This window comes from Vanellus vanellus (genome assembly GCF_965231255.1).
Source record: "Vanellus vanellus genome assembly, chromosome: 3".
Lineage (NCBI taxonomy): Eukaryota > Metazoa > Chordata > Aves > Charadriiformes > Charadriidae > Vanellus > Vanellus vanellus.
In genome coordinates, this window is record NC_138907.1 from 64,024,276 (window position 1) to 64,096,364 (window position 72,089).

The 72,089-nt window shown below is 43.8% G+C and overlaps 2 protein-coding genes across 2 annotated transcripts; both read left to right on the top strand.

The window, feature by feature from the left end:
* Positions 1-2,554: 2,554 nt before the first annotated feature.
* Positions 2,555-13,410, top strand: PERP (p53 apoptosis effector related to PMP22; the record flags this gene model as incomplete). Its single annotated transcript, XM_082481759.1, has 3 exons — positions 2,555-2,765; positions 10,185-10,328; positions 10,960-13,410. 3 exons carry the CDS (start codon positions 2,555-2,557, stop codon positions 11,193-11,195), a joined length of 591 nt encoding a protein of 196 aa, XP_082337885.1. The 3' UTR covers positions 11,196-13,410.
* Positions 13,411-21,766: 8,356 nt separating this feature from the next.
* On the top strand, positions 21,767-36,149 carry LOC309670717 (p53 apoptosis effector related to PMP-22-like; the record flags this gene model as incomplete). The annotated part of the gene is made up of 3 exons (XM_082481792.1): positions 21,767-21,977; positions 35,532-35,675; positions 35,935-36,149. 3 exons carry the CDS (start codon positions 21,767-21,769, stop codon positions 36,147-36,149), a joined length of 570 nt encoding a protein of 189 aa, XP_082337918.1.
* Between the last annotated feature and the right edge of the window lie 35,940 nt (positions 36,150-72,089).

The following is a 72,089-nucleotide window of genomic DNA, read 5'->3' on the forward strand; positions in this document are numbered from 1 at the left end:
TGAAGAAAATACCTCTGCATCTCCTTCTGAGGTGACTTGAGTGCTGACAGTGAGACTGCTGGAAAATCACCTCTCGGCACTGCACAAATGAAGTTCTGCTATAGTGACAAAAAGAGATGATCGTGGTGCCCAGTTCTGCCCTTACTTCTCCTCTATGCACCAGTTGTGTGCTGATGAATTATGCTTGCAAGTAGTTCAGGCAAAATTTATTTACTGCTCTATTTTGTTATGAATTTGGAATGAATCTGAATGGGATGGGTGGGAATGGGTTGGAATGACCACCAGGAGTAAAGAAGGAAGATTATTTTGACTGTAGTGTGGTACTGATGATTTGGTAGGATTAGAGAAGGACAAAGCTGTGGTAATCGAGGCTTCAAGAAAAATACAAACGTAGATATGATTTAAATTGATATTGTATGGCAACAGCAGCAAGAACTGAAGAGTGGAAGAGGAGTTATGAATAAAAAGTATTTGTGAATAAAAGTATATACATGTGTGAATGTGTGTGTATATACTTAAACAGTAAATTGATACCTTGTCACAATACAACTTCCTATGCAGGAATATGCAGGCCATTCATTTTTCCAGATAGGTGATTTAAAGCTAGATTACATCTTAAAGCCAGCCCTTCATTATTTTGCCAGTCAATATGTGCTTGTCAGTAGAAGTCCTTGAGACAGTTAAATGGCAAGTAGTCCCTCAACAGTATTCAAAAATGGAAATGCTTAAAAGCATCAACTTAAAAATACCCTTTTTTCAGTTTTTAGGAAACGATACAGTAATTCCTAGCTATAGCTTTTCATTTGCACTCTTTGAAAAGCCACATGCTACGCAACAAATATGCAAATAATATTTTAAAGCTACTTTTTAATAGAAATTGTATACTTTAATTATTATTGACAGAAATAATACTTCTCACAATCCCATTTTTGACTCACGTTGTATTAGTGAGCACATACAAGTACATACTTTCTAGTTACATACAGCGTCTTTCTACATTTTTCTGGTGGGACCTTTAAGGAGGATGTTGAGAGGGCTGGCAAAACTCTACGTGGTTTAAGGTAACCTGCCTGAGATTTTTGCAATTGCCTATGGTGATACCAACTTATTGTTCTGATTTTAGCATCACAGTCCATTCCCTAGCATTTGCCAGCAATCGGTACTCAAATGAGGCTGACCATCCCTCCTCACAAGACACCTCCCCAGAGTACCTTTTGAGGAATTGACACTGTTTGATCATGTTTGACATGGCTGTGACAAAATCCAATTTGATGCATTCCAATAAGGACTCCTACACCCCCTTCCTCCATGAAACCCATGTAATCCCACCTACCCACTATTCTTCTTCAGTCCTTCAGCCCTCAAATATTTGTCCTCCTACTGACCTCTTTGCTGAGGCCTTGAAGCTGCTCCAAGGGTCGACCAAATGCATGTGAATTATGTGCCCAAAACACATGCACCCCTAGTCCTGTGATAGGCAGGTGTCTGCTCGTATGATGAGAGTTTGCATTGGGACGATGTGATGGGATATGATCTTATTGTCAAGCAGTATTTCTCCCATGACCCAAATTTTGGGGGTTCATTCATGCCATGTGATGGGGAAGCCTTCATTTTGGTCATCTTGGGGGTGTATGTCCAGACATGGGATGGGGAAGGATCAGGGCGTATGGGTCCTGAGTACCACTGCTGGACTGTGTCCAGCACAGCCGGGTTGGAAGCCAGAGCACAATTGCAATCAAGCACTCATTAGCTGGCCATTAGGAAATGTGCACTTGCTTGATGCTGAGCTTGATGCCAGACAAGCGATGGCTCCCTTGTTAATAAAGTCCCATTCCCAACCTCACAGAACACCTTTCTTTCTTCTTCTCATTTGCTTTACAGTCGTCCCAAACCTGGGCAAAAAGTTGGCCATTTCAACCGCAGAGCAACTTATTTCAAGCTTTTGGTACCTGAAGCGGCAAACATCATTAGTACTATCGATGTTGGGTAACGCTGATCTGACCGTCTAGTGAACAGAGAGGGGGCAGATGAGCTTTGCCACCCGGGCGGAGGGCAGGGCTTGGGAAACCTAGAGAGAACCCAAAGTTTTTTGGTGTGGTTACATTTTTGCCCTGGCTGGGGCCACGTCAGAGAAGCGGGTCCGGAGGCGGGAGGGTGGCAGCCAGCAAGGGGTTAAGCCGAAGGCCGAGCCCGGGTAGGATGAGGGAAGGAACGGGGAGTTCGCGGGGCTGGCGAGGAGAAGGACGGGGGGGACCGGGGCAGAGCCAGCTCCCTCTTCTCTTCTCTTCTCCTCCCCTCCCCTCTCCTCTCCTCTCCGCCGCTCCCACCGGTTGCGGCCGCCGCCAGGCTTAGTCAGAGGAATGTGGGTGGGACTCCCTCCTCCCCCGCCGCCTTAAAAACCGAGCGACAGGCACGCAGTCACCCCGTCCCGTCGGAGCGTCCCCGCCGTCGCCGCCGCCACCCCACCCGCCGCGCTCGGGTTCGCCGGGTGCCCCGTCCCGCCGCCCCCTCCCTCCCTCCCTCCCTCCCTCCCTCCCTCCGCCGGCCGGGCAGCATGGTGGTGTGCGGCCTCGCCTGCTGGAGGTGCAGGTGGCTCCTGCCCCTGCTGCTGGGGCTGGCCATCATCATGGGCATCATCGCCCTGGCGGGCAGGGGCTGGCTGGAGTCCGAGTCGGCGCCCTACGTGCAGCAGGCGTCCCTGTGGGAGAGCTGTACGCGGAGCCCGCAGGGCCTCAACTGGAACTGCGAATCCCTCATGGACTACGGTAAGCGGGGGAGCAACCGCCCCCCCACCCCCACCCCCCCGCCCTCCCCTGCGGGGGACGGCGGCCCCGGACACCCGCTGCACCCCGGGGCGGCAGGTTCAGGGGGTACCATGGCCGTGAGCTGTCTCCCCGCCTCTGGTGGGGAGCGGCGGCTTTCTGGGATGGGGTTCCGCTTGCAGAACCAGTATTAACGCTGTTTCAGGGCTTAAAACAGCAAAGAATCACGGGTCCAGACTGCTTCCGAGCAAACTTTTCTATCTGTGCAACACTGAGAAGTCAGGGTGGTTTGTGGTTGGTTTTTTGTTGGTTTTTTTTTGGTTTTGTTTTTGTTTTCTTTTTTTTTTTTTTAAAGTTATTTTACAACCGAAGTAAGAGAGCCAACTCACCACAAGTCCCTTCAGCTCTCCAGTTTGCTTTCTCGCAGTGACCTGCAGGCTGTGGTCCCAGCAGCCTCGCCTGGCACTGGCCAGCGCCTGGTGGCCTCGCTGGTCGCATGGCGAACACGGAAACCTTCACGAAGGGCCTCCTATGCAGAGCTGCACCTGGACGGTAGCAAAACTGCCTTCCCTCAGCCCTCCGGAGGCAGAGAGGGCCTTAATTTAACCCTGCCTGGCCAAGGGAACTCGGATATTCAGTTGCCTCCCGACCTGCAGCTTAAAATGTGGGTTGCAGATGGAAAAAATGCTGTTTCCTGAATATACCTCTCCTTTGCACAGGGGCCTAAATCAGGGGATAATTGGGCCTCTGTTTTAACTTGCTGAGCTGCTTCTGTATCTGGCATCGCCAGTGTAATATTCTTACTGCACACTCCCAGTTTCTGGACTTTTGGGGGACTTTTTGGTTGGTTGTTTTTTTTTTTGCTAGAACACGTGGGTCTGATTACATCTGCTTTTCCCTCAAACAAAATACTTCTGGACAAGTAAGTAGACCCGCCTTAAGATCCTGGATGAGGGGTACTTTGGGGACTGGGAAGCTGGAAGGGTGTGTTGGAGCCGGGAGAGCTGGGACGGCTGCCCTGGGCAGGTCCCTTTTCACCCAAGCACGGTGGACTGACTTCCAGAAGCTTTCCATTGCGACACTCTGCATAAGCTAAATCTTCATTATATATGAAGAGCAGTGCCTTCATTTCTCGGCCAGGTGATGACCGCAAGGTCTTCCTGTAGGTGGAAGAAATCTGTTTAGTGTGACAAAAATATCCGTCTCCCCCATTAAATAGAGAGGAAAAGCTAGTGCAGAGTTGCTGAAATGTGCATTGCACAGGGAAGAAGTGCTAATACAGTAGAGCTGCTGAAAGTTGCTTTCTCCTGTAACGACACTGCTTCTCATGTCCCTGAGTGCTGATGGGTGTGTGCTTTGCGTCAGCCCTGAGTGTTGTGGGGCAACTTTCAGCTGTTTTTTCTAGTTAGCAAGCTGTCAAAGAGGAATAGTATCCTCGACTTTGCTTGTTTAAGCCTCGGCTTATTTAACCCAAAATTTATTTAAATACTTGGCTTATTTAGACCAACTTGATTTTGCCTCTTCTCCAATTTTCATGACATCAATGCCACTGTCTACTCAAATACTGTTTCCATCCCGAGACAGGATGTAACATATGAGTTCAGGTTTGATTTACTTTGTTTCCTTTTTTCTATGCTAATTTAATTAGGCTCAAAATAAGTGAGGGCATTTACAAAGGAAAAAACGCCTAGCAGGCATTTACAGCACTGCTGCAGGAAAACAGAAGTTAATTAATTGAGATGCATAACTTGTGTTTTGCATACAGTAACTACTATGCACTAACTATCCTGTGCCTCTCCTGATGAAATGAAAAACTTCAGAGTGGATGCCCATCAATAGAAAGTTCCATTAGACAGTTTCTTAATTGAGCTGCAGCATGTGTACTGAGAAGAGGAAGAGGAAAAGCAGCCGAGTCACCTATTTTAAATGGGGAGAAAGGGGCAGGGACAGACAGACAAAGATTTGCAAATAGGAGTGTCTCCTAAACTGCATTGCTTCTTAATGAACGTTTGCAAGTGCCACAAGAGAGGGACGAAGTGGAAAGGGAAAAAGAAGAGTAGGATGACATTTGGTAGGGAGGCAGGGAAGGGATTTTGTTTCTAGAGCTCTATACTGGTTTGCGTCTGGAAAGTACTTGGCTGGCAGCGTCTGTGCATTATCAAAATGTTGCAACGCAGAGCTGCTGTACTGCACTGTAGTATGACTCAAGATGACTTAGTCTGGACCATTGCAGGATTAAACTGTTGGCTGTGTGTTTGAAACATATCAGTAAGCCATCAGATAGGACAAGGATTGTTGGCAATGTCATTACTTGGAGAGGGTGGTTGTCTTTATAGTGATGAGGCTGTAAGTTTAGGAGCAATATTTGTGGGTGACTGTGCCCTCTCGGGGCTGCTCCCAGTGACTTTGCTTTGAATTACCACTGTAAAAATGGGCGTGTACATGTGAGGTAAAGGTGATCCCATGGAGGTTAACTCTTGTATTCCTAACAGCCAGTTGGTAAGGGAAGCATTCATCTGCATCCTTAGTAAGTGCCTAAAAAAAAAAAAAAGAAAAAGGTGGAACCTAGAAGTAGGAGCCCAGCCTTTGTGAATCTTGTTTTACTGCGGCTGTGCCACTGTACCTGTGTCCCTGGAGGCATGGACTTTGACACCACTGGTTATTGGTGAAGCTGAGTGCATTTGTCGACTTCACTGAGAGGCCAGGTAAATAAAGGCGGAATGTTACAGGTACGCTTATCTCTTCCGTGTGCCTCTTTTCAGGCATGCTTCTGTCTGATTTACGATGCCAGGATGTATTCGAGACAAACTGACTTAGTTCGTAGTGTCAGCCGAGTGCAGGCACTCAGAAAACGCTAGTGGAAGAGGTGTAGCAGTTGGTGTCCCTGTCTACACCCAGAAAACATTTACTGCAACGCCCCAGTAAAAGCTCCCAGCGAGCAGGCGAGGCTGGAGTCCCTGCTAGTGGGCTTTGCTGCCCCCCGGGCAGGCACACTTCCACGGCTAGTAACCCGGAGATGTTAAAAGTTGGAAATTTATAGGATTCTGCCTCTCCTGAGCTCCGGGCAGAGCCAAGTGACTGATGTACTAGTGGGCCTTGATGTAATAGTTTGTTAGTATAGCAATTGATTTTCCTGCACTCCTAAAGCCAAAACAGAGCTGTGATTCCCAATATTAAAACCCAATCAGCCCTCCCGGCAAACCTTTCACTCTGGGCTGTGCTGTGCTCGTGGTGGGTATGCACATAACTTCCCTTCACCAGTCGTGCTACTGTGGAAGTTTGCGCATCATGTGAGTGAGAAAATATTACTGACAGTGCTCTCTTGCTCGCAGTCCACTACTCCTTTGTTGCCTCAACAAAAGCAGGTATTTGGGGGCATTCTATGTAATGGGGTCTCAAGGCCAAACAAGAATTGCTACTGCCATTTATATAGAGAAAAATATTATAACTACAGTGTAAAAACATGCCTCATCTGTGCATGTCATGGTAAAAACTTCTACCCTAAGATTGCAGTTACTCACAAGCTGACAAACTAGCTTCTGCTTTTGTAAGTAAGTGAACAAAGATGGGAAAGGCTTGTTACATCAAGCCTGTAGCACTTCATTTTCCTGCTAGATTATTTTCCCAGTACTTTTATTAATTTCTAAAGGGAAATCTAGATTTAAATATCCTACCCTGTAGAGCTTCCATCTCCTCCCTGATGAGGCTGAGGCACGGCCAAATAAAATGAGGAAATACACCTAACACTAAGGCTCAGTTGCCTTTTTTTTTTTTAATTTCATCATATTACTGGTGCTCATCATTAACTTTAAATAATCCCAACCCCTCCTAGTTATTTGCACGATAACATTTGCAGCTTAGTTCCTTCCCATAGTCATCATTAATCAAGCTGTGTAATAAAACTCTTAATCCTTCCTTATAATTATAGACCTTCAGCCCCCAAACAGTTTGGTTTTTTTTAATGTTCTTTCAACACCACCTAATTGATAAATACTTTTCTGCCGATTAGATGCAAAGAACTTGACTCTTCTTTGAGGCAAAGCTGACCTGGGGAACGCTAACACTTCCAACTGTTCTTCTGCTTTTCTTCTGTCCTATGTATGCAGCCCCAATTTGCTGTGGTGGTGGTGTTTGATTTCATAAACAGACATATTTATGCCTATTTTGAGGAAGAAATGCTCTCTCTGCCAAATGAAGGGATCTGAGAATTTTCTGGTTTTATGGAAAATTTAAATTCTGGCTTAATGTCTCATGATTACAAAGTACTTCTGAGCACAAACCAGAGAGAAGCTGGGGCTGATCTGTCTTTTTCTGCGTGCGAGCAGGTCTCTCCAGCTCTTAAGGCAGCAAACAGTGACGAGCGTAAACCCGCTCCTCTCCCCTCCTGGCAGCCGGGAGCCGTCGGCAGAGGATCTCGCAGAGGGAGACAGGAGAGCTGAGTGCCTGCGGGGGCTCAGGCGGCTCTCCAGAGCCTCCGAGGGAAAAAGGAGCTGGGAAAGCCTGACTTGATAGGTATGGGGGCGAGGGGGATCCTGCATGGAGAAGCGTCTCTTTTAGTCGGAGCCCTGCAGCAGCCCCGCTGCTGAAAGCTGTCCCCGTTGGTGGGGGTAGCAATGGTTTGTGTGGGAAGGGAGCGTGCCAGGGATGCACCCGATGCTCGGTAAGGGTGCAGCCTCCCACCCCAACCTCCTCCATCAGTCACTTATTAAAAGACTTGCGGTTAATTTTTTTTGAGATTTCTCTTACATTGTGTTTATATACGCAAGTCCAGAGCTTTTTGCTGCTCTTCCCATGACTCCCACCGGTGCTCATGTGGCAGGCTGGTCGCTGTTTAGTCCAGCCCGGAGTAGACCCATCCAGTGCTGTGGAGAGCACCTATGACTTAGTCTTATCAATATCAACCTGCTGATACCTGCTGCTGGAGAAGATAATCCAGCAGGAGAAGGAGAGGAAGGCATAGGGTCACCAGCACCGATCTCTGTCACATGTGAGCACAAAACCCACTGAATTTCATAACGGTGGTGCCTGTTGCTGTCCTGTTTCTGAAGACCTGCAACAAAGCTCGTACAGCTATACATGTTGTCATTTACACATCGCCACAGACAAGAAAATAAATCACTGTGAGAAGAGCCAGGGCTGACCTGTATCCAAAAGCTTGTTAAGCTTGTAAAGTAAGCACAGAGGATATGGAAATAGGAGAAAGAGCACTGGGGGCTTTCTGGCTCATATCTCCTCCAGGTTTGTGTGGCACCAAACGTTGGGGTGTCTAACCTGCAGGTGTATTTCAGTTTGCAACCTAAATTTTATCAGGCAGATGCCAGACTTGGCTTCTTACACTGTGCCAGCATATGTAATGCATCTGAAAGGGAGTGTACTTTGATAACTAAGTGTTCTTTCTTCTTATTGTGCTTTTTTTCTTAATAGGGCAAATATCGATAAATAGCATTCCTAGGTCATTTACACTGAACCTCTTTTCCTGGGCTGGCTGTGTGTAATGGTTAAATATCCCTTAGTATTAGTTATCCCTAAATAACTCCTATTGTGGAGACAACATCCAGTACCTGCACTAGGTACGTCAGTGAATATTTTGTATCAGGTGCTCATCGGGTGTCCTCCCTCCCTCCTTGCCCCGTAGCACTCTCTTAGGGAAGGGGTATGAAACATGCCCAACTGGCTGAAGGAGAACTAGTTTGAAAAGTTTTTTCTGTCTTGAGTAGCTCCAAGAAGGGAGAGGGGAAAGAAAACCCTTTTCCTCACCTTTCCGACACCAGCAAGACTCTCTTCAGGTGGCGGTGGTAGTGGTTCAGGATTTTGGGCTGAGATCTGGCTGACGGGTGGCTGCTGTATTTCACTTCTGCTATTGGAATACAGGGAAAAGAAACCAGTTCAGGCGGATCTAATGAAAATAGCTGTAAAACAATGCTTTGCTTTCAGAGAGTAAATTGATGTACGTAGAGGTGTCTGAGATAGTTTTACTGCATTTTCTGTTCCAAATTACTAGTTTTTCCCCATTTGTGCAACTAGCAGAGTAGGTGGGTTAAGGTGGAGGATTTTGACTCCTTAGGAAAAGGTTCTCTGTCTCACCCTCCTTTTCCTCTTAGTTTTTGCACAGAAAGAACAGAGGCTACTTTGAAAGGAGGGTGTCTCCAGCGTCGCTTCAGCTGCGTTGGAACAGACAGCTCTGATGAAAGAATTTTTGGAAAACGTTCTGACCTAGATCTCACTGCTCTCTTTATTCCTACGTTAGAGGGAGCTCGGGATCTGGCCCTACCTCTGTCTGAATGTGTGAAAGTAGAAACCCGCGTTAGTTATGCAGCAGTGGAAAGTGAGCTGTGATGACAGCTGACTGGAAAACAAAGCAGTAGCCGTATGGTTTAGCCCGTGTGGGCAGGTATCCTGCCTCCAGGGCAGGAACACCTTTGCTTTTTGTTGTTTGCATTGGACTCACCTGAACTCCTTGCTTAGTTTCTAAAGAGGACAGTGCCTGGCCATAACAATGGCCTTTCCACAAGCCCCATGATACTGTGAAAGCAGAATTGCCAGCTGTTTTTCTGGGAGTTTTTTTTACCTCTGTTGTTCCGGTGCTGGCCTGTGGTGGGTGAGCTCTGTGCTGATGCTGCTTTGCTGGGATAAGGCCACTTCCTTCGTTTCTGAGCCTCTCTAGCCTGCAGTTACTTGATGCTGTTGCTTGAACCTGAGAGTCTGCACCACCCCGTCCTATCCAATGTCAAAGTAACAATTCAAAGAGGACTCTTCCACTCCACCTCTGACTCTGCTGTCTCTTCTCTACCTGGTACATTTTAGCTGTTTCTGAAATCTTTTCAGCTATGAATAGATGTTTATTTTCACGAGCTTTCTCTTTGTCATCTCTCACATCTGGTATTCCAACTCCTATTCTTTCTAGTCATACTGATTTTGCTCCACATACTTGATTCTTGTCATAAACAGGCAAGAAGCTGAATGCTGACAGCACTATTACTTCCCGGCAGTTATCTCCTGTGGTGGTACCCTCTTGTCTGCTCTCATACTTCCCAGTGCATGGAAGTAGTTTTGTAAATTTGTACGTCAAACAGGAACAATATGTGCATTCTCAGAGACTGTGTGCCCTCTCTGCTTAAGTGTCTGTGGGTCTCTTATGGATCCGGAGTTTGGAGGTGTTACCTCCATTACCATGCTGCACTGTACCCCTTTTCTCAGCAGGACAAGTTAGCGGGCAGGGAGTTCTGTGCTGCTCTGCCAATGATGGTGCCTCTCTGCTCTGCAGCTGTGCGCTTTGGAGACACCCAGCATTGCTTTGACATAGAGCATGCTTCTTGCAGTAAAGGATTTCAAGAAAAGATGGTTAAAGGAAACCAAAGACCTGCAATGACTTACAGTTCAGTGCACTGCCATGTGTAACATCTTGCTTGTTTTCTCTTCAAGGGTGGGGGAGAGCAGCAGCTGCCACGTACCTCGTTGGCTTTGTGATCCTGGTCATCTGTTTCGCCCTCGCAGTCATTGCGTTCTCAATCGAGATACTCCGCTTCAACTTTGTGCGAGGAATTGGAGGCTTGCTCTTTGTTGTTGGTAAGGCTGAGCACAAAGACAAGGTTATTTTAGATGTAAAACAGGCATCAGCAGAAAAACATGCTAGATGGAGCCTCCCTTATGAAATAAGCTGTCTTTGTCTGCTTTATGACTCATTTTCATGGGAAACAAGGGAAGATTGATTTACGCTGTGAGAGGATAATAGGGAAGTTCCAGTGGCCTTTGTCAGTTAGCACTTTCCCAAAAGCAGTGTACAGGGGCAACCAACACCTTTGACCCTGCATGTCACGTACTAAGACCTAGGAGCTGAGAGCCCTGGGTGCTTCCCACCTTCTGAGGGCAGGAGGAACGATGGGGGCTATGGTACAAGCGGGAGGTAACTGGCTCTGCAGGGATCGCAGCTGCAGGACAGGGCTGGTCATGGCATGCAGGTATGTGCCTCTGCCAGCTATCCATGTCAGCCGTAGCTGCCTCAGCCAGATAGGCGTGGGGATTCTGCCTTGGCCAGAAGTCACATACCTCTGTAAGAATATAGATTTGATTGTAGGACTGAAACTAATTTTACATACCTTAAAAGGATATGGAGTTGTCTCCAGGTACCGTATTTTTAGTGGGAAGTGTAATATGTTCATTGTCATTTACTCCTGCTTTTCTTTCTTTCTCTCTCTAGCTGCATTCCAGATCATAGGCTTGGTCATCTACCCAGTCAAATTCATAGAAGAAATTCCGCTGCAGGGAGATAACATGTTCAGCTGGGCCTATGGCTTTGGTTGGGCCAGCACTGTTGTTGTAATAGGTTGTGCTTTCTTCTTCTGCTGCCTCCCCAACTGGGAAGATGAAGTCCTGGGAAACATCAAGCCTACTTATTACTACTCCTCCCCAGAGAGAGCACCATACTTAAACTGAAAGAGTAAATCCACGTACAATCAACTGCCAGAACAACAGAGGAGCACCTCTGGTGTAAATTTGGTGCGATTATAGGAGTCTGAAAAAAAAACACCTTATTTCTCCAGAGTATTTCTTACTAGCCCTGGCGATAAATTAGTAAAAACATTGGCATCTTTAAGCAAATAGCTTTTCCCTAAAGTATTATTTATGTATTCTGTTTGGGTGGTTTACTTGCTCCTTCCCCTCCCAACTAATTGAGTCATCCTTATTTTATTCAAACATTTGCTTATGAATAAAGATGTAGTGTTTCAAGTGTAGAAAGAAAGAGGAGAGATTTTAAACAACCCATTGGAGGCACCTGCAAGTTATTTTGTTTTTATCTTTGACAAAATTGCCTTAAATGGAACTAGAAAAAAAAAAACAACCTTCCAAAGAATGCTTTGTCTTCCACCAAAGTCAGTCCCAAGGAAGGAACTTCCCTGAGACTATCGCAGTCACCTCCTGCCTAAGAATCTCTTCTTATTCCTGTTACTGGACTATTGTTGACTATTTGAATTAAGGGGAAAATAAAATTCAAATTTATTTTCCGCCAATTGGTGCTGTTGAACGGAGATCTCCTCTAAAGCGTGGAGCCGGTTTGCATCACAGTGGCTAATGTAACACTTACTGGTGTTTTTCTGGCCACTGCAGGACTTGTGATGGAGCCACATATAATTTAATATACCTTGTCACAGAGAGAATCAACAAACTGTCAGATGGTAAACTACATACATTTTTACACAGTATTTGAAGGATGCTGATTTAGAAAATACCTTTGAGTAGAAACATACACTGTTCTTTATGTTTAAAACACAACAGTTTTAAAAAGGTAATTATCAGCTGTGCTTTGGAGGGAAACCTTAGCATAAGGTGTTGAAAACCTCCAAAAGTTTCTAAAGCACACTGTAGATACTCCAAAGTTTAATAAACTTGGGGATGCTTTGTGAGTCACTAGGAATAAAAGGTAAAAATAGAAAAGCAGTTCTGTGAGCAATTTATGTATGCAAACTTCATACAGACACCTGTCTTGGGGAGTAATCTGGCCGGCTCCTAGCTTGTGTTTCTGGAGCCAGCAATTCCAAATAAGTATTCCAGTGAGGCAGAGCCGTGTCTGTGTTGGTTGTGGACCTGCAGCAGCTTACAGCAGATTTAATTATGGTATACAATCTTTGTCAGAGCTTTCTTCAGCTGGGGAAGAAGAAGGAAGAGGCCTATTTGTGGAGCTCTTCTTCTAGCTATGGGGGAAGTAACTCCAGCAGAGACAGATTTCTAAGCGGGGCACAGGCAGGGTGAAAAGCAAATGCTACGCATTACTCTGTGTAACGAGCAGCCAGGGACTTATTTCTTGCTATATTGAACACAGTACTTAGGAGAGAGTAAGTGTGTGGGTATATGTGTTCACGCACATGTACAAAATAGAACGTATAAAGCACTAACCAGCATAAAGTCCTTTAGAAGTAAGCTTTTTCAATGCTCAATATTTCTTGTATTATATATTGTATAGCTTTCTCTTTTGTAACACCTTTTTTAATTTGGTAATTCTGTATATTGCATGTGATCCTGTTTTGCAAAGGCCAGGTGACTTCTGAAGGTCCCTTCCAGGCCTGTATTTTATAACTTTACAGAGCACAAACATCTGCAGGCTTCAGAACTGTGTTACAAGCTTCTTCATGCCGTATACAATCAACTGTATTTATGATTCTTGCTGAAGAAGAGAATCCTTTTTTTTTTTTTCTCTGTACAGTACTGGCTGGTGGGCAATACTGTGTAGACTTATCTATATCATGAGTAATGATAGTACCTAACTTTCTAGTGAATTCAAAACACAACAGAGAATCCCAAGACTGGAAAATCCTTGCACAGCTAAAGCTGAGAAGGAGAAAAGATGTAAGAAAACGGACACCCTTCCTAATGAAACGAAGGACGGTTTTGTAATAGGGTTTACCATAACTTAAGTCTTTTGTACGTTTTTTTTTTTTTATAAGCATTGTCATAACTTGTCAAAAAAAGCACAACTGTAAAATAAACTTGGCTCTGAATATACTGGGAGGGGTGGAAGCATAACAAGCATGTTACACAAGTAAGATGTTCGGGAGAAAGCTATTGCGAATAGTCATTAATTACTTTCAAGTGATACTAATGTATGTGGCACTCCTTTTTAATGTGGTGGCTTAATTAAAACTGTTCTAACTGACGGTTGTAGAAAGTTGGTGTTGTTTGTGGTTCACTGATTCATTTCATAAACTCAAGCAAATAGCCATTCTTTCTCTTAATGTGAATGTCAGTATCCATGAAGTGTTGGGTTAATAAAATTAAGTTAAAGACCTCATATGTCCGGGAGGTGACAACTTCATTTTCCAGTCAAATAAGCTTGGGTATACCCTGCAAAACATGGCTGTGTGCTTTCATCAGAAGTGCCAGGCATAGCAGGCTCTTTGCTAAGCCAAAACCTCTTAAATGCATCACACTTGAGGGGGAACCCTAAACACTTTAAGAACATTATGGTCTACAGGACGTCTTGGGTGTGAGAAGCCTGTTCTTTTTTCCTTAATCAAAACTGTGCCAAATAGCTTTCATATACTGATGAAGAACTTTAAATATGGAGTAAAGAATGAAGTACTCACCTGCTATTTTCAGTGGAAGACTGCACTTCTGTGATTTAGAAACCTTCCAACTTCTAACCTCAGATTGTTCATGGCTCGCATATAGCCCTGCGTTAGGGGCACTCTGTATTCTGAACAACTCTTTCTCCCTCTGAGTTTGTACAGAGACCAAATCTGTCAGCCACCGCTGTCTTAAATGAGTGCGTGACTTCTGATTTCTGGAAAGACAGGTTCACCATTCTGATTTTTTTTAGCTGTCCTCTTCCTTAAATGTCTTAGTTTTAAAATGCACTTACCACCCTGGATTCTGGCAGCTTGATTTTCTTTTGTTGTTGTTTTTTTATTTTCTTATTTGCTTTTCACCCCCCACTTTAGTTACCCTTAATTTTATATACACAATTGGGGAAAATATTTTTGTTCTTTTTAGATTTTCCTAAATGCTTTGAAGGTAATTGGAGGGTTTTTATAGTGCCCATTTTTTTGACATGAAGAACATTTGTACTCTTGTTTACCTACCAGTCTGTATTCAGCCGCAGCCTAATTCTGTGCTCACTAAAATCCCCTGAACAGCTCTTGCAAGCTTCTGGCCGCGAGGTAGCTCCTTCTAACCCGGCCCTGAAGATGAGAGAGCAGCTCAGGAGAATCCGAGCACACTTAGCTCTCATCTCAGGGGGAGTTATAAGCAATCAAAACCATGCCTGACTGGGTGCTAGGGAAGGCTAAATGACCTGAATGGGATGATTAATGATTAAATCTCACGAATATGGGAAACAGCTGCCCCACCTCACTGGGATTTTGCATTTTTAGTTGATGTAATAAGTGAGTTATTTTTTAAACAAATCCTTGACAAGGTAGAATTCTTAGGAAGAATTCACCTGACCTTTACATCCTGCATCTAAGGACTCTTGGACCTGGAATACATACATAAATCAAGACGGTGTAGTAACAGATCATTCAAGGTAATTTTTTGGCAGGGAGAAGGGTTGGTATGGTGATAAGCACTATAGAAACAAACACACCCACATACTAAAAGGAAAGGTTACCTTTACGCACACAAAAAAAAGAGTTGCTGAGATCATTGAGCACTTTTGAACTAAGGACGAACCAAGCGCATACATCAATGGAAACCCAAATGCTTTAGGAGATTCACAACAGCTGAGGGAGCTGAGGTATTGGTCCCACAATGCAGAGCAGTGGAGGTTGCTGGCAGTACAGAACAGCACCCTGAAAAAAACAGGGTTTTCAGTGCTAATAGGTGAAGCTGCCCAGATTTAAAAATGAACTTGGGAGACGATAATCACAACCAGAATAAAGTGTAATCAAATGCGGAGGATATGTTTGCCAAAAATAGGGATGCTGAGTTTCTGAATGTGATTCCTGTAGCAGCTGCCTGTACAGAAGCAGTGATGTCCACGTGCAATGAGTTCACAAAGCGCCTGGGGTTCATCAGCGCTACTGCACGGGTGCAGCAGTTCATACGCGTAGATCCCATTGACCAAGGATGTGTTGATTTTGCTGTGCATGTGCAATGTATTTACAAGATAGGTCTGATACATCCACTGTGCAGGTCTGCTCTGGTGCAATAAGCGGCCTTTTGTCTGGGGTTTCCTGGCATCCAAAGGTGTGAGCCAAGCTGCTCCAGCTATGGAGCCTGACATCCAGATATTCCAGGCAAAAAGCTAATGCCCTCAAATTTTGCCTCTATAAAATTACATCTAAATTACTTGGGAGTTGTCAGAATAATCCAAAGGGTATTTTTTATCGTGATTTTTGAGTACCTAAATTTAATAGGGCTTTATTTATAATAAATACTGTAGTGGAAAACATGCAGGCATATCTAGGGCTTTATGACATAAATAATATATAAATAACATAAATAATAATGTATGATAAGCAATACGCATTGTATAATATAAATAATAAATATACATGTTTCCATGAGTGATATTCCACATGGATCTGTCTTCGCAGGATTGGATAATATTTACTAGAAGAATTGTTATGACTTTCTTTTTATTTATTTATGGGACTGTGGGCAACACTTAGTATTTTCCACAGAGATCTTTACGAATACAGAATATTTTATAGGTATTAAAAATTGCTAAGTGCCAAGGAGACACATTGGAAATGGGGGTTCACTGAGTTTGAGAGGGCCCAGAAAGATTTGGGGCGAGCACTCATGTGAAACTGTGAGCCTAAAAGCCAGCTCACTCCTGTCCTCCGGTGTGCTGCCCTGGGAAGTGATCACAGATTAAAGTACCTTAGTTGACTGTCATAGTCTTGAATACACATGGAGGCATACAATTGGAGCAGGAGCTGACGTGTGGCCATTACAGTGCCTTTTCATGAAATAGCCTATTTTTAAGCTCTCTTTGTGTCAGCAACCCCCTAGGACAAGAAATAAGCAGAACTTACTGTGAAAAGGGAATTTCAATGATTCGTGACACTTGAAAATTAATTTCTGTTCTGATTTGCAATAGAGAGGCAAAACAACTTGCAAAACAAAACTCAGGAAAATCATGCTTGACATTTTGTATCGAGACAGTAGGAAAAGTTGACAATATTGGTAGGAGACCTCCATTTTCATTTCAGCACGCTTCCCAAATCAATTCCATATCAAACATTTAAAACTGAAGAGGTCATTTCCATGTAACATTTTGGTTTCAGCAAAACCCTACTTTTGGCTGGAGAATCTCAAAGTGAAAAAATTCATGGCCGAAACTCTTAAAGATATGCTTGGTATGCATGTCTTATCTGTAAATCTCAAAGTGCTTAAAGAAGTAGCTGCTGCTGTTCCCCACCGACTCATAAGGCACTGTAAATGAAAGCCATTTCTTTGATGGATAAATGTAAGTAGCAGAGGTGCAACAACTGGGAATTACAAACGTAAGGCTGATTTTATTCCTCTCCGAAGGCAGCTGAGCTATATGTTTTACAAGCAGTTACTGTTATGATCCACTACAACAGGACAACTATTCAGTTAGCCTAGCTACGCCACAGAGGAGTTGCAGGGCCCAAAGCTAGTAGCGGAGGTAAAATTATCCCACGTGTAGAACAGGGCTGCGCTGTACCACTCTAACTGCTTACACAGAATTTCATAAAAACCCTGTATGCTTCATGTGCGCCCACCAGAGAGCTTGCGCTCCTGACAGCCGCCCGAGGAAGTTACAGACCCCCACAACAGTTACAAATGGTCAGAAGCCACCTCAGCCGGTGGCTGTGTGGTGAGTTTACAGGACACCCCTGATTTCGGCTGTTTGTCTGGGGGTGGGGTGGGGTAGGCTGAACTCACCGCACTTCTGCAGAGCATCGTTAAGAAATAACTGGGGATTAAATCTTGTTCCAGCCCAGAACCCACCCTGAAGAAAACTTGTCATTGAGCAAAAACTAGCTGAAAATGAAATCCACGCTCAGGCGCATAGAGACTTTTGTGTTTTCCTAATTTTGTGTTCTCCTAGTACAGGAAGCCAGTGAGTGCTGTGAGTGGGGCAGACTCTGGAGGTCCGACAGCAAGCCGGCCCTAGATGGCTCTTGCTAAAATCTTAAGAAGACCCTGTGGAAATTTTCCTTCATGGTCAGTGACCAGTTAACAGAGGAGATCTCAAACCTCTGCAGAGATTTCTTGCACTGCACGAGGCATCTAGAGGAAGGCTTTCCCAGACACACGGCAGCAGAACCGAGCACCAACCACTCCCAGATCACCACAGGCGTCATGGATGAGCCTGTGTCCAGCCACCATGGGAGAGTCCCTCAGAGAGGCTCAGTGCGTTTGAGAAACTACAAGATCTCAAGTGGGTTCATTTTTTTTAGGAGGGAGTTCTGATTTTGCAATGAAGTAAAGTCAGGTCCTATTCAAAATGCATTTCCAGTATCCTTCTAATTAACGTAAAGGAATTGCAGCTTGGATTACGCTGTGAACACTTTTGGTGACTAAAGGTACTTTTCTACATGTGCTTACTATGGATTAAATATTAGTCATATTGAGAACACTATTGCCTTGGTGCCCAGGTGATGCAGAGTACAGAGAGTGACCAGAAGGTACAATTTAGCCCAAGTAGGATTTGACTGACGGAGTTGCATCACTCTATAGGCTGTGGTTATAACAGTATCTGCGGTGCAATATTCCAGTTGCAAGATAAGGTGCAGGGCTCTCCAAAGGGAAGTGGGAAACAGCAGATTGGCATTATCAGAAAAAAAAAAGGACCTATGGTTGTAAATGATTAATAAAGATAATAATAATAGTTGTAAGATTTATGATGGCAATGATATCAAAGCATTTGCTTTCACGTAAACACCCAGCTCATATGCTGCAAAATACAAAGCACGTTGTGGATAAGTCATCACTTCAAATCACAGACTCCTCAACCAAACTTTTCAATCATTTTTCTCTGTTTGCCATAGGAGCATCAGAATTACATGACATACTTCGTTTTGTCACCTTTGAATACATCTACCTCTCTGCCATTCCAGATATCACAAATTACCCTTGTATTCCGTGTGACAATTGCTTGTAATTTTAAGTTACTTAAGGATGACGCAGATGGGCAAGATGCAGAAACACCTGTGATGACTGAACGCTACTCATCTTTCTTTCATAGTGTGATACATATGTTCTGTGGTATCATCTTGCAAATGCTAACATTTGTGACAATATGCATTTGTCCACCCGCGAGCTGTAACAAAAACTGATGACAAATCCTTCGGTCTTAAATGCCTACCTGAAACATGGCTGAGCATTCAAAAAGCAGGGAAGAGAGAGGATTTTATTCTTCAACAAACACTGGGTCTCAAACGCCTGACAGTGCCTGACTTCATACCGGATTTCAGCTACAAAATTGCTTTACCTTGATTTGGCCATTTTCTCTGAGAGAAAAAAAAAAAAAAAAGGCTGAGTTTTTAGAAAACTGTAGCTATTCTTGAAGGATTGAAACTTGGCAAGAGACTGGATATAGGCAGCTGAGTGAGGGCTCGGCTACAGTCTACTGCCACATGTAGGAGTGTTTCTGAAGCTATCTTTTAAAAAACATTTAATATCCAAATCCAAATCCATGTCCTCCCAATCTTTTGGAGTTTATTGTGTCCATTTCTACCTCACCTTTGGCAACAGAAAGAACACATGTAAAGGGACCGGAGCAGCTTGCAGGTACCAGCATATTGCACTAAGGGCGAGCTCCAAATGATATTTGTTTTAAAAAGTCATGCATAAAAAATGATATATTGCAGTGCTATAGAACTGGAAAATGGCATTTTAAACATTATGTTTAGGTTAACAATAACTGAATTTGTGGGTAGTAAAAATGTGGACTACAAGGGAAGATATATGATATTCTAAGGAAATTATGGTGGCAGTTCCCTAAAGTGTCCTTTACAAAAAATACCTGAGGTTGTCCCTTATTTCCAACCCAAAACAACAGCCGGCTTTTGCTTTACGTGACATTCAAATTCAAAGACCAAATCTGTAAGAATGTTTCCTGCTCTAACAGAGACTCGTTGAACGCCCCTGATGGACCTCTCACAACCGCAGGGACATTGGGCTGTGTTCGTACCACGGGGGAGCCTCTGGCAGGATAGCCAGAATAGCCAGAATAGCCAGAATTCAGGTATTCAGGTACCAGAATTCAGGTAGCCAGAATTGTCCTGGCTGGAGAATGAGAGGCAAAGCAACCACACCACTGCTAATCTACCGCCAGGCTAGTAAGCTATCTCTGATTAGAGATAAGGCACAGTGTCACAGTAACCTGTTCAAATTACTTTCATGATGGGGCTATTACCTCTTCACTGTGCTGCAGCTCATTGCTGTGGATGTTCCAGTGTGGTTCTGTGCAAGCTCAGCGCCTCTTCATGTGCTCCCCCATACAGCGTATAAATTCAATGTAAATTATTAATTTATTTAGTCCATTATTGATGTATGAATATTAATTCAGCAAAATGCTGTGGAGTTTGCAGTTCAGTATGGGTGACACATTTCACCATGAAAGCTGCAATACAGTAGTGTATCTCTGTGAGTATATGAGGTCTGTACTTGGATGTAGCCCCCTCTGACAAAATCCACCATGGCAGCAAAGGATACTTTGCATCCTCTGTGCTTAACCATGTTTCACAGAAAACAGCTTCAATCTGCAAGGGTGCAACTACTTGCAGATGTAAACATAGAATCATAGACTCAAGGAATGGTTTAGGTTGGAAGGGACCTTAAAGATCATGTAGTTCCAACCCCCTGCCATAGGCAGGGACACCTCCCACTAGACCAGGTTGCTCAAAGCCCCATCCAGCCCGGCTTTAAACACCTCCAAGGATGGAGCCTCCACAACTTCTGTGGACAACTTGTTCCAGTGCCTCACCACCCTCAGAGTGAAAAATTTCTTCCTAATATCTAATCTAAATCTACCTTCTTCCAGTTTGAAGTCATTCCCCCTCATCCTATCACTACATGCCCTTGCAAAAAGTCCTTCCCCAGCTCTCTTGTAGGTGCCCCTCAGATACTGGAAGTCTGCTATAAGGTGTCCCCGGAGCCTTCTCTTCTCCAGGCTGAAAAACCCCAACTCTCTCAGCCTGTCCTCATAGGAGAGGTGCTCCAGCCCTCTGATCATCTTTGTGGCCCTCCTCTGGACCTGCTGCAACAGGTCCATGTCTTTCCTATTTTGGGGGCTCCAGACCTGGAGACAGTTCTCATGTATCACAGAATCACGGAATCACGGAGTTTTCAGAGTTAGAAGGGACCTCTAGAGATCATTTAGTCCAACTCCCCTGCTAAAGCAGGATTGCCCAGAGCACATTACTCAGGACTGCATCCAGGCGGGTCTTGAAAATCTCCAGAGAAGGGGACTCCACAACCTCCCTGGGCAGCCTGTGCCAGTGCACTGTCACCCTCACCGCAAAGAAGTTTTTCCGTGTATTTCAACGGAACTTCCTGTGTTCTAACTTGTGCCCATTATGAGTGAACATGAATGAGTTCTATCAAAATAAGAGGTTGTAGTATGTGTTCATTCAAAAGGAGAGTACTACAAATGTGGCTATATCGCTTCTGAACTGACAGACAGAAACCTCTGCCCGCACTCGGCTGGGTGGCCTCTCGGGGCATGGCGAGATGATGGTTCATCTCTGCGTCGCACTCCCAGCACATTGTGGGCAGGCTCTGACAGGCCCTGGGCAGGCATGTACAGCCAGAGCTGCGCGCAGGGAGTGTCTGTGAGGCATGGTCAAATCAAAGCTCAGTTTTTGTTCTCCCACTAAGGCTGTACCCAGACCATACTATATTTTTTATGGTAAACCTTGTTATTCATTTTGCCCTGCAGTTATGTCCCAAAAGGGGGAGGGAGGGCAGTCACACATTCTTTATTGTCTTAGCTTTACAGCAGCTAAAGGAATCTTTTTTTTAATTGTAAAAAATAAGGTATAATTTTATTTTTAAGTGGAGACCAAGAAAAGCAGCTTCCAGCCTCCAGGTGGCAAGTTTCAGAAGCAACCACCATCTAATGCAAATAGTTCCCTGGCTTGTCTCCTGGATTTGCCTGCAGTAATGCAAATCCCTTGGGAGACAGAAATGTGTAAACACAGCTGTGAGATGCTCCTGCTGGTGGGGAGTGGCGGGAAGGAAAGCGTTAAATGCCCAGGGTAAACAGCACCCGATTTGTTACCTCGTCAGCAGGGCAGAGAGGATCCCACAGATAAACCCAGCCTCGAAGCTTCTCCCCAGCTCAACTGGTTATTGCTCACTGGCAGCTCTTACTCATCTGAATCTAGGTGGAGCTCCCTCCCTCCGTCCTTCCCTCCTTCCCCGCAGTGTCTCTCCTGATTAAAAAGCTTTTCTCAGACATCTGCACACGCGCTCATAGGTACCGGCGCTCACTTTCCAGGAGCTTTGCAGAGGCACCCCTTGCTTTGAGTCTCTGAATCTGTGGCAGAGACGGCCATCCTCGTCCCACCAGCCTCCCCCTGCCCTGGAAGATGGTGAAGTACGGCCTTGACTACACGCGGTGCAGATGGATCCTACCCCTGCTCCTGGGCATAGGCGTCATCTTTGGTATCATTGCGCTGGCGGGCAGGGGCTGGCTGGAGTCACAGACCTTGCCCTACGTGCACCAAGCGTCGTTATGGGAAAGCTGCACGAGGCCTGGGCAGGGTGGGCCATGGACCTGCGAGTCCCTTATGGGTTACGGTAAGTACCTGCAAGGGTGGCGGGGAGCAGTCTCTGAAGGAGTGGGTCACATCTCCGAGCTCATCTTCCCTCAGCTCTCCTAACTGTATTGCCTAGTATCTGGCATTTATATACGAAGTTAGGGGCAATAGGGACTGTCACTGGAATACACCAAGGCTTTTGACTAACAGGATGAAGAAGAAAAATGCCCTCACCCCTGTGCAGAAAGAAACCTGGTTGCTTTAGATGGTGGATTGCGTAGTACAAAAACCCCACACATGTTAATGTACCAGTGCAGAAATATTACGGCATTTAAGGTTTTCTTGCTCTCTTAGAAGAAGCTAGTAACCTCTTCTCACTAATCACTGCTTTTCAAAACTTATCAAATGTCCAAACAGCAAGTTGTGTGGGTAAGCCTGGCATTAGTGTGATAAGCCAGTCCTGAGTGCCAGCAAGAAATGTAAAAATGTAAGATGGTAGGAAGATATTCCCAGGGAGTGTCAGGCTGCAGAATGCTGCCCTGAAACTGCTCCGGCAGGTGGGTCGTGTGAAAGAGTCTCCTTGTGATTATGAAAGAAAGCTTTAAAGGATGAAAGGATTTCTTGTTTGTACTGAGTTTTGGCTAAGTATGCTATTAAACATGCTGACCCAGGTGCAAACTTCAGCTTGAAAAGATGTAAACCGCTGAGTCTGGAAGAATAGGCCAAGAGAAGGATCACTCTAGATATGCCCTGTTTCCTTTTTTTTTTTATATATATATATCTGCTATTGGCCACAGTCTGAAACAAGTTATTGTGAGTGATAGGCTGTTAGCCTGAGCCAGGAGGAAAGTTCAAGCATTCCTACAATTTATGCTAATTCAAATCAAAAGGAAGAACTTTTTCTCTAAGGCTTAGAATCTCACCTGCTCTTGTTGAAAATGAGTGTAAAAACACTTGCAGGAGCAATCTCAGGGATCATTTATTACAGCTTTTCAAAATTGTTCCTGAAAGTTTATCGTCTATGGTCAAACTCTACCTTCTATTCACAAAATTCGGCTGTAACGAGTTAATTGTAGCAGTCCTCTGTGAGCGTAGGCCTCCAGGACAAGACTGGCTCCATTCAGCATCATGCCCAGTCCTGCTCTCAGAGCTCCTGCATCAGCTGTGTGGCGGGGCATAGATTAAGCCAGCAAATTGGCCTCTGGAACACGGCACTGGAGAGCAGGAGGGAGACCATGGTGCTTAGCAAAGGGCTTCTCAGTCCTGAGTTTCCATGAAAAGTGAGCCCTCCTCCTGATCTCCAGGTTAGGCCCTACCTGTGTCATGAATGCCAGCTTTAACCGGACAGAAAATACTAAGTTTTACCTCGCTTCTCTTGGAATACAAGAGAAGTTTCGTCTTGCTTTCAGTTCCTACAATGTTGTTTGGCATTTCACTTCCTTCTTTATCCTGCCTCATTCTTACATGCTTAAACTCTGCAGTTGTATGCACAGTTTCCCACCGGGCAGCATCTACATGCAAACTAGGGAGGTCATCCTCTATGTGGACTACCCTGCAATGTCTGGGGTTACCATGAATCACATCCACAATAAGTCCAGCATTTCTACCACAGAGATGTTGGACTTAGTACACACATGCAGAATATTCTCCGGAGCGTACACTGGAGAGTCAGCTGATGCTTCTGAAAGCACTAGAAACGCTGTTCATGTGCTGCATGACTGCATTATGCTCTCAATGGGCATGCATCTGTCATCTGACCTCTTCAAGCTGGCTAACTACCCAGAAAACCTATTCAAATCCTCAAAATCCTCCTGGACAAAATTTCCAGGCGGAAAAGGAAATTACGCCTGGGATAATGGGAGAATATGTAAAGCCTGTACGTAAAAAAAATGCGTGCTTAGGCCAAGTGACAGGGATTACGCTGCCAGGCTTCTGCTTCTGCATGATTATGCCATTACAATCTAAATCTCGGCAATTGCAGGGATGGGTCACCCCTAACCCATAAGAGGTCTGTAGACCTGACTGTTAAGGATGGAAAGTCATGTCCTTGTCCTGATCCTTTCCAGCCCCTTCCTTCAGACACCTTGTCTCCAGAGGTGGGATGTGTTCAGATCCAATCCTGTCCTCTGGTTTTCCCATCGTTCTGTCCTTGCTCAGCTGGTGTGGGGTTGGGATTTTTCTTCTGGGGCTCCTGCCTTTCCTCATGCAGGCCACAGATGCCTGATGCTGGTCTTGGATTCCACCCAAAAGACCAGCCCATGAGACAGCATCTCACTTGCGAGCATCCAGGTCTTGTGTTGAGCCTGGTTCCACCTGCCTCTGTGCTGAAACACAGGGTTTTAATAATTCTGGGATTACATTTATCCACAGTGCTCCAGAAAGGTCATAGAAAACAAGCATTCAGCATCATGTTCTGTGGGGTGTTTAACTTTGTATCGTGCCAAGCTAAACGTGATGCTGGATAAACAAAGTGTAATTACATGTATTCCCGAGCACAGAGACAAAAGATGGGATGTAAACAGAAAGGACAGGAGTGTTTTACATCTTTCCTGAGATGAACTCTCTCTTTTGCCCCTCTGTTCTGCAGTTTCAATCTCCTTTCCTCTGGGCTTTACTCTCAGCTTCCCTACTTAATCTGCCACAGGCTGGGTAGGTTCTGAAATTCGGTCTTCCTGCGGGGATGGTTTCACTGACAGATGTGATACGCATGTGTACCCCAGCAGCTGCCAGCAAATATTCTCAACATGACTTGGACAGTGTAGCTATCTTAATCCACTGCAGACATCTTCATCCTATCATAATTAGACATAATTGTAATGTTCTTGCAAGTTGTTCAATATAATGTGCAAATTGAAATCAAATTCTTCACCTGCAGTGTTTGTAATTCCCCTTGAATCTCTGCTGTTTGGCTTAACCTATGTATATACACAGATAGAAGACAAACCCCAACGTCATTGAGGTTGGTCATATTGGAAGGGAAGAAGGCTGAATGTTTCATTGGTTTCACGAGTGGAGTTTGAAGTCTCTGAATAGTTCCTTAAACTGGCAGAATTAAAACCTCACAGTGAAGACAAGAGGCCTGTACAATTATTATTTTTTTTACAAAGCTGGTAGAGTAACTCCACTGGTGCAGTTATCTTCTGTGAAAACATCTGCACGCCCCTGGTCTTTTGCAAAGTTTATGAACTCTGTGGAAAGTGAGCATATGAAGAGTTTATACACTGTTATCTTCTCCAAGAGTTCAGATCTTCTGCTTTAACCATATGACATTCATCTAGACTTTATCACAAGTCTTTTGCTTTTCAAGCATATTTAGCTGAAATAAATAGAACTTTCTAGGAAAAAAATACCAAGTCCATTAGGACACTTACTAGAAATGCATGGAGTTTAGGACAAGGGACTAAGAGACGCAAACTGTAGCTCTGCAATATTCTGGCACTTGCAACAAATAAAGGTCTCAAGCTTATAACATGCTTGAACCTTTACAAAGACAGAGAAAAAGACTTTTTTGATAGATAATGAGCACAATACGGAATGTATCTCACTGGGACATGGCTGAGCTTGCAAAGAAAGCGCAGAGGTTAAATCCCTTCATGAAGCTGGCACAGCACTCCTTTGTTTTTCTTGATTTTTGGCTATATAAACTTTCCTGAACAAGGTGTGCCTTGCAGACCTGAGACACTTTTTCTGTGTGTAATTTATTCCACTGCAGGCTTTGAAGACAGTGAAACATGTGTGGGTTTGGTTGGGGGAAAATTTTATTTTATTAGTCCCAATGTGATGCACAATAGGATGAAAAACTTGTAGCTACACTTGTCCTATCTTATGTTCCACGCAGCCCTGCAGCTCTTCCATGTGCAGATGCTGCCATCACAATAACTGCACGCTTAAAGCTCTAAATTTAGGTTGAAATGGTCATCTTGTTTGCATGGTGCAAACAGATCTTGGGCGGGGGGAGGGAATCAGGAAAAGGCATTTCCACATGACAAGTGGAAACCAGACCTTCAGTTTTTTTCACATCATAGTATTCAATCACAGCCTTTTTGCAGAATTTGTGGAGGGTTTAGTGGCTGTGGAGATTAGTGGAGGGAGGAATGGCTTTTCCATCTGGAAAGGACACCTTCCAGCATCTTGTCTTCTGGGCAAATTTACCTATATCAGGCTCTTGGGTCCAGGGAACCTTTTACCATGATGAAGCACCATTTATGATTCTGGAGGAATAACAAAATGGAAATCACTTGCTAAAACTCCTCAGCTAATGATACAACAGCGATGTAGGTGGTATGGTTGGGAGCAGTCTCCGAGCAGCAAAGGACCTCTCTTGGTACTACACCTACCACTGGCCTTGCACTGCTGGCCCCACAGCTCCCCCTCTGGAAAACTAACTTCTCCAGCAGACCGCTGACTCATCGCACCTGGGGCACAGGGCAGACCAGACACCAAGGTTCCCAGTTGCCGTGCTGCCTACGTACAACTGTTTTGCCTTCCCCCACATTCCCATCACATCTGAGAGCCAGCACCTACTCCCAGGCGTGGGGAAGCCCTCACTTGCCTCGAGCTGAAGCAAGCGCCCTGAGCAGAGTGACATGGGGATATTTCCAGAGGGACGGGCTGGGAGACAACCCCTCTCAGCAGGGCCTGGGAGGAGAAGCAGGATGTCCCTGTGGCTCTTTGGCATCCCAGGGTGTCTGCACCTAGGAATAGAAAGGAAGTAAACAAGTAACTGTGCTTTTGAGGCAGGGACCAGCTCAAGTCACAGGGCCATTATTGCAGACTTTCCCTGAAGTCAAGGTTCTGCAGCTAAAGGCTTTCAGAATTTGGTAAAATTCAAATAGCTTTAGAAAAGTGTCCTTGCAGCTGGCAAACAGAGGCTGGGGAGGTTTCTGACCAGTCCATGGAAGCCCGTGGGAGAGCTCAGGATGGGGTCCAGCTCTGTGCTCTGTGCGTTGCCTGGATTACAGGGCAAACCTTGACGCTTTTGACACGGGTCAACTGAAAATGAAAACTTGTTGCTGCTCTTGCTGCATCATAGCATGAAACAGTTGTGTTTACATACAGTGATTGCTGGCAGTTTTAATGACAGTCTATAGAGAAGCACATAATTTCTGAAGTCATCAGTCTCCTAAAAGTGTAACGTTACCCGGGACTAATCAGTGAGAAATGAGATTACAAGACTAGTTACTTAATAATGTAGAATATTCAATCATTATTCAAAACTCAGAATGCTAGAAAATACAGGCTCAGTCAAATGTATATGGTAATGAAAATATCACAACAGTATATTTAAAGAACTCTGATGCAAGAAAGAAAGAGCAAATTTGATTTTTTCCCCAGCTTGCAGGAGACACTCTCGTGTTACTAAAGAGGTATAAGAGAAGGGAATCCAGCCCAGAGCATTTAATTACCATGGCAATATTCATTCCTCATCTGCAATTGCTAACATGCTTTCCCTTGTAATTTTAGGGTTTCTCCTTTTATGTTTAGTGGCAGATTCATTTAATCAGACTCTTTTCTAAATAATAGTTATGTTCTTCAGCAATTAACTCTACAGAGGGCAATTGCAGATGGCATCCCGCTGTTTATTATCCAACCTCCCTTTAATAATTACAGTTAAATTGGGTGGAAAAACAGCAATCGTGTGGAGGGTTCTCATCTCCCCGTCAGGAGATGTGATCTGCTGGCACTGAGGACTTGGTGAAGATCCTCAACACTTTGCGTTGTCAGGACCTTAAGTCCTTGAGAGGATACCATTCACTCACACATCTCTGCGGAAAACGTGTGGAAACTTGTGGCTAAACTCTCATTTCTCTTCACCTCATCGCTTCCTCTAGCTTATTGAGGTAATCTGATACAGCAGGGCTATAATAACCTCTCCATAGTCTGGACAGTGATAAGGGCTGCAAGATGGATTTCAAATTCCACTGTAGGGTTAAGCAGCCAGATTACTTAGGCAGGAGAGGAGTTACACAGGAAAAGAAGCAAAACTCCCTAAACACTCTTTTTTCACATTTCCATATCACTTTTTACCGACAGCTTGCATTGTTCTGAGCAACCTTGAACACATTGAGTCAGTGAGTATTGTAATGCCGTGCTGCTTCTTTGTCAAGCAGCATTACAAAATCCCTCACCGGTAGAAAATTCCCAGGAACACAAGGTAGTCTGTGGAGTGAGGACGGTAGCCTCCGTTCCAGAGATTTCTGGCTTCCTTCTACCGGTACTGAAAAACACTTCAGGTCACACACAGACCCGCTGAGGTAATAATCTGCAATTGAATACATCTAATGTCACCTATTATGTGGAATAAGGACACTGTGCCCAAATCATGCCCTAAATGTAGGAAGTCTCTGTGCAGTTCATTAACTGTCTCAACATGTCAGCAATAAGCGGCAAGTGATGAAGACTTTCAGGATGCATTGTAAAAGCTATTTCATTCACAAGAAGAGTAAATAGAGCTTATGATGTATTTTATGAGCACAAAGTACCATTTCTGCTTATATGTTGTGATTTTTCTCTTGCAAATTGTAAAATTTTGCTTCTAACAAAATGAGATCCAGATTCACAGCTGCTCTCTATCAGAGAGAAACTCCCTAGTGCAAAAGGCGACTTCCAGCAAGGTTTCAGAACAAAGTTTGCTCACAGCATGAAAACTGCGGATCGGGAGTGAGAACAATACTTGGTGCATATGGAAATGAGATGTAAATTCAGTGTTCTTCAGCCTCAAATGGCCTTGGGAATATATAACTTAAAAAAGAGCTTTTTGGAGAGGTTCCATTCTGCTGTTCCGATTAAAAGTCCTAATTCATAGCCTGTGTTATCATGGAAATTGATTTTCTTAATTAACATTACATATTGTAACCCATCTTTAACTCAAGGGTAGTTTGGGAACAGGTACATCTTGCTACTCTGATTAACTGACCTTATGTATATGTACTGATTAATCAATACCTTACCTGTTTGATTTACCAGACCCTCCCAACCCCCATGTACATGTGCAAGTGTAAGTAATCCTGCTTTAACTTAAAATAAATAGTAAAAAATAGAAGGAAAAAATAGGAGGAAAAAATGTTACAGGATTAAAGTATATAAGACTGAGCTTTAATCCCGACATGTTCTCAATGTATGCAACTGCTTCTGAAGATAATGTGAGATAAGGGTACTCCCTGACTGTCTCACGAGCAAACCTTTAATTTTGAGGCACTGTGTGCACATTATTTTTAATAGCTAACTTACTCCCTTGGTGCTCCCTTTGATGATGGCTCTACACCCTCTGCCACTTCTGTCTCCCTAGTGCTAAGTAAGCATTAGGGAGCAGCCCTCATTAATACAAGATTTGCAGAAGCCAGCTTCTAAGTCAAGCTTGTACATGCCTGGGCTTATGATGAGATGAATTTGAACCACTCCCTCAAGATGTAACTGCTCCTCCCCTCAAATTCAAGTCAGAACGGCTTTTAAGTTGAATCGCTTACCTCAGTAGGAGAAGAGGTTTGCAGAAGTACATAAAGCCTCGGATGCAGGCTTCACCTGTATATGTTTGTGAGTGAAGCCAGCGGTGGGGAATTACTAGGTTTTTGCTTTAAAATACTTGAAGTCCACCAAGCCAAACTGAGTTATCTCTTTAGCACTAGGCTATGGCCAAGACACCGCTTTCTGCTAATATATACTGATAGGTGGCCCATGTATAAAGGTTCTTTTCCTTACTGTTGTCATTTAAAATCATTATTATGGGGTAATTGTCCTAAAGTCTTAATTGTTTATCGTTTGCATGGAACCTGTTACTAATCACCGAGAAACTTTTGCAATGAAATTATCATAGTGTGCACCTAAATAGGTTATTCTCCGCTTCCACGGTTGTCTCTTAACTAGAGGCACGCTAAAAGCTTGTTCTTGCTCGCATAAAAATGGCTTGCATGTTATGGGATAATACTCTGTTATTAAATGAGAAATCCATATTAACTGCCAATGAATTCTAAAAAAGTAATGCTAGTGGAAAAAGAATTCAGTTACCAAAAAGGATGCCAAAGAGAAGCACCAAAAATTTTGTATTCCACCCCAAATAATGTAAACTCACACAAAAAATCCCAAACAAAACCATCCAGTACTGACTCCCCATGGGAAAGACATCCAGAGAATGCAGTAGTTTTAAGAATTATCCAGATGCAATGTAGGAGCTCAGAGAATAGTACACATCTGATCATGCCTTTGATATTTTTTCCTCATTTTATTCTGTTCATGACTTATCCATGACGAACATGTGATTTTCTTCATTTGTATAGTTTTCCTTTGAAACTATTTTCAGTCAATAGCTTTCACTCTGCACGTACAGTTTATTCATAAGAAGCTGCTTTTAATAGTTTCTGATTTATCTTGGCTGCATACAAACACATACTCACTGGTATTTCGATGCCAGCTCATGCGATCAGTAAACAGTTGCAGAGATTTCAACGTTCACTTGTTTTCAAAAAGAGCACAAAAATTTCCGGTTGCTGGCATGTTACAGAGCTGTGATTTCCAGAAGACACTGCCCAGTGTCCAGTGTTTGCACTGTCCAGTGTTGCACAGATAACATGGGGAATCCAGAGCCCTGGCTTGCATACACGCTAACAACTCGTAACCCTTCAGCTGTTAAGTTGAGATGCGGGCTAATGAGTTTGATGGGCCATCTTAAGATGCAAGCTCAGGAGAACACATGTTCTGCTGAAGACATGCTCGCTTTCACATGGAAACTTTCTTGAGGAGAACAAACCAAAATGAAATGAATAAACCCCTGCCAAAGCAGCTGCTTTTCAATGTGAAGCATGTGCTCTGCAGAGTTCACCACACCCTGATGAAGACCATCAGGTTGAGAAACCTAAGTGAGTTCATCTTTGTTTCCAAAATAATGCTCTTTCCCTTTAATCAGAGAGACGTAAAACAGGTTGAGCTCTGCAAACTCAGCCTGGAAACATTCTCATTACGTACAACACAGAGATGAATCACCACCGTGGCAGATTTTAGTTCTTGTAAGAATTGGTTTGCAAGACTGGAGCTAGCACTGCAGGGTGTGTGTTTCTTTCCCTTGGTGGTCTGAAGGATAACAGAGCAAAATATTAGTCTGTTACATTTTCTTTGCCCCCCTCCCTGTTTACTTTGAATTAAAACTAGCCTTCCTAAAATTGCTGCACATTTCACTGCAGTGGCTGATGTGTCGAAGCAATCAGTCAGCAAGAACCTGTAGATAATTATTGGTGTCTGCGAGCTGGCAATAAACATTTGTTTTTCTTTCCAGTGCTGGTTGTGTATTTAGCTTCAAGCCAGGAGGAAAATTTGAAGAAGAACGTTCTTATTGATTAGACCAGGAGAAGTACTTCTGAACTCTCTGGGGTTGCTTTCAGAAAATGTCACCCAAAGAGAGAGACTCCATAGTTCATGTGGTTTGGGGATACCAGGTCAAGAAAAACCATGAGAACATCATTGTGAATATTTTCCCATGTTTTGAACCACATACACCAAAAAAAGAGAGAAATTTGTATTTTTCATGAGGGGAAGTAGACTTCACATGCTATTTTCAAGGCACAACAGCTCTTTTTTGAAGGCACTGTTTGGAGCACGAAACATGGCAGGCTAAGGAAAGACTAGATCTGGTGGTTCAAAGTTTGGGCTCGACTCACTGATAAGCAAGGAAGTTTATTTCCTTATGTGTGAAGCACAGACAGTGTTTACGCTTTTGCAAACTGGAAAACGCATGAGGGGGTAAAATCAGGAAGGCAGGAGAGTGGAGACACTCCTAGTCCTAGATCTCTAAGGAAGTCCATCAGCTTCCCTATGGCTGCAGTCAGCAACAGGATATTCAGGACGTGTTTAGATGGTGCAATACAAGAGGCAGTCATGCTACCTCTAAACTGAGTAGTAAAGCTGCATTGTTATTGTACACTGTCTCAGCTAATTACTTTGCTCATAAGCTACAGTGAGCTCTACTGGCACGGGTGGGCTCTTTCTGGTCTCTAAATTAGCTCAGGGGTCTTCTCACACAGCCGGGAGTCTTAGAAGACTGGCACTTATTTTCATTTTCCGGTAGTCACATGTTACTGCATTCACCTGCGGGTAGTCTGGACTCTCACAAATCACTGCTGATTGACTTACAAGACCCTGTAAAGCACTGTCCTTGCTGCCTTGAGATAGGCTTCAAAACGCAGGTTCCTTTTGCCTGTTTGGGGTAGCAAGGTCTTGTTTTAAGGCAAAATTGCTCAGAAAATTGCCAGCTAGAAGGTATTTTCAAGAGTGGAGGGTGTGTAGCTTCCCACAAACCCTTTCACAGTGTTCATTGGTGTTCTTTCAGCTGATAGAGGAGCTGAAAGAGGGAGAAATAGCACTGGCATGCAAGTGTTACAGGATCCTGCTGGTATTTAAGGACACTCTTGCATAAACACTCATTTATTTTCTAACAAAGACATTTTAACTCTTAAACAGGCAAAACATCACTGACATATTGGGGGGCTCAGAAGACAGATCTCACAAATTGCTGAATATTTTCACAGTCTCGGCTTGATGTCCTGTAACCTGCTGCTCCCTCTATTTCTCTTTTTGATTTGATGACAGGTGGACTAGATCCTTTCGGCTTTTAGCTGCCCTATCTCTAGAGTCAAGTGTACTTTGAGTTGATATTGCACCCGTGATGATTCTTTGGCCTGGAGTTCACATTTTTAAGAAAAAGCTTTGCAATTTGAACAATTTATTTATGCTTTTGCTTTATGTTAAAGCAAAACAAAACCAAACCCACAGCATTGGAAGATAAGAAAATATTTGGGACCAGATTAGCCACTGACTCGTTAGTGTTTACTCACCAATTTAATTCTTTTAAATCCAGCATTTTAAAGGAACTGTAAGTCTCAGTTCTATTGGTAAAGACACAAATCTACTCTAGAGCTCCTGGCTGGCACAAGGCAAAATAAACATCTCCGATATAGAAACAGTTGTAATTATTCATACACAAAGCTTTTGCTACCTTTTACCCTAGAAAGGTAAAGTGTCTGCATACTGTGGTCTTAGATTACTGACAACTGCTGCTTTTTGTAAAGGACAGATGAAGTCAGGGTACCATTCCTCAATAAAATGCCCGTAGTGAATCTTCGGTGCAATCCTACCGCCTTACTTGGTTTTCTTTCAACGTCGAGTTAAGTCTTTTTCTCTTTTGTAGAAGTGAGAGTCATAAAACTGGCTGTTAGGTGATTAAGCAATGCCTCCTTAAAGATGTAAGCATCCTGCAACAAGCGTGTCTCTTCTTGCCGTACAGCCAATGCCTGGCGGGCTGGGCGTGCACCCAACCTGCTTTCATACAGTCACAGCATTTGTATCACTACTTCAGGAAAAACACCTGGGCGAGCCTGGTGGAGGAGGGAGACGGTGGCATGGGCAAGGTGCCACCACACATGGCTGCAGCCAGCGGGCACTGCCCCCTGAGCCCCCAGCCCAGGGGATGCTCCCACCCCAGGGGACGGTGCTCTGCCATCAGCTGCTCTTGGGAAGCGAGGCTGAATTTTGGCAGGCCGTTTGCTGCCCGCAGCAGTGGTGGTGGCAGCAGGTGAGATGAAACCCCCGGGTCTCGTGGTGCCCCAGCACTTCCTGGGTGGGCAGCTGCGCTCTGAGTCTGGTCTGGGAAAGGGCATCCCTCTGCTGAGGAGTTTTGCACCTAACCACAACCAGTTGTGCACACCTAACAAAAACCATCACCTCTAGACGTCCTTGTCATTTCACCCCTTTGCCCAAAGTTATAACTCTTGTATCCAAGAGCAGTGAGGTTACTACTGCTGAGCAACTTCTCTTATGGAGCGGTGCCCCTTTTTTTTTGCTGTTTCGGGGGGCAGCAGAGAGGCTGGGAGCAGGAGTGTCCTCAACAGGGTAAACTGAGCTGTGGCAGTACGAGAAAGTCCTCTTCCTGGCTGTTAGCTTTGATACTCTGCCTGAGGTGCTGCCCTCCCACCCGCGCCTCCACGTTGCATGCTCTACCTCTGAGCCTCCTGCAAACTCCCCAAGGGAAGAGCTTGGGCTAAAATACTGGGCTAGAAAATGAGATGTAGGCACATCTTTGCTGTCCCTTTCAGTCTTCTCAGGCAGCTGCCTGTTTACAGGAAAAACAATACAGTTGAAAGGCCCTATAAGTACACAGGATCTTTTTTGGCATGAGGAAGAAAAAGGACATGCCATAAAACTGAAAATAGGGTGCAATAGCCAGAATGGAGCCAGGACCATGAAGTGGGAGGGGGTGGTTGGTGAAAAGCAACCAAAAAGGGAAATTGGTTTTGATGGGCTGATGGGGAGAAACGTAGAGCAGGAAAATCCTGATCCGCTTTTCTAGTCTAATAGCAGAGGTGGTACGGGGCCTCGGGGAAGAGAGGTTGAGCACCAAGGTGTCACTCACCAGGGACAGGACGGTGGCTTTCATGCCTACCTGACGCTGGCCAGGGGGAAGGTAGGACAAGTTTCATTGTACTACTTCCATGATCAAAGCAAACACATTGGCAGGTTACTGGGTATCAAAAATCTAAACTTACACAGTTCCATGGGGAACTTTTACTGAACAGCATGCACTACGTTTAAGTGGAGTTATAATTATTGTCAGGGTTGTTTGGGCTGTGACAATTTTTTGGCACTGTTGCTGTATATACTTGGTTAGAAGCTGACACCCTACAAACGCATAGTGTAGGCAAGGGGGTGAAGTCTGTAGATGCCCAGCAGATTTTAACTGCCTACTCCATCTACATACATAATTTTAAAAGTGTCAAAGTGGGCTTTTTGCATCCAGAAGAGGAAACACTTTGATCTCTTTGAGCAGTAGTTGCCCCTCAAGACTTAAAATATTGAATAAATAATACCTTTTTTTTTCAGTTGTTATGCCAACACAATATGCTTAGATCTGACATGTTATAACATAAAGTTACATAACTTGAAAATGAAAGTATTAATATCCTGAGCAAGCTTTTCAAAATGAAACAGTTCTGACTTTGGATCAAAAGCAGAGGTCAAATTTCCCTACAAAACAGACTCAAAATCTTTAGCTCCATTCAGGACACAGAGCTAAACAAAGGCTGAAAAGGCAGAAACCACTGAATTTTGACATTTATGGACTATTGCCATACCTTTAAATTTGCACGCCAGAGTGGTAGTGCTCGTATAAACACTTTTTTTTAAAGGAAAGATTTAATTAGTTTCAGGGACAGTCTAATTCTCCTTGTCCATGCAAAATGCTGCTGGTTTTATGGCATCTGCTGAGGCAATGGCATTTGTTATTGAAGAACAGTGTAAATTCTTACATCTTTACAGTGATTTTTTAGCTCAGTTCTTAACTGTTAAATGTAAAGAGGAAGCTTGCACACAAGCCCCATTACATTTTCTACACGGGGTCAAAGCTGGCGTTTTCATGCATTCTGCTCTTAGTGAATGATTTCTTGTGGAACTAAAATGTTCACCTATGAGAGGAGAGGAAGCTCCCAGGCTTTCCTTCTTGGGAGCTGACCTTCTTTTCACATTTGTTTAAAATTAGCCTTTCATTGTAAACCAGACAAAAATATCACAAGGGATTATTTTGTTCCTTTCTAATGTGTCTTCCTTTTGATTTCAGCTTGGGGAAGAGCTGCTGCTGCCACATACCTGGTTGGCTTTATACTTCTAGTCATCTGTTTTGCTCTGGCCATCATAGCATTTGCCATTGACACACTCCGGTTCAACTTCATACGTGGGATTGGAGGCTTGCTTTTTGTCGCTGGTAAGGCAGTATATGAAGTCAAGTTTAGCTTGTGCAGGTATATCCATACTAGAACTGGTATTTCCCTCAGCTGATTCTATACCCAGGTCTTTGCCCGTGCGTACTTGAACTCTCAATGAAAAATTATAGTATAAAGTCTGTCATGGCAGCGGATTGATTTTCAAATCCTCCAAAATATGGGTGGGTGCAGCTACAGGTATTATGGAGTCAGGCAACATGATGGGTGTTAAACATTTTTTCTTTCCTCTTCTTTCTTTAGCTGTGTTCTCCATCATGGGCCTGGTCATTTATCCAGTAAAGTTCTCATCTGAAATTGAAATGACAGGAATCAATATGTTCAGCTGGGCCTATGGCTTTGGCTGGACCACCGCCATTATGGAAATATGCTTGGGATTCTTCTTCTGCTGCCTTCCTAACTATGAAGATCAGATCTTGGGTAATGTGAAGCCCACATATTTTTACTCTTCCCCATAAACACCAGGAAAAATGCGTTCATATTCCAGAGATATCTGACAGACCAGCTACGTTTTCCAGAATATCATCATTGGATGTTAGTAGAAAAAGCTGGAATCTTTTCAAATGCGTGTAGAAAAACAGTACTGGCACTCTGCAATAAAGTTGTCTGCTCTATTTTGGACCTTCATATCTGATGTGAGTTGGTTAGATAAAGTCTAAACATTAAAAAACTTGTGTTTCCTCGTTCATTCCCATTAGTAGGGTGTATGTGGATTCCATTGCATCTGAAATGCATTTATATTTGTAATTAAATTCAGAAAACCTTTTTAAACTGCCAGTAAACAAAACAACATATATCATCTTCCTGAAGGAAAGCAGCTCACAAAAATCCCATTTTGTATGTATCGTCTTACTTTAACCTGAAGATTTTGCACATTTTTCAAGAAGCCAAATACCTTTATCCACTGATTGCCAAAGCAGGAAATTAGTCAGCCAACACTTCATAGCTTTGCTTCCATTTTTTTATTAATTCACTTAAGCCATAGGGACAGTGTAAGAAAAAGACCAGAGAAAGCCCCCTACCAAAGCCAGCATCTTGTCTATTACCCATCCATGTGGAATGTAAGTATTTATTTCTGAATATTTGTAAGAGTACGGAAGTCGCAGTAAAACCTTAAAAATCCTGGCATGCTGTTTCTGGGGCCAGCACAGAGGGGGCAGAGGCAGAGAGGATTTCAAACCGCCTGCAGGCCTGGTTTGGAGTGGCTCTTGGTGTGGCTTTCTTCATGGGTATCTGCCTCTTTTATCTGCTGTGTGAAAATCTACGGCCTTATAAAGCTCTGTTATACTGGTCCAGCTCTTTTATCCAGCAGGGAAGGGTCAGGAAGGATTTTAGCCCAGGTATGGTTCCCCTCAGCAGACTCGGTACACATGAGGAGTAGAGCTGGAGCAGTATGAATGTGGGTATCAAACATTTGTTAAAAGGTCCCTTTTTCATGGGTTTGCTCTTCATAAGTATTTTAAAAAGTGGAAAGTGTATACTGTCATATGTAACCGTAAAATGTATAAATACCCTTTACCATCTCATACTAAGGCTCTCAGAGAGAAAAATCAGATCATACAACACCTTTCAGTATCTTATACTCCACAGTGCTGCAAACCTGGCTACAGTGCAAACAGTGAAGTGTACTCCAGACTCTGCCGGTTTCTGCCTTGTTAATCCTAAATTTATAATGCTCCATTCCTCCTTTTAAGTGAAAAAATGGATAATTCTGCTATGTGGAGAAAGAAGACTCACTAAAATCTTAGCTACAGAGGATTGTTAGCTTGTAACACATCTGCAATTTTGTAACTATCTGTACTTTACGAAAAATGCCCCACCAAATGTTCTTAATTGCAAAGAATGAAAGAATGAAAGGTAGAAAAAGTTTTTAGAAAAACCTCTGGGTAGCTAAAATTAATAAAGGCGCAGGACCTTTTATTTTATTTTTTTTTTTGAAGCTATTAACTCCATTCACTTCTATGCAGTTACTTTAAACTTTGATCAATAAACATGAAAGGTATATCAAAACACTGGGGAGAGTATATGCAACAGAGACTATGTAGGCAAGAACTGCAAATACATTAGGAAGTTGCCTGCTAGTTGGACAGAAATGTAAATGAAATGGAGTTGAGAAAGCAGTTTGCATAAAATGGCTTGCAATTCTTTGTATAATGTTATCTGTTCAGGAAAAAAAAAAATATAATAAGTCTTTTCATTATTCTTATTATACCTAATAAATGATGGTACCTCTGTATTGTTTCAAAAGTGAGTCTTAGCTTTTGTTCTCTACTAAGAGCGGGGAAATGTGGAAGCCCCCAAAGTCTCCTCTTCTTGGGCACCACCTCGGAGCACCTGGCTACGCTGGCAGGATTTTGAGAGGGAAGAGTAAACTAACAAATCTAGCATCACAACAGCTTGTATTATTCTTCAGTCCTATTCTGGCTGTCTCCTGAGGCCTTGTTCACAAGCACATGAGAAGAGTGGGCTTGCTCTCTTTGCTTATGGCCTACATGGAGTCAAGTAACTATATGCACGGTTCTGTGCTATAGCGTGCTACAGCTCATTTTGGCATGGAGGGCAACACGCTCGTGTTCACCAAAAAGGAAGCCAGTGTGGTCCTGCTCGATGTTTTTGCTCCAATGGATGTGGCAATCCCTTGAGGAAGCAAAAGGGACCTTGAGCAACCACTGATTGATTTACAGGTTCTTTAACATTAGCTGGACACTGACCCAACATCTGGAGGTGGGGAAAGGTGTACAAAACAAGGTTTAGGAGTGTGACTCCAACCTTGTTGAGAAAGCAGAGCATAATTAAAAGGCAAAGAAAATCTCCAGCGACAGATCATCCCCCCTCCTCCCTCCTCTCCCTTGCTGCTCTCAGCAGCTTCACCACCTCTTCATCCTCTTTTTTCTCCTTCTCCTCCTCTTCCTCCTCCTCCTCCCTAAGGGCGACAGAGCAGTGTCAGGGCTGGTGGCCATGGCTCTGCAGAATGCAGCCCCAGTCCCCATTCCCCACTGCCACTTTTCCCTTCCCAGGAGGGAAGAGGGGTGAAACAGCTTTGCTGATCCCAGCACAGCTGCAGGGACCCCAGCACAGCTCCCTGCTCTGGCCCCCGCAGGGAAAGGCTTTCTCTAAGGAAAAGGAGGAGGTCAAGTGGGTACCCAACAAGCAGAAGCATCGCAGGGGACAGAGATGAAGCGCCTGCCTTTAAGGTAGTTTGCTTCCAGTCATGCCAGGCCAGTTCACTGCAGATGCCTAGAAAAAGACATCCTAAACCCTGCGGCAGAAAAAACAGTGAGAAAAAGTGTAAAGCTATTGTACAGATCCCAGTGCTGTTTCCTGTGACTGCCGCGACAGGGCAGCGCAGCAAAAGCAACATGCAAAATGCAATTGGTTCTGACAGAAAAGGAAGCTGAATCCAGAAGCCAAGGATGTGCCTCAACTGGACTGTAACTAACTAGGTTATCAACTACTCAGGTTATCAACTAAATTGTTAAGTTAGTCTAGAGCCAGCTCAACTAGCTTATTAACTAATCGACTTGTTAGATTAATTTGAGTTAAATCAGCATAAGAAAGTTTGGATTTTCAAGTAAAGGAGAAATTAGAGGAAGAGAAGACATACCTTTAGTTCCGCATCTCTGTTTGGCAGGGTTCTTCCTCCAAGTCTTACCTATAAGAGAGAAGAGCACTTAATCACTAAGCGCAGCACAATGAAAGACTTAAAGTTTCTTTGTGCCCAATGGCAATGCTAAAGAGAAATCGGGAAAGAACAGATGTCTGCAAGATTTGGCTTTCAAGAACATTAGGTCTGCTACAACAACAGAAGTAAAGACTTGGCTGCCAAAGGCATTGCTGCTGTTCTTGTCAAATCAAGAATTAGAGAAACATCCTCTAACAAATACATTTTCTTTCATTCAACTATATTACTGAAAAACAAAGGAAAAATTGTGCTGAAAACAAGTGGAACGTCAAACAGACCTACAGGTACAAACTGAAGCAAAAGAAATAATGAAAACTTCCTCCTGGTAAGTTAATATGTTCAATTTAATTTCTGGTGTTTCTGCCAGAGCTTGTATAACATGTGGACATCTTGGTCTTTTCAATTTCATTATACATTTTCAGGCATCTGCCATTTGGTCTTAAAATACAGTTTGCCTAATCAATAATTCAAATGCAATCTACGTTGCAACTGTATTAAAGTTGTGCATATTTTGTTGAATGAACTGATGCTCTGAGTGAAGTTTTGACCCCATTGACATCACTTGCAAAACATTTATTGATTTTCTTGAGGCTGACATTTCATTCTTGAAGCGCAAACTGTTTTTTTTACATGTCCTCAGAATCAATAGTATCTCTATGGGCTGCTCCGCTGATTTCAGCAGCTCTTTTGGCTTCTAGAGTAGGACACCGGTCCGTATGAGGTAAGGAACCAGAGGTATAGCAGACAGAATCATTCCCAGAATAAAGGACAATTCAATGTGTGTAAAATTAGCAGAATCTGGGTCATAATTAAATCACATTTTTTTTAGATACACAACATGGTTGCAGTAAAAAGATTCGTCTTTCCTTTTGACACATCTCAGTTGTACAACTATTATTACTTCTTATAATTCAATTACTTGGAATACTTCCTTGCACGTTTCTATATTCAGTGGATTTCTGTGTACTCTGAAGATGAGTAGATTTAAGGAAAAAATGAAACCAGCAAGTTATAAGGGAGAACACAGTTGGCCTGTTTGTACAAAGTGAGAATCAAACCATCTTACTGGAAGGATAGTGAACTGAACAATCAAAGAGTTACTTCAGAGTCATATTGGGAATTCAGATAAGAAAACTGAGGATTGAAAGACTGATATACAGTTAATAATGGGGAGAGAGAGAGGGAGACGTGGATCTTTCTTTACCTTTTTCCTCACTGTCAAAATTTTGCTGTTGCTATAAATTTTGTGTTCTGGTGCAGCTGCATAATATCTAGACCTACATTTTATCTGCAAAGTTCTTCAGTGCTAAGTGCCAGAATCTAGAAAAGCACCTGGATAACCTTAAACTTGCAGATGGCTCTGATGGAGTCATCAGAGCTTTTTACATAGATGATTCTTTAAGTGACTTACCGATTAGGGCCCATATGCTGGTCTACACACACTGTTTCATATTAATGTTGCACATTAGTTGCACATTAGTTCCACAGATTTCCTGCATATTAAATGATGTAGTAATTTTTTTCAATTTTGTTTTGATTTTTTTTATGATCGGTGTGAAAATGTGGATGCATCATAGAATTTTGCACGTCTGCCGGGCATGAGGAGAATTTATAGAAAAAACTTTCAAAATAGTTTTACTGTTTATGATAAATGTAGTAAGAGTAGATCAAACTGCCCTCTCTTGGATAGCTTTTATGATGCATCCTTTTACTTGTGCCACTGTTTGCCTAAGCCATCTGTTTTTCTGTAAAAACAGTTTTGTGAAAACCTGCTCTAATGATCGTATCATACTGAAAAGAAATTATATTAGGTATCCATGGAGAACCCATCATCAAGCACTTTAAATAGCCCTTGATTGTTCAAATGCAGTTCAGACAGAGAGAGAGATGTTGCCTGCAGGATTTTTCCACAGAATAGCGTAACCCCAAGAGAAGCAGATTCACTCGACTATTGGTTGTAAGTCTGGGTTACATGTGCAGCTCCCCATTTCTTCCAAAGTAACTAGTGCTCTAGAGCCTTCTCTTTAGCAAAACATCAAACAAATAAGTAAAATGCAACCCAGAAAAACAGTGAAGGAAAAATATTACATAAAGGCATATGCATATACACATACTTTGTATCAACAATTAGACTATAGTTCACCTCAATGGGAATGAAGATGGACCATAGTTATAAAAAACACATTTGGGTTTGCACTGTTATTTTCAGTTTTTCATTCTTTTTTTCTCACATATGAAAATTCTCTCACCTCACTTCTGTAAAGCATTACTGCTTTTTGGTAAGCTGTCCCAGTTTTACCACACCCTGTCCTGACAAGCACACCGCTCCGTGTCTGAAGCTTATATGAAGTATTAATACAACTAGGCTTTTATCCCTTAACCCTCCCTCTTTGCTTCTTAAATAAAAGGGATTGAAGTAATAAAATCTTGCTGACATTAGGCAAATTAGAAGAATGGAAGATTTTCTCAGGCTGTTTTGGAATTAACCCTCAAAAGAAGGAAGAAACAAGAACTGATGTTCAAGACAAAAACTCAGTCTAGCGCAAAAATGGTGTCCCAACATCTACTTGCAGTCCTGATGGTAAAATGGTTTGGGGTGATTAGGAGCTAAATTACCTTTGCAGCCCCCCCTGGCCTGCTCCCCGCCTTAATGTGTGTGTGTGTACTCTCTGCTGCCTTGCAGTTTTTCACTAACGTCAACAAATCTTTGGGGCACTGGATTCTGGGTCCTCCAGTACTCAGAAGGAAGAGCTGCCCATCGCCTCTGCCTCCTACCGCGCCCAGGGAAAGGATTTTGGGCAGAAGCCCAAAAGAATCATTTGGCCCTTGTGTGATATGGCCGGTGCCTTCAGGGCAGGACAGGATGGTTACCCACCTGAGCAAAAAATTTCCCTCAGTTTTAGCCTGTGGTCCCAAATGAGTTACTAGCAAGTGGAAATTGCCTTTTTATTCAGATGAGAGGGTTGTGTGTGGGGGCAGATGCAGGTTAAAGACTTGGTGACTCATGGTGGTTAGCCCAAGACAGGAAAATACTCTTGTAAAATCGAAAATTCACTGCGTCAAGATTTACAACCTTCCTCAAGATACTCCCATATACACGGAAAAAGGGAGGGAACAGAGGCACCTATTTATCTTCATAATTGTTAGGCCTGGTGCTTTGACACCAAGAAATAGTTTTTGGATTAGTAACAGGAGGATGAGTACAAAGAACTAAAACTTTACTCTTTGCCCTTTGCCCTGAGTCACAGCACGGGTGAGGACCTCCTGAGTCACCGAGTGCTGTCGCTGGCTATCAGAGAAAATTTCTTATCATCTCGTTCATTATCTGATCGCAGCTCTGCTTTGCCATCCATCTTCCATAGGAGGCTGATCTGAAATACCGTCCGAGAGTCGGCCTCTGATTTCCATCCAATACGTATCACTAGCCAGACGACAAGAGTACCTCTCCCTCTGGGTCGGCCTACGGCCATACCCACGCCTCACCCTGGGGCAGCATCACTGCCTCTGAGCTTTCCTCCAGCACAACTTCTTGTTTCAACTGCAAGAACTTGCATTTTGTTTGCTCCATCCCCTTCAGCACATCCTTCCCCAAGCAGCACACTGCCTTCCAAATCTGTGCTGCTGTCCTGACTGCTGTCTCACTTCCTATGACTGCCTCTCTGGATAATTACTGCCATCCCCAGTAGTGTCCTGGGCATCCTTCATGTCCCTCCTTCCCCTTGCCCAACCTAGAGCACAATTATCCCGAGCTGGCCAAGCAGCAGCCACATGGGGAGCACTCCTCAGCCGGCCCGTGTGAGCAGGCTGGAGGGGAGCCTTGCTCATCTCTGTGGCAGTTCATGCTTAAACAGCATCTAGGTCAGAAAAAAAAAAAAAAAAAGTAAAAATGTGAGGAACGAGGTAAAAGCAAGCTTCTTCAGTTCTCCATCTGTGCAGTTAAGACAAATAAGGGCAAAAGAACTGTTTGCTAAAACAGTTTTTGCAGTGATGGACTTGAAATGACATGTTCTGCCTTTATCTCCCAAGCTCCTGAGGGCACTTGGGAACCGTGGTGCTCACAGGAATGAGTCCTCTAAAGACTGAAAGAAAGCGTTCAGGGTTTCTTCTCCACATACATTTCCACCTCCTCCTAGTGATACAACCCAGAGATGGCTCTGGAACCTGCAACGGGAGTGTATCTAACGTGAAGCAATCAAACCAAAATAGCTCCAGGGAGGAAAGATGGCTTCAGGCATCATGGTGGGTTATCACCTCGTATGTATAATATTAGTTTACATAGAATACTACACAGATCATATACATTTCATGTTTTGGGAAAGGATGCTTTGTTCTAATGTATTAAACACTGCTAGTGTTTAATGCTAAGGTGGGGCACTATCTTGGTTTAATATTGGAAATGAGGATTGATATTCAGCAGCCTTGTGTCACCAAAACAGCTCCAATCTGAGCAGTGTTTATTTGTAGCTTACTGGGTAGAAAAGTCCAGAAGTTTGGTATTAAGTTTGCCTAAATGATTGACTCTTTAGGGCATTTTTTGTTTCTTTTTATTTAGCTGCTTTCACGGTATTTATTTCAGCTTCCTTTTCCCAGTTTATTTTTTTCCAGATTTTAGAGCAATAAAATTTTGAAATGAAGTATTTAAACTGTATTTCCAAAGTATGCAAGTCTGACATTTTAGTTGGTTCATTTTTATTTTATAGTACGTGAAAATATTCACAAATGACAAATCTGAGAGTTCAAAATCACGCTGAAATCTGATGTGCTTCTTAGTGAATAATCTGTTTGCCCCAGAACTGCCCTGGTTCTGCTGTTGTAAATGCAGCGGCGGTTTTGCCATTAAAAACAGTAGTATAGCTAATGTAAAGCTAATGTAATCTAAAGGCATTCTTACTTTCAAGTTGCTGGCGATAAGGCACAAACAGCGAGTGACGTGCAGAGGAAGGCACGGCTTTGCAGGTTATCAGATGAGAGATCGCAGAAGACTAAGCCAAGTTACAGATGACTGGGCTTGTACACGGGCTCCTCCTCGCTTACTCGCCCGGTTTTGGGAGTCCCCGCCAAGTCAAACACAAACATAAGGACTTGTTGACAGCCTGTGAAAAGCATTTTGAAGGCGGGGAGGGCACTGCAGACAAATGCCAAATAATTTCAGTGCTGCTGCCGTACGCTCCTGCCGCCGAAAATGTGATCTGTGCCCCACTACAGCTCTACAGATGTTTTAGTTTCCTTACATTAGGAAGCTTCATTTAGTCTGCATTAATAAAATGAAGATGTGGGCTGACCTAGAAGTAAAAAAATGAATGAACTAATGTGCAGGGGCTGTCTGAAAAGGGAGTGCTTGTGTCCGTCTTACAGAGCTTTACCATCGTGCGCCCTTCTCCCTTCATGGCTGTGGTAAGTAATGCTATAATCCACCTCTGGTAAGCAAAAAATATGAATTGATACCCCACAAATACCAATTCCCATCAAGCTTTGGGACTGCCAGACTACTGTATAGACGCAAATAGCAGACATCTAACATATCTACTCACATGAAAATTAAGCTCAGCATGAAGCAGTTGATGTGGGCAACAGAAAGCCTCTGTTCCAGCTTTAGGGCAGCCAGTGTATTTCTACTGTCACAACAGATTAAGAAATACACTGTGCAGTCCCGAGGAGCTGAATCGGCAGAAAACCCTGGGCCGAGACGCTGGCGATGAGACATTCCATACCAGTTCTTGGGCAGAAAACGCCCTTTGGGCTAGGGCCGGGCTGCTCCAAACCTCCTGGGCGAAGAAGCAGGAGGCACAGGCGGTGCAGTCATCTCCCGCCCGGTGGTGGGGAGCAGCTCCTCCGCAACCGCTCGAGGGCAATGAGGCAGTTGGCACAGAAGCCATCACAGCACTGAAATTAGAGTTACAAGCTGCTTTCCCATGGCAGTGCTGGGACATCGCGCCGTGCTTTGTAATTATGTTTTGGGAGCCTCCGCCCTCTTGTCCTAATTTCCAATTAACAGTAGTACCCTTCCCGATAGCGATTGCAAACACGCTGCAAACAGGGGCAGGAGGACCATTCTGCGTGGGTCAGTAGCAGGTGGTAATCTGGAGAAATTACTTTATGTCACCACCAGCAGCTTCTCAGTCCTGGCGCCTAATTAATTACCTCTTGTAGATTCACTGACAGTATATTTAAAGCCACAAGGAAAAATGGACAGCGAGTGAAATGGAGACACGGTGGGAATGAAAGGAGAGGGGAAACTGAGAGGAGGCAGCAAGGCAGCGGGATCCAAAATCTGCAATGCCTCAGCCTGGATGTTATTTCTATTGTCAGTTAACTGTGACTCGTCTAGAGTGAAATGCTAGTCTAAACATGCTAGCAAGGAATGTCCTTTTCTCTTGTTTGTTTCCCTAACCGTATCTAGACGTTAGATGGTGTCTTCTCCAGGAGAGCTCCTCTGTTTACCCGTACCTCGTCCGAGATGTCCCCCAGAAATTGCACTGAGAAATCAATGCTGTTCAGTAATCTCATGATCTTTTGAAAGGTGGAACATCAAAACGGTACAACTAATAGGATTTCAAAATATTTTCTTGCTTAAGTTCCACGAGCAGTTTCATAGGTTTCATAAGCCACTGCAGGATTATATACAGATTTGGAAGATGTTTGCATCTCCTGATTCGAATTCAAACTGTGTAAGACCACATTTTCATCCCCAAAAGTTTGTCAATTGAAATTTTGTGGTGGCTTTAAATGACCGGTAAACCACTCTGAATGCCAAGTGGCACAGATGAAACCACTATATTTGATCTGTGATGGAGGCCGGCAGCACCTACTTTAATGAGGAAGAAAGGTGTAGGTAACTGCTGAAAATGCCCTGGTTTGCCACGTCTGAACAGGTAGCCCTTCCCTGCTGGGTTATGTTACTTGGTCAGTAGGTTGCAACCATGAAGGAAACGTCACTTGCACATCATGCAGATCCTCCTCTGACGCTCTCTCCTCCTCCTCTTCCTTCGCTGGTGGAAGGAGGAGGGTTTCACAACTCTGCAACCATCCACAGTTTTTGTGTGGGTATAAATTAAGGAAAGACCATAACCTCATGAGGGTAATTTAAAGCAACAACTTTGCCCGTCATAATGATAATAGTTGAATATCTCCAATAGGATGTTAAAAGGATGTTTCTCCCTTCATCTGTGTAATAAAGAGTTTCCTTTTAACTTTAATAGTCCTTGTTCTGTCATCTGTGACTAGCAGAATGTATTATTAGCAACAAATATAATTTATATAATTAGAGATTTATGGACTTATATTGAACACTTCACCAGCCTGTTTCTGTTTCTGTACACCACAGTTTTCTTGTTTGCTTTTGCAGCTGGTAGGAGCCTGGGTGTCTGTTAAAATGGAAATTGAAAAAAAAAATATATTCATATAGAAACCTTTCCTGCTAGAAAAAGCAGATTTGGATAAAAATATCAAAGCAACTTTTATGAACTTTTATGAACCAGTTTGGTTTAATAAAGACTTACACCCTAAAATTATTAGAACAGACTGTAACACTTCATTTGCAGGATTAGGCACTTTATTTTGAAATTATTTTTATTCACGTGAAACAACAAAAGCAGTGTTTAATGAGATGCATTTTTTAATCATATCAAAACAAAAGGACTTTGTCCTTATGAAAATAACTTTAATAAATCCTTAGTTTATGCTTTTAAATAACTTTTCCTTTAGACTTTTAAAATCTACCTCACAGCAGGTGAAAATATCAAAATATTAAAACATAAATTGCAGAAAAGAAATTTCTTCATTGATCACTGTCAATAAATGGCATTTTTAGGGATGAGTTTTATAAAAGTTTTGATTCTGGTGAAATGATTGGGACAGGTGGTATCAACCAGTAGTTATTTTTCATTAAGGAACTTCTTTACAGGGAAAACCAAATGGCAATAAATGTGGAAAAGAGAAATATTCCTGCAGTTAGAGGTAATGAAAAGGTAGAAGAAATGTCCATTTTGGTGGGAATGGTGAATGTCTTGCCCATTTGAAGAGCTAATACCAAACCTCAAACTCTGCAACTGGGCCTTCAGCCTATTTCATTAGGTCAAATGCTGCCTTAAAGTGAAGCCCCGTTCAAACGGAGACCCCGGCACTGGCTGCACTGCTCACCTCGAGCCATCGAGCACCTGGCACAGTGGTCTCCTTAGACGTACCTGAGGAAAAATCCTGGGACAAGGCTGCAGGGGAAGCACGGTCAGACCCGGAGACACAGCTGAATAAGAGCTTGCCTCTTTCTTCACGATGGAAGAAGTTGCAACATGACAAATTTATGACCAACGTTGTTGCTATTGCTGAGGATAACATGTTGTAAAGTATTGGCTTCTGCGTCAATCCAAGGTGGCATCCATGACATTTCCTTTGCTCCCTGTGTAGTACAAAATGGATTACAAGCAAAGGGAAGAGTATTAATTGTATAATTAACAAATGATTTAAGCTGAAATGTTACTGATTTAGTAAGAGCTTTTATTGCAGCACAAACAAGCAGTCACGGCTCACATAAGAGACACAAAGCTTTTTGCTCATAGCTCTTCAGGAGTTATTAGCATTGAAGCTTTCTCAAGCTAGCCTGGACTGAAAGGTTGATGGAGTGATCAGCAGCTGCACTAATTGGAAATCTTTCGGCCATCAATCAAGGAGGAGGCAGGGGCAAAGGACAAATGCACATGTTCAAGACAAGAGTCTGCATTCTGGTTCAACGAGTTAATATTAACACACATTTTTGCCCACTCTTGTCTGATTACACTTGAAGTCTTCTGATAGCAGAAATTCAGGTCAGCTTGTCTTTCCATAGCCCAAAGAAGGCCCTCCCTAAATATCCTGGGGATAGAAAACACTGAATCCACACAGAAATTATAAAAAGGATCAAGGTTTAACCTTTTTTTTTTTTTCTTCTTTATTTCCCAGGAGGTGCGGAGTGACCATGACTGGTTGAGTCAGTAAGTGAACTATAGAAGGAGCAAGTGGTGTGGAGGAGGAAGAGGCTGTTCTGAGAGCCTTTCTTAAGGAAGATGTGACAGTGAGGAGGCAGCTCAAGGAGAGCTTGAAACGGCTGCTAATCCTGATGTGAAACACCAGTATTTCAAGTACCGCAGTGAATTGCTCCCAATGTTATTTTTCAATTACATCTTGTTACTGCTGCAGCTAGTGATCCACGTGGGAGTACTGTGGGGAAAGATTTTAGCGAGCTGCATGTACAAACTGGGCTTTCAATGTTATAATTTGCTTCAGGAAAGTCATCATTTTTCAGCAGTTTGTTGTGTGTGAGGGTTTGGGAGGAAAGGGAACCTACAGGGGCTTGAGCTTAGCTGTGATTTATTGAGTGGAAACCTCAGTTTTGCCTACGCATGTAGATATGAGGGATGAACAGAAAAGCACAGCCGATAATCCAGTGAGTGCAGGAACAGAGCGCTGTAATACTCCAGTGCCACTTTCCTCCTCCGAGCATCTGTTTCCATGTAAAATAGGCATAACAGCATCTTGCAGAGTTGTTGGGAGGATGCATATTTGACAGGTACACTGAAACTGTGGATGTTTTTGCATTTAGCTGTAACTGATTGCTAAAGCTGGCAAAGAATCTGAGCTTGTTTTTCCTCAGGATGCCAACACAGCCACTCCTCAAAGGCAACGCCCAAAGCAACACCACCACCACCCTGATATGAAAAGAGATGAAGAAGTTGCTTTCCTTTTACTCCTCTGTGTCCCAGAATCCCAATTTGCTCACATCAGATGCAGCGGTGATTGAAGCAGGTGAAGCAATACTGCCCTTTGTGTCCTTGCCCGTGTTTTAGAGAAAGGGCAACTGTGACAGCGCAAGATTAGAAACACATTCAAAATGCTCAGAATATTTTCAGTAACCTTTGTTGCTGATTCAGAGCAGCCCTCAAACTGTTTGGCTGTTTGGGAGCCGTGTGTGTTCCAGCAGAAATCAGCATTGCTTTTTTTTGTTGTTTTGTTTTTTTTTTTTTTTTTTGCAGGCCTGGTTGAAAGTTCAAGCTTTGTAGGTTAGAGGGGTTGAAGACTACCCCTCTGTCACCTGCAGCAGTGGCACTGGGGACACCAGCATAACTGGTCATTCCATTAGCAGTGCTAGCATTGGCGCTTTCCTCACGGTTTATGGCACGGTGGTGATTACCTCGAGTGTCTTGGAAGCTCCCATGTGGCAGGAGTCGGTTAGTTCTTGTAACTGAGCAACGCTTTGCTGTTGCACGAGGGGACGATGAATCACGAGGGTGTTGGCTGGGCTGGGTTTGGCTCGGAGAAAGCACAAAGGAGCCTAACAAATCTTGTACAAAGCCAAGAAAACACTAACACTGTCTTTGTCCAGGACAGGGACTAGCCTGTGCAACAGACAGCAGTGTATCCATGGGAAAACTCCCTGGCTTCACAGCCAGAGGTGCCAGGTAGTAGAGGCAGCCTCATCAAGTGCCCAGAAACAAATTATGTTTACTCTGATTGTTTTTCCCTCATGCATTCCTCTGGATTTAACAAAAGCAAGGCTAATGTTTGTGTGTGTGTGTGTGTGTGTGTGTGTGTGTGAGGGTGAACACAGAGACTAACAGCGTCCAGGCAACAGCTTTTGGAAGACCAATGGCTTTAATGGATTTTAGGGCTTCTGGCAGAATTAGAAGCTTCGAAATTTGGTACCAAATTTAGAAACATATGCAGACTTGTCATCTCTCAACTGAGCAAGCTGGAATCCAAACTATTCAGGCAATCTATCAGAGTCCCAGTTGAGCCCCAGTCAAGCCTCATGTTGGGAGCCAATAAATCTGTCGGGCTGGGCTGGGCTGGGCACTAAAAAGAATGGCAGATGCTCTTCCCAGCCTCTCCCTTCAGGGAGAGAAGGATGAGAAAGAGACTTATGAGTGGAAAAGAAACTAAACTACTTTAATGAAATATTAATAATAAAAAGAAAATATAATAAAATCAAAAAAGAAAACAATAAAATATATACATTATATACAAAACCAGATCAAGTTCCCAGAATGACGACTGCATCACCAGCAGGCACTGGGAAAGTCCCAGACTGGACTCAGCGATGGATGGGAGCTGAACTCAGGAACTGGATTCAGGAATGCATGGATCAGGACCAAAGGCAGACAAACAAAGTCCTCCTCAGACATCTGCCATTGAAGAAAGAACACTGACCCTTTGACCCCTCAGCTTTTATACTGAGCATGAGGCAGATGGGATGGAATACCCTGTTGGTCAGATTTGGGTCACCTGTCCTGTCTGCTCCTCCCCACAGGTGGGACCCCTCTGCACTTTTCCGCTTCTGACCCTCCAATGGGGCAAGTAACAAAGTTAGCTGACTTTGGTTGTTATAGAAATAAGTTTAACCAAGAGCCTCTCTGCATACCATTCCTTGGTATTAATTATAAACATCAGAAGTAAACACTGGAAGCTGACATTGTCTGAAAATAAGCCATTAATTTCAGAGAGTTAGAAGAGGCTTAACTGAAAAGTAAAATTACTGAAAAGAAAATCGTTTCTGTTTTATCTCAAACCAGGACAAGACTTCAGGAATGGATTCTTTTTATCAATTTTTCTTTTAACTTTGAACAGATTTATGAGAATTTAATATCCCATAGCGAGTGTTATGCAAATTTTCCTATTCCCTGCTAATTAAACAGGCAATAATGAATGGTGGGGCTGTATCAATTACACAGTTTGATAAGGCTGGTAAATAAATAAGCAAACCAACCCATGAAACACAGTTCTTGAGTGAGTATGTTTGTAAATCTATAATTTCACTAATAAGAGGCTGTGCAAATAGCAATACATTTGGTTTAGGCTATATGTGAGCTGTGGCACAGATTAGCCTTTACCTCCTTGTCAGGGACCCTCCAGGTGGGAATATGAAGGTAATCAACTGAAAGCTTGTCCTTTACCCCAGGTATCATGGGGCTATATCTTGAATCACTAATTTTCTCTTGTTTATTTTTAAACATAAATCAACCTTGATTGAGTTTCAGCCCAGACATTTAGTTCTGAATTGAGCTTGCTTGAGCCATAAGGATTTTTGTCCATACCAGAAGCTGTCTGAATTTCAAGTCTTCTCATTTGTCAATATTGGAAAGATCAATTTTGTCTAATAAAAATGAGGCATAACTAGAGCTCTTGCTTTCCTAAAACCTGTCAATGTCTGTGACAGTCTTTTGAAGCTGCAGAGAAGTATCCTCTTCCATTTTAATTTCTTACTACTCCCTTCATTAGTTGTATGGCCTCCTGCCATGGGTTATACCTCACTAATCTGCCTGCAGAGTGATTTGTGTTAACGCTCCCTAACTTGTTTCAAGCACAGTCAGTTGGATTATTTCAAACCTTTTTTCCACCAAGTCTCTACTTTCCTCTGATTTACGTTATTTAGCCTTATTGATTAACAGTGACATGAATTAGAAAAGGCTTCTGCAATTGTGGTGTCGACAGAAGAGCTGTGGAAGAAAAAAGTAGCTGGGAGTCACGTTTTCTGCTGTCACCAGACCCAGAAGAGGGCCCCTGTCCTTGCAATATGAAGTGCATCTCTGAGAGCTTCTCTAGCTGGGCCTAACCATGTTTTCATCACAGTCTTTAGCAAGCCCTTCTTTACGAGTAGGTGGATGTGATTTATTTTTTTCAAAGCACACTTAATTCCCTGCCTGCTTCCTTCAAAATCCTACAGACCCCCTTTAGAAATACCCATATAAAGTGACAATATAAAGCACTTCTGTGCCCAAATGTACCGCTAATTCTCCATTAATGCTTTCTCCGGTTTCAAAGGAAAAATCTGTTGCACCCTGGGGAAAAATAAAGATACAAAAGCACATAAAAGGTCAAGATATATTCAAGTGGACATGTAAAATATCTACAGGAGCTCAGGATCTTCTGGCTTTCTCAATACACACAACAGACCTAAACTAATCAAGCAAAACCAAGACTATTTGTCTATAATTATATTCCAAGTCATATGAGTACAACAGATATGTATTTGGTTTGGGGATTCTATCATTTTAAGAAAAATTCTCTGTTGAAGCAGAGAGCCAAAATTAAAAGTATTTTCTACTAGTCCCAAAAAGCAAATGGTGTTAGCTGATTGGCACCATCAGCAGGAAGGATTGATTGAACTGAACTACCCTTTCTCCTTTCTTAAATCAAGAGTTGAAACACATTAGTAAGGCAGGGCTGGGGAAGCTTGAATTGTCGCTTCTTACGCCGTACCTGTCAGTAAACGAAGGCAGGATTGTGTCTTCCACCACAGCTGACAGTTGGGTATATTTCATGTGAAGTAAGCGTACAGGAAACGTGAAAATAAGGAAAGTTAAGAACAGAACTTTGAAAGGGATCTGAAACAAAAATTTAGACAGCTGCAGTGCAGCCGCCTTTCACAGTCAATGCTTCTGCAGTCAGCAGAGTCTATGAGGAAAATCACCTCATGCGCTCCTCCGCTGAGGAGAAGGAGAGCCCGGCCTGAGCAACTTTAGTGTAGACATCTAAGAGAGGTTAACCTATCTATATGTCTATCTCACTGTCTCTTGATTTGTGTATCAATTTCAATAATCTCAGACTTTAAGGCTGTAAGGGACTTGTTACTACTATCTTGCCTCTTGCATGGCACAACCATAAGTGTTATTTTTTAATGAATAAAATGTCAATACTGTGAAACTCAGCCTTTATAGTTTATCTTTCAGAAGAGTGAGATCACTTTTCCAACTTTTTTAATGCTTATTCTTTCAAAGGATTAATAGAAAAAAAAAATTTAAAAATCCAAGCAAACCCCCTTTGCCTGTTCTAATCCCTGGATCATTTTAAAGTGGGAAGAAAATGCTGCTCAGAATTTACCGATTTTGTACATATTCTCCATGCTGCACACTTGTGGTCAGCATGAGACTAAGTTGTCACACAGATCTGGGCCTGTATGACCCAATGCTTTACTGTTGTGACTGGGTACCTCTGAGAGACCCCCTGACCCAGAGAAGCCTGCATGGACCAAGGATCTCCTCTCCTGGAATATGCTGGAGGTGACCCTCTGGGGACCAGGGACTGCCAGGAAGGAGGGATGACTCTCCACTCATGCTGCGGGGAAGGGGACGGAGGCCTCTACCATTAGCCTCTGTCAGGTCTCAGGCACAGAAGGTCTGTAAAATAAAGCAAGAACCGAAAAATTTGGTTTTAATGTCCTGGTTGGGAAAATTTTAACAAGTCACAGACCTGTCCTGGATTGCCCAAAGTCATGAGTGTCTCATGAGTCAAAATGTGAGGCTTTACTGATACTGAAACTGCTAGTATTGATATTTTCTATTGTAGTATGAGTATACATTTAATACTCATTTTGCTCTTGGTCAACTGAAGACACCAGGCATATAGAGGGGCGAATCAGGTTCTAGACTTTGATAATCCCTTTTGGTCTCTTCCTTTCCCAGTCTCCCCAGATAATGTTTTCTGGAATTATTGAGTAAAGACTTAATATAACACATCTCATAACTGGCTTAATTTAAGAAAAAAAAAGGGGGGGTTGTTAGAAAACAAATAAATCAAATTATATATTGAGAAGCTACTGACTTTAATCACGCTCTAGTTACCTATGTTCCTTGCATTTCACACCCTGCGCATTACAGCTGGATGAGATTAGTCTCCCTGCTTGAATCCCTAAGCTTGAATCCCTCAGAGCTGGTGACGTTGCTGAAAGCCAGCAGAGCCATCTCTACGGTGCTCCCCATCAGCCTATCTGAGGAAACCTACTTCAACCAGGCTGCCGGGAAGCACAGTAGCGTGTGACACAGAAACACTACTGTGTGTTAGCATGCCAGTTTTTGTATATTTGTGGCTACTGCAGCTTCTCCTAAGCCTGCTCCCTGTGAAAGTGAATGGCAAAATCCTCTCTGACTACACTTTATGGAAGGTGGTTCAAGTGCTGAGTTTGTATCTGCTTTTCTAGCCCAATGAACCTGTAAAGAGGTTCATTAATGTCTCCCCCTCCAGAGAAGATGTGATCCTGCCTTCTGCAGTCAAAGCCCCATGATTTAACTCAAGTTAAACCTACAGCCACAGCCTCAGCTCTGGCTGGAGCACAGGAGCTTTTACTTCAGTTCTCTGCTTTACACCCCACTGAGCTTGACCTTTACCATGCAGATCTCTTGGAGGAAAGATTCAATCCGGTCATATGGCTGGAGTTTTCCAACCGCCCACCAAATAAGAAAAGAACCCTCAGTCTAATCTGCCATGAGTATTGCAATAAGTAAGGGACAGTGCACAGGAGAGGAAGGATTAACTGCAGCATTCAGAAAGGCTAACAGTACTTATCAGCACTGTAACCGCCTGATATCTGTACAAACAACTTTCATGTGCAAATTTGTTATTAAACAGGCTTACAAGAGAACCTTCTGCAGCTCTATAAGAGTATCTACATGGCTATTCCGCTTTGTGCAGATTTTCCTTTTATGCACAAAATAGTCAAAAGATAGTCTTTAGGAGCAATGCCTTTTCACCAGGAAAACTGTCACAAGTTCAGCTGCACCTACCTTATCATGCCCTGAAGTTCTTTGAAGTTTATCCTAAACAAATCCAAGTAACCAATAATTAGCCGTGGATGGGTGTAGGTCTTAATCAGAAGGCACAAAGGATTCACATCTATTAATCCTCTTGAACCAGGTAAGTTTATCTCCCAAGTAGAAAATTATTAGGACCTTCAACAGCTCTCTTAAAGATATCTCACAAGAATGACAAGGATGTTACCCTTTTCAAACTGCTCTAGAAAAGGCAGTCTACTTTCTCAGATTGAATACAGACAGCCAGAATAGTAGCTTCTAAAGTAAACCTCGAGGCAGCGATCATCTGCTTTGGGTGTTTCACTCAGGTTTTTTACACCTTTATTTGCTTGTTCAAAGCATAGGAGCAGCTCGAGTCTTTCTGTGTCTGTGATGAGAAGGAAGGACTTCATTCTTTTAACAGCATTTTGCAAGTAAGAAGTTATTTATCATGTAGGAAAACAATAATTTGTTATGTAAGGCTGTAATAACTTTAAAAATTGATCAGTGAGTCCTCCGATGCAACACCTAATTGCTGACCACAACGTAGTTTTTGATGTGGTGGCTGGTTAATTTTTGAAGTTATGCTTTTCTCAGTTGTTTTACTTAGAAAGGAACCTTAGCTTTCCATATTAGTAGTAGCTACATTGACATCTCTTTATGTCATTTCTAGAGACTTAGTTTTTGGAGTAAGAAGGTTGTAATCCCTGCTAGGGATTATCTGGCAAACTATAAGCACATGCCCATGGTTGGTTTCCTCAGTGGGCAGAGCCGGTTGAACCTTGTGGCTATAAAGGTGAGCTGTTTTTTGGAAGGAAGAGCTGTCAACATCAGTACAGATCATCTGATGGTCTTAGAGAGCCTTTTAACATCCCCCTGCCCCAGCAATCACTAAATTTAATTGAAAATATGGGACATTTTATAGAAGTTTCCAGTAGCCAGTCATTATCGAACTGTCTCTTGTACCTTTTGGTATTAAATCAAAGCAAAGTTGGGTCAAGAATTTGAAGTGAGGGCACAGCATTTCACATGGATAAGGCTGAAATTCAGTCTCACAGATATTTGTATGTCTTTTGTTTGTTTGTTTCAGAATGCATCTAATTTACTACTCAACATAAAAAAGTATTTCTTTGAAAATAGAGAAAAGGTGGATTTTTAAGAAGAGGTTTGTAAGGATCCGCATTCTTATTAATTTTTATGACAACTGAGCACCCAGTTCCCTTCAGAACCTTTGAGAAACCCAGCTCCATTGACACAATTTATGTAGACCACATATATATATATAACATAAGGGCCACCTGCACTTTAACTGTCTTGGAAGCTCTAAATATTACATTCATCTACTCTAATAGAAGGTTTCATCCTTTTCCCATAGACATATACCCAAACCAGCTTACACTGAGATTTTAATAAGGGAACTAGAAGACTCAGTGGTAGAATGAGTTTGAACTTAAGTAGTGAATTTGGTAAATAGTTCAGACTTCATAGCTCTGTAAGATAGATTTGATTCCTTGTATGTAAACGAAATCACATCTTCCCCTATACAGGAAGAGATGGAGAAAACGTAGCAGTGACAGTATTGGCTTCTCTGCCTCCTGCGGTAGCAGGCAGTTTTTGCTGTCCCTGCCTAGGCTGCAGGTCCCATAACCTGAGGGTTTTTTGAATGTGAACATGGTGAGCAAGAAGGCTGAAAGTTTCCGGAGGGCAAAAAAATGCAAACAGAGCTATTGTGAATAATATGTCTAAATTGAGTCTCGTGTTGTCCACACTCAAGCCACACAGCAAAGCCTCAGCTGATTCAGCCCAGAAGCAGACCACAAATACAGAGCTTTGATACACAGGCTGACTGTTTAGACAGAGAAACGTATAGAAGTTCCCTCTTCTATATATTCACTAAAATATTTTCCAGTATGGTATCCTGCTCAACAGCACTAGACCCTCAGATTGAAACCGGAGCTCAATTTCTCAATTGTGGTTTCAAGTTGTTGACAGTGAATCATTTAATGGACTGGCCAAGTCCTGTCATCATATGCCACTTGGTGGGCATGTGTCCGCGTTGCTTACAAGGTTTGCACTTGTCTGCAAGAGGTGAGGTCATTGTTTCCCTCTTTTGTGTCACATTACAATGACACTGTCGGCACATTTAGAGCTATTAAAGCTCGTGGGGGTAGGGGAAGCTACAGAGCCATTCAATAACCTGCTTTTATTCAGCAGATTAGAGAAGGGAAGGTTCAATTTTCCAAACTTGCTGATGCAGAACATGCTGCATATGAGTGTGTGGGGGAGAGTGACCTGTAAGGGAACAAACACAAATGGTGATGTGGCCAGACTGGTGCTACTAATGAGCAGAGTGGTATTAGGTGCTGGCAGGGTGTTGTGCTCAACAGGAGTGCCAGATGCACTAATTACCAGAGGAAGAAAAGTGACTTATTTAATTCAGTGTCACTAGGGTGAAATAACAAAAGTAAAAACCAAAATACTCAGCCTAGCAGTGAGTACAGTCCAAAGAGACTAAGCTACCCCGCGCAGCCGAGCTCCTTGCCGGGCACGCAGATAAAAATGTGCTCCCCGTGCTTGTTCCTCGGTGCCTGGTTCTTCCTGACTGCAGTGCAGCACCATCCCAAAGCTGCGGCAATGCGCTGAGCAAGAGGTCTCACGGCCTTGAATCATAGAATCATGCAATTTTTTAGGTTGGAAAAGACCTTGAAATACGTATTGTTCTGTCCTCAGAAAATTATGAGAATAGAGGTATAGCTAGCCAGCCATGCTAGGTCTCAGGAGACCCAGACTAAGAAAAGTTCATTCTTTTGCCTGCCACTTATATCCTGTGTCACCTTGGGTAAATCAGTAAAGAACAGCTATGCTTTTAAGGATGCAAGATAGGAAATGTTTGAAGGCAAGAACAGTTCTTAAAAGCTACCTTAGCTGGAGTGTTAGGTACTCTTCAGGGCTGAGAAATGAATTTTTCTCCATGTGGGGACCTATAATTTGGCATTTCCATTAACACAGACACCGAGAGCTTCCTAAAATAAGCAGTGGTCATTCTGACACCGAGGGATCTGGTAACCCCCTTACATTTATTAATTCAGCAGGGGGATGTGCTGCCAGCTCTGAAGGTGAGAAGCCACGTGCCATTGTCCCTGCTGCCTGGGGTAGCTCAAACCCACTGCTTCCCTCTGCCAGGTGGCACTCATTCTCCCTCCTGAGGTGGGGACACTGCAGAGGAAAAGGTAAATAAGAGAGCAAAACAAGAGGTGGAAGGGATTACTGCCCTGAGCTCCAAGACTAGACCTAACATTCTGCCTTTTCTCAAAGTACTAGTTATACATTTAAGAGCTGTTATATAGTCATGAATATGTATGTATGTTCACGCTTATGGACAGAGGTGGCTATAACCCAGTTCCCCATAACTTCTCCCATCTCTGCCACACAAGCATCTTCATCCCGGTGCTGCAGAACTGTGCTATCTCTGCAACCCGGTGGAATGTGAAGCCATGAGACTCAACATGAGGGAAGGGGCTACAGCCATGTTTGTATGGTAAGCAGCTGAACCTAGGGCTCCCATGGCCTTGTGACTACTCTACCTGCTGGTGCCTGTCAAAAAGCCAGGCACCTGGGGTGTTCAGAAACCTTCAGGAATAGACAGGAGTTGAACAGGAGTTTGCTGATCTGAATCTGTGCGCTTCATTCTGACAATGCACCATTTCATTACCGATGCCTTTTCGAGTACTCCATCTTTCTGCCTAATATTGAAGTGTAGGAGAATATTTATGAGCAAGCTGCAGGCCTAAACATACTGAAAGGTTGTGAAATTATAGATATTAGAATAATGAGCAAAAATACTTGACATGTCATGCCCTCCAAGTTAGGGATAAAGTAGTTACCTAAGTGATTCGTTTCCAACCAATGCAAGACCAACATTAATCATGTCTAACCATATAATTTCAGCTTGTACAGATATGTTCTGGCTCCCATCCAGCTACTGAAAAGCTTAACCGCGTTATAACCGCATTGTGATTATCTGTTGCTTAGGGAATCAGCTTCAGGCCCCCCGAAGGCACACAGGAAACGTGAACGAACGCCGCCAGTATCCTGGCAGGCACCATCTTTCTTCTCAAAGCACTTTTAAGAACCGCGGCAGAGATCTCCATCTCTCTTGGATGCATCCTTTCTCCTGGAGCAGGCGTCTTCTCCAGCTGCTGCCTCTGCCCGTGCCAGCTCTCTGCTAGTCCTGGGGTGAGGAGATGGTACGATCTCTGCCAAGTCCGTAACAAAAGCTGTCAATTTGGGAAGAAGAGTCACTTCTCGTGTGCTCTCAGGAGGGGCAGTAAGCTGTTAAGAGATTCATGTTTATGGCTGAGTAACAAATTGTTCGTTAGGCAGTGTGGCATTAAGGAGTTAATCACCAGCGACGCAGAGATTAATGTCTAATTGTAGCAACTCCAGGACGTTTAATTTGCTTCCCTTGGCCTAGTGACAGAGTGAAACTGTCAGCTGGAACTGTGTGAAGCCTGCTCCACCCAAATCGGGGTGGTTTCAACCAGAAAGTGCTTGCCAATTTACCCATTCTGCCTCCCCGTGCGCACAGAAAAGCAGAAATCATGTACAACTCTCCAATTCCTAATCTCCAGCTCCTAAACTCCTCTGCACTGTGGGAATTACCCATGATTATATCCTTGATGGAAACTGCCGTCTCCTCAAATTGGTTGGGCACTTTCACGTGCTGAAGAAAATATAAAGTGGCTAAACAATTTGAGATTAATTTCTGCCTCCTTTTGTTGGAGCCACACTCACAGTGCACGGCCTCGGCGCCTGCGCAGGAGCGAGCATGCGATCAAAGGGATTATTACAAAAAGTTGCGGCTCTGCACTGAAATACCATTTCCTTATTGCGCTTCTCTGTCCATCGGACCCCACTGCCCTAACTCTGGAGTTAGACCAGACTCAGGGAAAGAGCAGAGTGGCCCGCATTTGGCACTGGGGATTCATTTTATACCTGCACATCTCTTGGAAAAAGACTTGCAGAAATGTGTCTACTGTAGCAGCTTTCTTTCAAAAAGAATCCAATATCACCACTTTATACAGTAATTTATTTCTCACCTCTCCACGCTGCCCAGGCCCTAATAAAGGAGGTGATTTACAGCATACCACAGCAGTGGACAACTGGGAAAGTACCTGTATATTGCATTAGCAGCAACAGAAACAGCAACAGTGGTTGAACCTGCAGGGGAACTTCCAGCGGGCTGGATTAAGACACCCGGGTTGGAATGTGGCAAAAAATCTGGATTATTTCCTTTACCTTAAGAAACATATGATGGAGACCCTAAGGGCTTACACTGCATGAAAACTCATGGTCTCCCTACATGGTAAGATCAGTCATTCACCAAATTAATTTGAATTACTTTTCCCCGTGCAAGGCCTTGTCTGCTTTAGGAGAGTGTCTTTGCCAGCCTTAATTCTGGTGATTATGTTCGCTAGAGATATAATTACTTTGGGCTCCCAGCTCAGAGCCCTTGACGTCAGTTCTCATGCAAAAGTGCAGAGAATATTTATGAGCAAAACTGCGGGCATAAATATAAAAAAAAGGGTGCGAATTTATGTGCCCGTTGGCATGCACGCAGTGACCCCAAGCCATTGCACTGAGGCATTTGGTGGTGAGCTGCTCTGTGAAGGTGTCACAGGCTGCAGCAAGTGCCACTTTCAGCCTTCACTGAGATAGTTACTGAATTCCCAGTGATACCACGGGAAGATCAGCTGTGCAAAATGGTGTGCTTTTTCAATGTGAGATAATTACTCGTGTTTTGTGCCTGTTTCAAGTGATGAAGACAGGGTGCTTCTGTTGAAAGAGTGAGAGTTATGCCCCAGGGATTAAAAAACTGCTTACAAAAAAAATCAGAAAATGCCTGAGCTGACCAGGTGTCTTTGTTAGTAAATGGTGCCACAGTGGAGGGATGGCAAATTTTTTCCTGCCCCAAGACCTCGGATTTGACTGCTTATTTTGCCCAGTGCTGTGACAGTCAGCAAACCTTTACTTCTGGACACAAGAAAGCTGCCACCAGAGCGGAGGGCTGAGCTGGGCAGGGACTGGGGGAAAATGTTTCCGCATCCCAGGGGCAGGAGGGAGGCAGGAGCCTGGCTCCATCGGTCCTGCCGGGCAGCAGCCTGGTGCTGTCGGCTCTCTGGGCTTCATTCATCTGCGCTCATTCTCGCTCTTTGTACCCACTGGAACTGGGAGCTCCACCTCGTTTTCTGTGAACAATAAAATAGCTAACACCACCCACCTCCCCACCCCGTTCCTCGGGGATCTCTCCTGGGGTCTCCGAGAGTCCCTCCTGCCCCCCGGGGGTCTCTCCTGGTGGGGTTGGGGTGTGGGTGTGTGTCTTACCCATTCCTTGGGGGTTTCCTGGAGGATTGGGGGGGGGGGGGGGGGTGTCTCACCCAGTCCCTGGGGGTCTCGTGGCTTTCCCAACAGGACTCCATCTGAGGTGAATGGTTACCGCTCCCCAGACACTGCTAGCTGTCACCTCCCTCCCTGCCGAAGTCGCCACCGCGCTCCGACCCAGGGCTTGTTACTGGTAAGAGGATCAGAGTGCCTGTCCCGCTCCTCAGCGAGGACGGGGCGCTATTTCCCTACAGGCACTCACTGCAGAGTGAAGCAGCTTCTCGGGCTGCTGCTGCCGCCACCCTCCCCCGATGGGGACTGACCTCCCCTCCCCGACGGGATTGTCGTCGTGTCGTCCTCCCCCGGCGGGACTGCTCCCCCCACCGCCGGCACTGACCCCCCCTCCCCCGCTCCCCGCCGCGGCGGCGCTGCCCGCGGCCCCCCCCCGGCGGCGGCCGTCGGCGGTGCCGGGCGGCAGGGGCGGGGGAGGCGGAGGGGGAGCCGGTAGCGGCGGCGGGCCAGGCGCACCCCGGCGGCGGGCAGGGCAGGGCAGGGCAGGGCAGCGCCTCCCCAGCCGGGCCCGTGTCAGGAGCAAGGCAAATACCGACCAAAGGCTGCTGGGCAGTCAGTCAGTCAGTCAGTCGCTAAAGGACTTGTCCCGGGCTGGGGATTTCTCATGGCCATCACAGAACCAGCAGAGCTTTTAATTTTTCCATGAAATGTTAAACTGCAAGAGGGGACAGGCCAGGAAACTCCTGTTGAGGAGCCGTGTGGTAGCTGGGGTGGCTGGTGTCTGTCCCTGGCCTGGCAGCGGTCAGCCTCCCCATGCCCACCATAACACATGTGCAGGTGGAGCAGTCCTCCGCTGTGGCATCCTCAGGGCTCTTGAACGACTGTCGGCAAGCCTGGCTTCACACTCCTCATCTTCCTCAGAGAAGGAATTGTCAGCAGCCAGGCAACAGCTTAGGCCACCTTCTTGTCTCACGCAGCTTGGAAACTGCCTTCTCCAGTCACAGCGTGCCACGCAGCTAAAACAACTCATATGTAACCTGGAACAGGCTTCCAGAAGTACTTTGGATCTAAAGCTAGGTTTTCCCCAGATAGGGACAGACAGATAGATCAGTGACCTCTGTCTAAGAGGAGGCATGTGCCACAGTCTGGCTGTACAGGAAGAGCTCGGCCTGATCGATGAAAGCCCGACAAGCCCACCCCCGCTGAACCTCGTCCCTGGAGGAGCTGTGGGCTGTGACCCCGCTGGCTGCTTTGTGGTGTAGATTTTTTCGGGTGCTGAGCATACACGCACACACAGAGCTCTGGGGGGTCAGCTCCCAGCCAGCCCTATAACACCCCAAAGCTCAGTGGCACTAAATATCAGTAAAATAAAAAAAACTTGCCACAGGAGGGCTCTAAACCCTTTCTTCTCCATGGAAATCCTAATGCTATTGTCATGCTGTATCAGCATTACGTTCTTAGTAGGATGGCACAATGTTCTCAGCACAGTACGATTTGTAACCATCCCTTCACTGGTTTGCTTTTGCTCACATATCTTTTGTTGTGCGTGAAGGTTGTGCAAGCAGGATACGCACAACTTTATACAGTGATAATCTGTTGACTAAAATGGAACTACCAAGCTACTGAACTGCATTTTGGCATGCAGACATGTGATGTGTCCCTGCTGACCTGGCAGCTCTCGGTGCCGAGGGGAAGCGGCAGCCTCCATCGATCCTTGGAATAGGCTGATGCTTGGTTTAATTGAGCCATTTTGACTTTGCTTTATTTCTTAGGGGTTTATACTGTTTCACACTGGCATTTGTCACTTGAGTCCTCCTGTTAGGAGCTAATCCTGCCTGAGCAACTTTACTCCTGTCTTTGCTTTTACTGCTCTTATGTTGTATGACTTTAGCTTGAGTACTCCCCCACAGCTCTTCACAGTGTCCTCGCTAGAGCTGCACCAAGGTCATGCAACCGTGCCCTGCAAACCTGGCCCTTGGCTTGCAGGCACCCGAGTCCCTGGGCTGTGCGGCTATGGGTGGCAGAAACGTGCCTGACCTGTGAGTGTGTGAGCTCAAAGGGGGAGCCCAGCAGGACTAGCCCATTGCCTTCCTGAGAGGAGGAATAATGTTCACACTCAAATGCGATCAAAGCAAAGGCAACCAGTGAAATACAGCGCTGATGTGACACAGGAGGTAAAAGCAGGGAACTGGAATGCTTCCCTCTGGCCCTAGATATCTACATTTTTCTCACAAACCTGTACAAATTCACATGTTCTCCTATGCTAATAATGTATGTCTGAAAGGGCTTGTCTTCATAATGTGGCTATAACCTGCTAAAATAGGATTCATTCATATGAATTTCATATTAAAATGCTGGTTTGCTTCTGTAGGCTGGTTGCCACACAAGGTAGAGCAAGCTGTACTGGTGTGAGAATACAAACATAGATACAGAGGGTTATACTGTTTCATTTTATTTTTGACCATTTAAGGGCTAGACTGCAATGCACCTCCCTGGTTAAAGCAAGCACCATTAAGAGATGGAGAGGGGAGTGCTGCCTCCTTTCATGCATTGCTCTGAGGTGGTACAGCTACGCGGAGTCCCTAAATAGCTCACACAGCACATAGGCAGCGTAGAACTGGGGGACCTACAGCTGGGTCTAAATGACCAAAGCTTCTTTTTATTTCCTCCTGCTGCAATAAAACCATTCCTTGCATGGCCACCCTCTGCGTGGTCCATGGGCAACTGCTCCCTGAGTGCAGGTGAGACATGGTGGTGTGTGTGTGGTGGTACCCATCCCAGACCAGGGATCAGGTGGCATCCTCTTGGAAGGTGGAGGGAGAAGATACAACAGAAACAGGAAACTATGAGGGTGGTGAGGCACTGGAACAGGTTGCCCAGCGAAGTTGTGGAGGCCCCATCCCTGGAGGTGTTCAAGGCCAGGCTGGATGGGGCTTTGAGCAGCCTGGTCTAGTGGGAGGTGTCCCTGTCCATGGCAGGGGTGTTGGAACTCAATGATCTTCAAGGTGCCTTCCAACCTAAACCATTCTATAATTCTATGAACTAACTTAATTCGGTTACACTGTGATAGTAATTTAACAGGAAATAGAAGCTGCTACTCAGGCCTACCAACAAGCTTTTCTAGTATTCAGCTGTTGATATGAAGTATATCAATTGTTAGACATTTCTGCAGTTTCTTCTGCAATTTCTTTTTATTGTTTTATTACTTGACTATTAGCTAAATAGTAAGTATTCCCACATGACCTGTATAGGATGTGTAAACCAGTTTCCGTGAAATAAACTTGTTACATGTGCTCTTTTTTATTTCAGTGTTCATGCATTTCTTTGAGACTCTTGAATGAGAATGTTTCTGACCCAAAGTAGAAATGCTAAAATAGCCTGGGATTTTCTTTTTTTTTTTTAAGAAAATAAGTAACAAAATGTTTTGTTTAGGAAATGAACCTGTTATGTGTAAAGGAAAAGGACCAAAAGTACACCAGGAAATTAAGTGTTTGGGTATGGGATTTTTATAGATATGTAATCACATAAACACTGATTTAATACAACGAACAGTAGAAGTGTTGCCATTTCTGTCAGGAATTACCTGTCTGGTATTGGTGGGCATTCAGTGCCCAGACCTTACTGTGGCTCCTTTTTAGAAAGTCTACCAAAGCCACAAGTTGAGGTAGCCAAATTGCATCTTGAAGTCAGACCTTTAGGGTAACCCTTATGTGCTGTACAAGGAGGAAAGGAATTTTCTTGCTTGTGCACCCTCATTCTCTAGGTCTCTCTTTACTCGCCAGCGCTGTTCTCTTTTCAAAACTGTAGGGAATAAACAAGAATTAACCACTAGATGGCTGTATTCAGTAACAAAAGGCCACACATACGTTCTTACTCTGCTATAAACCATACTAAAGATGCGTTATTCTTTTTATAAACTCGATCATTCTTTTCATGGATGAATTCAAGTGGGCAGGCCAAAGAGGCGGGACAACCCACCCTGACAAGATTATTGACAATATCACAGAATCACAGAATTTTCAGAGTTGGAAGGGACCTCTAGAGATCATCTAGTCCAACTCCCCTGCCAAAGCAGGATTGCCCAGAGCACATTACTCAGGACTGCATCCAGGCGGGTCTTGAAAATCTCCAGAGAAGGGGACTCCACAACCTCCCTGGGCAGCCTGTTCCAGTGCTCTGTCACCCTCACCATAAAGAAGTTTTTCCGTGTATTTGAATGGAACTTCCTGTGTACTAACTTGCGCCCGTTACCCCTCATCCTGTTACTGGGAACCATTGAAAAGAGCCTGGCTCCATCCTCCTTCAACCCACCCTTTAGATACTTGTACGCCATAATAAGGTCTCCCCTCAGCCTTCTCTTCTCCAGGCTAAAGAGTCCCAGCTCTCTCAGCCTTTCCTCATAAGGGAGATACTCCAATCCCTTAATCATCTTAGTTGCCCTTCGCTGGACTCACTCCAGCAGTTCCCTGTCCCTCTTGAACTGGGGAGCCCAAAACTGGACACAGTATTCCAGTTGTGGCCTCACCAGTGCAGAGTAGAGGGGGAGACCTCTGGCCACACTCTTCCCTATGCAGCCCAGGATTCCATTGGCCTTTTTGGAAACAAGGGCACATTGCTGGGCCATGGATAATTTACTGTCTACCACAACCCCCAGATCCTTCTCCTCTGAGTTACTTCCCAGCAGGTCCACCCCTAACCTGTACTGGTGCCTAGCATTCTTCCTCCCCAGGTGCAGGACCTTGCACTTGCTTTTGTTGAACCTCATTAGGTTCTTCTCTGCCCAGCAGAGAATATAAGCAAGTCTTGGTTATTCTGTGTATTGGTAATTAGGCTGTAGGGTGTGGTGCGGTGTGGAGTTTTGTGCAGTAGCTCTTCACAAAACCAGCCAGGAACAGGACAGCTTGGTCAGCACTGAGCATGTAGGCCCTGAGCTGTCCTCTAGTGCTAGGCCCAGCCTAATCCTAATGGAGGCCAAGGATGACATTTCCTGCTGGGACTATAGGGATGCATTTCTGCCTCACTTTGATGTTACTAGAAGACCCAGATATGGAGTACTGGTCAGTATATGGCTGTGCCAGCCATGCTTTTGGGTGGCAGAGGAGGGGTAAAGGCAAAAGTAGCATATCTCTGCCCCTTCCCACAAAGGAGAAGTCCACACATGCCAAAACAGGACTGTGGTGGGTTAATCTTGGCTAACAGCCAAATGTCCACCCAGCTGCTCACTCCCTCCTCCCTCCCCTTCTCCTCCAGTGGGACAGAGGGAGAAAATAGGATGAGAAAAGTCATGGGCTAAGATAAAGACAGGGACTTGCCAATTACTGTTGCGGGCAAAACAGACTCAAGAGGGGAAAATCAATGTAATTTATTGACAATTAAAACAAAAAAAGAAACATTAAAACCATGCCTTTCCCCCCTTTCTCAGGTTCAACTTCACTCCTTCAATACTGATTCTTCCACCCACCCCAAGTGGTGCAAGCTGGTAGGGATGGGCATGGTCCGTACATAGTGGTTTCTCTCTGCTACTCCTTCCTCCTCACTTTCTCTCTGCTCCAGTGTGAATTTCCCATGGGCTGCAGCTCCTCTCAGGAAAAATCTGCTCTGGCATAGGTTCTCCGCAAGCTGCAGTCCTTCAGGAATATCCAGCTGCTCCAGCATGGGTCCTCCATGGGCTGCAGGGGATATGTGCTTCCCTATGGAGCACCTTCTCCTCTTTCTCCTTTTTCTCACCTTGGTGTTCCCTCTGCTGCTTCTCACTCTTTTCTTTCCTCCTCCTCAGTCTCAGAGGACTCTCTACAAATCACGTAAAAGAAATGTGTCTACTTGGCTTTGAGCCTTCTTTCAATGACCAACTGTGAAGTGCCTGCCCTTGGGTGCACTGGGAAGGTCTCCCAGCATTTCTGCTACTGTGGGAGCAGCCTGGGCATAGCTGGCCTTTCTTCATTGCCTCTAAGAGGGTGTGCAGAAGTGTTAGACTGCCAGCCCTAGTCTCTTGTGAAAGCCTGGCAAAGCCATGGCAATACAGAGCAGGAGCTCCAAGCATCATACCATCAGGAGTTAGCTGCAGAGTTTATGGGAGGCATGGTCTGAGCCAGTGGCGGCTTGTCCACGCTGCTTTGAGCCGACCACAAGCACAGCATGGGGCACAAAACCCCGGGGCAGAGGAGGTGACCATCGGGTAGGGATCATGCCTCCCAGGCAGGGTCATAAATTACAACAGTCCTGTTCAGCTGTAACACAGCCCAGGCGGAATAGTAGTGCAATGACCCTGGACAACAAGGTGAGCATAAAAAACCCAATATGCTACTTGATTGCAGCAAGGTGCTGCCATCTAGCATCCTCTGAAAGTTTTTTCCTGTGCCAGGAATTAACAGAAAATGTACTCCTTTCTTTAAACTGCTTTTCCAGCTCCTGATACCTACTGGGGGTGTGTGAAAGCAGAGGTACCCATGTCTTAGTGTGGATTTCCGTGCCCTGTAACATCCACTTTTACCCTTTTACCTAAATGCACTCATCTTCCTTGAGAGAAATAAATGCTAATTTTGCATTTTCAGAGGCAGTGTATGCATGGATATAAGCACTTAGCTTTAGTTTGCCATATTTGAAAATGTTGGTCCAATCCATAAATGAAACATAATGTTCATGGAGTAAGAAACACTGTATATTAAGCATTGTTTTGTTTATTTTACCATTTGGAAATAAAGTTGTTGTGCTAAGAATCTTTAAGAAAGAAAATTAAAAATCAATAAAAAGGGCTGAAGATTCTCTTTCATATGGATTTTTAAATATTTGAAACCTGAATGTTGAACTTCTCACTAAAGAATGCTAGACAAGTGATAACAATTCCGCAAAAGAAATCTGGACTGTCAGTTAGTCTCACTTGGACTCACACAGGAATTTCACTTTAACAAAAACCTGTAGTTTCAGTGTTCTTCTTTTTTTTTTTTTTTAATGAGAAATTTAAGCAGATCATCTGATTATGTCAGGAATTTCTCATTTCCTCTGAAATAGTATTTTGGCAGAACTGATGTGATATTGTGAAATACTGCTTTGATAGCACTGCTTTTTTTAATTCAGAAGTGTTCTGTCAGGTTTTTTTCAACCACTTTGGATGTGACTAACTTTCATAATGCATTTTCCTCCTGACTACCTGCTTTTTATAATCATTACAATATCAAGGCTGATTTCACAGGCAGAATGTGGAAAACTGGCCTCACAGAGAAGCAAGAGGAAAATCGGCCACTTCAGTATGGCAATTTTTTTTCCGCCTATGATTCCTGGAGCTATGTCATTCTTGGCCAGGCAAATAAATTACTTCTTTTAATGATTTTTTTTTCCCCCTGTAGAGCAGCTTTTTTGTTTCTACATAAATTAGAAAGATAAAAGTAATTTTAAAAAATAGAAATGTTTTAACAGTTTCTTGTACATTTAAAGTGTGAAAATTGTGGGTTCCACTTAAGAGGGGAGAAGTTTAAGGGAGTTCTGCCTGATCTGAAGCGATGCTGCATCCCAGTTACCAAGCATTATGATGAGTGCCCAGTGATAGGAAGTCATGGCTTCTGTGTCCATATGTGATAACATCTTTTAAATAGATTCGAATTTCTTGACATAAACCAGTGAAATGTAAGCACTCGATAAAGCACTGGGTTAATCACTGGGATATCCTGGAAGAGTACTGTGCCACCTAAAAAGCTCTCTGCCCAACAAGGCTGAGTTCCTGGTTACTGTCACTTGTGGGGACTCTGATATGCACTGCCAGGGGTTAAGAAGAAACAGTGATGGAGAATGGCAGGCAGGTCAGGCCATAGCTACTGAAATAACTGGCCCACAAGGAGGGATTGGTGTATCTCGTTCACCATGACAATTGTCTTCAAAGTCTTGTAGCCAATTCCCAGGCAAAGAGTATAGGTGTTTTTTCTACACCTTTTCACTGCTCCAGCATTGAGATTTGAATTTAAAATATTAGCTGTTATATTCAAAACGAAAATACTGGGGTCAGCTGAGAGTGTCTGAGATGAGATTTAGCTGAGGCTGAAGTAGCTTAATAAAATTTTACCTTCATCTTAGTCTTTCAGTAAAAGGTAGGCTCTTTCTCCAGGGTATATCATGTGAAAATGGTGACTGCAAATTTATTTACAAGACTGCATAAAAATTGCGCAAACCTTTTTTTTTTTAAAAAAAAAATATTAATGTCATGGCAATAGAAATCAGTATAAATTTCAGATGATGCAAACAAGGAGTTACACAAGCGTATTCTAGAGACTTTTCTTATGCTGAGTGGTGATTTATTTATTAACTTTTTGTCCATTTGTGTAGATTGCCAGTAAGTCTCCGGAGTTCTGTCTGCTGTTTCTAATAACAGGACCAGGACTTATGCAAATTTGGAGAAAATACATGGTTGCACCTTTCTAAAATGGGGAAATGAGGGATTTCTTAACAGACCATCAAGCTAATCTTGCATCCTTGTTTAGTCAATCCTTGATGAAACTGTACATTGTGATGCCAAACAGAAAGTGAGTTGTGATTATGAACCTCTCTTTAGAGCTTGCTGGCTATGAGCTGAGCTCTGACCATCATCTTCTCTTACAGAAATGTCATATCATCAAGAGATGATGCTGTCTTTTGTTTGCTGCACCAGCACTGGGAGGCAGGATTAGGTATGTATATATAATATATATTTGTATAGAATATTGCAAACACCTGATTTAGTAGGTGAAAATGTTATGCAGAGCAGTGTTACTAGGAATGCTATTGAAAACCCACAACAACTGAAGCGTTGATAGGTTAAACAATTTGTCTAGGTTATATAGGAAAATTGTGGGAGACTCAAGAACTGCCTTGAATCCTTGCAAACCCACAAAATTACTTATTCACGGACAGGCCTCTAGAAACGATTCATCTAAATGCTAGGTAATGGAAATTGAACTCCAATTCTCTTGTTTCCTCTCTCCATGAAGGGAATACTTTGTTCACTTTTTCCTTCTTTGTCTACGTGGCTGAAAGTAGTGCATGTTAGACATGCTGCAGTGGCTGTACCATGTTCCTCGTGGGTACATACTGTTTGTTCTGCATAACTTTAGCAGCTGTCATGAATGCCCATCAGCAAACATTTACATGAAGTTATTATTAACATTTAGTTAAAGATGTGACACATAACATCAAGGATGAACACGGATGAAAAAGTGAGCTGTCAGATACTGATAGAAACGGCTCAGGACTGCTCATCTGGAACCCAGGGCACCACGAGGTCAAGTACTTCCCCTTATTCAACCACACACAATACCCCTGGCTGCTCTGTATTTTTAGTTTCAAGTGTTTTCTATCTTTGGTATCAGATTGTTCCACCAACAATCAAGGTATAAGAAAAGTTTTGAAGGTGCCAGGAAGCTTTGTTGGAAAGCTTGCGGTGTTAACCCAGGCGCTGGCGTACTTCTCACTCTCAGATTTGAAGGGATGGCAATGGAAGACCTCAAGCTGCAGGCAAAGCCATGCCAGTTCTGTGTGGTTTTCTGTAAGCAGGTGGAGGTGGCACCTTCCTCAGGAAAAGGATGTCAAGTAGCAAAACCACAGGTAGAGAGGCAGCATGTAGCAGTGGGATTTTCTAGGGCCTTCTTTATGGGAGAACTGAAGTGTGCTGATGAGCAGCATCTTGCCTGGCTGGTGGTGCCCCTTGGGACAGTCAGAATATTAATGGCTGTTCAGGTCGCTTTCAGTCTTAACATTGAAATTTGCGTGGAGTTTAAGAAAAAAAGAGATTCTTCCCTCATCACCTTTTGCAGTTTTAATCAATGAATGAGTATGCTTAGGTAGACAGGCCTTCCTCTGCTGTGCTGGTGACCTAGCCCCCAGAGTGATGGGTTTGAACCTGTGAACCTCCAAGTGACACTGGTCACTGGGAAAGCTGTCACCAACTCTCTGCCTCCTTCAAGCTGAGAGCAACGTGATCCATAAATAAAGTGCTCAGGCAAGTATGGGTTGTTTACCCAATTCATCTAAAGTACATCATCGCTCTTTTTTGTTTTTAGAAAAAAATACGGGCCAAATTTCTCACAAAGCTCTGAAGAGTGCTATAGCCCACATAGTTGTATCTTGCTCATTGCTGTGGCATTTGAAGATTTTACTGGGCTATAATGCATGACTGTCAGCTACTGAAGCTTGTGGTGGTTTTCTCTACCTTCAACAGCCACTGGAAAGACCAGAAGGCATTTGGATTCCCTATTATAAAATGGAGGGGGCACGGACAAAATTATTGAAGAGGGAGGAAATGTTTACAAATAGTAGCTGTGTGACTACTCAAGGCAAAAAAAAAAAAAAAAAAAAAAAGAAGGGAAACAAAGCACATAGTTTAATGGCAGGAAGTGGTTCTTCAGGGAACAATTGTCCCAAGATCTTGTGCCATTGTTAGCCTTGATCACCTAAGCAGAGCACAGCAGCTCTTGAAGGACCTGTGTGGGCTGCTGCCTGTTGGTCTGAGTGAGGAGGGAGAGAGGGCACCTGCATGCCTCTGGGGAGATGGCACCTCAGAAAAGGTGGGTATAGAAGATGTGCCTAGAGGACTAGAGATGACAACTAGTTTGTTTCTCTGGGAAATCTAGAGAATATTTTTTCTTTCATTGCCCATTAGCGTTGCCCCATGCTTTTGTTACAGTTAGAAATAAAACCTCGTCTTGCACCAGGGTGGCTGCAGCACTGGCTGTTCTGCCTAGCAAGCGGCAAGGAGAGGTTGCACACCCACATCGCGTTCTCCGAAACACGGCGGGTGCAGCCGGACAGCGCGAGAGCCAGCCCTGCCT